Here is a 66,463-nt window from a genome sequence, read left to right on the forward strand (position 1 = left end):
AGCCCTTTGAGCACCCCTACTTCCCGCGCCCTTGCTGGTAACCACTGATCTACCGGGGCGGACAAATAGATTTATGAATTAATGCGAACAGACTGTTACTATCAATCTTTGTATTTGGTACATTACAACTCAACTCTTCGGAGTTGAGTATTTGCTTTGTTTCTACTTTTTATGTTTGATTGTAAAATGGACCATTTTGAATCTAATGCAAATAAATAAATTATGTCGTCATGGATGAATGAATGCATCACTTCCTTGTGGGCCAACTTTAGTGTTGCCAATCTTGCAATTTTTGTGCAAGTGTGGGTTTGTTTTTATTCTAGTTTGCATATTCTTGTATTCTTTGTTTTGGGCAGAGATGTACGTATACGCCGCAAATTCTACGCCACATACTTGCGGCGTAGACTTTTTGTTTGCGCTAACGCTTGCGGCCACATTTTTTTTGGATAGTTTGCGCTTGAGGCTACGCCGTAAATTTTTCGCGGTTTTTTAGCGCATATCGTTAACGCATACTTTTTAATGTATTTTTTTCACTACAACACGCCAATACCTTCCAGTGCTGCAGTTGAAAAAATGTTTTCAATGGGCAAAGACATATTGGAACCAAAACACAGCAAAATGTCAGATGAACACTTTCAGATGCTTGTGTTTCTTTGTGGAAATTCAAAATAAAACTTGTTTATTTCGAGTGGTTTATATTGTGTGAATGTTTGGCACCAAGCAAACAAAATTAGCTTACGCTAGTGTATGCGCTGACGTTGACGCCGCCAACTTTTTTTAAAAGTTGCGTTGACGCATACGGCGTATGTTTTTTCGAACGTTTGCGTTTACGCTGACGGTGTCAATATTTTTTGTATGCGCGTACATCACTGGTTTTGGGTTACTTGTTTTCTGCCCGTTTAACTTTTTTTGACTTATTTTTAGGGTACAATTATTTTTTCTTTTGGAGTCAACATTACATCTTTTCTTTTTAAGATAATTACTGGAATAAGAGTCATTCTTAAAGTAAACCCCAGTATCGTTGAATGGTAGCATCTTTTTTTCAGGATAATTATTGCGTGGAAGAAGTGTCTTTCTTGAAATAAACATCATATATAGACTTCAAAAGTTCTATATAAGTTTTGAACCGTCAAATTGCTTGCTTCATATTGATTGCAAATTATTGGGCTTGTCTTTGTGTTGATTTGCTTGTTTTGGGCTGCTTTTTAGATTCACCTGCTTGTTTTTAAAAAATAACCTGGCATCACTTCCCAACTTGATGCTGCTTTCTGGTTTCTTGATTCACAGTTCACGGCCACTCCTCCAGATGTGATGCTTTTTCCCATGCAAATAATATGTTAATTGTTAAAGCACTTCCCAACCCCGTTCTGTTTGTCGTATATTTGACTGGCGTGACATGTAGAAGAGGTCAAGAAAAAGGCAGAAGTGATATACCGGATACCGCCCGTTAGCTCAGTGGTTACGCTCCCAGTTCAAAATCAGGTGGCGCAAGTTGACTCTCGGGGTGTGCGCTTGAGCAACGCATTTCAGGACTACTCTCCGTTCAATGGCACCTAGTGAATGGAATAATTCCCTGACAACTCTGTCAATCTCGGTAACCGGCCCTGTGGTGTTTCAAAGATAAAATACTTTACGAAAGAGATTTAGATCATTTAAACGGACTTGCGGAAAGCGAAAGACAGCCTACGTTGCTCTTGCACGCAAAACAGCGACTGATCGCATGGCTTTCTCTGGAATGTGAATTACTACTGAGATGCGCAAGGCACGCACGCTCACAGTCACACACTGCTCTTCCCGAGCGTGAGGAGCAACTTCAAAGTCAAAACGCGTGGTAGTGAAAAAGCGAATGCGAGGTTGAATGTTCATTCTCATTTCACAAGTTATCCAAACGTTCGTTAGATTTTTTGTGACTTCAAACATGAAATCGATTTTAGCACACTTTATCTAGTTGAAACTACCATATATAAAGCTTTTTCTGTCGGCGTAAATGATTACGCCTCCGATGTATGAGGGGACGATATCGTCGCCAACCATGAATCTTACTATGATATACGGTATACGGTACTGCATTTTTGATAGATTGTTTTGAATTTGACAATATTCACATAATTTGCAACTGAACTCGCAGGTACTTTGTAAAAGCATTAATAATACCCAAGATTGTTATTGTGTAAAATTTCAATGAATTTGGTGTTATTCCCAATAAAATACTCAACAAAAGCTGCTCACTTTTTTGGGTACAGTTGATTGTGTAACACATGTTATCATTGTTAGCTTAAACCATGATACGGTAACTGGTCTTGTTAAGTATGTATGAAGTTGAAATAAAAACTTTTCTTTTACAGCATTGGCTTGTTTTGAGCGGATGCACCCTAGTTCGTACCCTCAGTTCGTACCAGGAAAATATCGAGAGAAAAAATTAAAAAAAGCCGAAGTCGCTGATCGCAGTTTTTGCAAACAAAAATTCTTAGGATCATTACTGGAAATTTTAAAATGTTTGCGGAAACTGTGGAAAAACGGTTCTATTTTTTTCTCTCAATCTTTTCAGTTTGTTTGTTTGCGGAAACTCCAATCAGCTACTTCGGCTTTTTTTAATTTTTTTCTCTCGATTGCTTCCTAACCCCTGATCCCTTTTAAAATGTTTGCGGAAACTGCGATCAGCGACTTCGGCAAACTTTTAGGATCACCAGAAATTTTAAAATGTTTACGGAAACTGCGGAAAAACGGAAACTGCGATCAGCAACTTTTGCTTTGTTCTATTTTTTCTCTCGATCTATTCAGTTTGTTTGTTTGCGGAAACTCCGATCAGCGACTTCGGCTATTTTTAATTTTTTCTTTTCGATCTTTTCCTAACCCTAACCCCTTTAAAATGTTTGCTGAAACTCCGATCAGCGACTGCGGCAAACTCTTAGGATCATTACCGGAAATTTTAAAATGTTTGCAGAAAACGGAAACTCCGATCAGCGACTTCGGCTTTGTTCTATTTTTTCTATCGATCTTTTCACGGGGGAAATTTTAAAATGGTTGCGGTAACTGCGATCAGCGACTTCGGCTTTTCTTAATTTTTTTTCTTGATCTTTTCAGGGTACGAATTGAGGGCACAAACTGCTCAGGGTACGAACTAGGTTGCACCCATTTTAAGCTGTTTGTGATGTAAAGTAGCCTATATATATAGCCTATATCATTTTGTACGTATATATATATATATATATCATTATCAAATATAGCTATTACTATCTGAAGCCTTTACAATTTGTTTCACCTAACGGATCATCAGTTTAAAACTCGACATTATTATAATCTTTACCAGTCTATTCAAATTATTAGGTTAGAGACTTTATTTGTTGTTTTAAATACAGCATATTCGTGTTGACTGACCAGAGTCCACGGATATTTTTACAATCAGTTAAACATACAAATTCATTGCAAGTTATTTGAGCACAGAAAAGAATCTCCATTATTCAAGGTACATAATCAATTTATTTATCCTTGCTTATTAAACTTATTATACAGACGAAATCGATTCAGCGCATACTATTATACTTAAACGTATCAATTGTTTTACGGTATCACAATCTGAAATCCCAAACCAAATCCTATCTAATATTAAGTAAAACCAGGGCTGGATTTCAGCCGGAGCGCTAAGCTGCGCCCTTTTGGGGCAAATTTTTAATTTCAATTGGGGGGATATCTAAATATCTGTGTATGCCTGAAAAATGAAGGCATGCAAAAGAAAAATTTTTTTCGTCAATGTTTAGACCCTGCTGTCGGCCCCGGAACATTTGCAGGTTACCGGAATTTTGAAATCTTCATAAAATCTTAATCTTTTGTGCTAGGTAGGGCATGTTGGTATTCATTTCTATTGTTTTTGGATAATTAATCCATTCATTAAGTATACAGACAAATTTAGACATGTTTTAAAATTTTAATTTTTGCAACGATGACATATTTTCTTGCATTTTATGTAAATTTTTGTGGTGTCTGAAGGTTATGATAGTAGCAAGTTGGATTTACTGGTTCTGGTACATTCTGAAGCAATATAAATAGACTCATTAGTTAAACATTTTAACAGAAACAATGGCTAAGGAAGTCCAGATGAAAAAATAGTATTATAATTCTTATTTATGTAACAAATTACATCACAGGCATGTAAGTATGTATGCTGTTTCTCCACCCATTAACTTGATTTCGATTTTACCTTCCAGGATACTACGAAATATACCTACCTGACTCATTCTTTTGAATGTATTGTAATAGCTGAGAGTAAGAATGGCATAACGATCTTCAATAAAGGATGATCCTTTAGAAATAGAAAAGTATGAGTCACTGCAAACATCCGAACTTCCGCTTCATTTGAATGTACTCAGACATTTTCTCTATCTCCGTACATTTCAATTTATGAATTCCACAACATCTAGTCAACTGCACAATTAACTCTACGAAGACATCATCAACATATATTCATCTGGTTCTATAGCAGCCACAAAGTGCAAGAAGACCATATTAGACCAAATAAAAGAGCTTGAAACCAAAAGAAAGACTGTGAAAAAAACAAGAATAACCAGTAGATTTTTAGGTTCAATAATTTTTTTTAGGAAGTCTTAACTTTAAAATTTGTATTCTACAGGAAAATGTGTTGCTGAAGGTGTCGTGGATCATCTCCCCTCAATGAAAATTAACATATCTAACATATGTGTTATTTGAGGAGATGGTACGAGCTCTAATACTAGCTGGAAGGATGGTTCAATGGCCCATATCGAAAGAAGTATAGGAAGACCTTGTCAGCATGTAGTTCGCTTACTTCACCACTGCGAGTTATTACTTCGCAAACTTTTTGAACACATTGATGGATCAACTTCAGGGCCAAACAGTTTTAATGGCCCAATCGGAAAAATGTATGAGAAATGGAGCCACTACTATTTGAACCACTAAATAATATATATGTTATACCAAAATATCCTGAAATTTCGGTTCAAGTTGAGCAGAATCTCTCAAATGATGCAAAGCACCTGCATAAGCTGGGCATTGGGCAAGTTTGCATAAGCTGGACTATTTGAACCATTAAATAATATATACTGTATATATTATTTAGTGGTTCAAATAGCCCAGCTAAATATCCTATATATCGAAATATCTATATATCGAAATAGCTATAGATACCAAAATATCCTGAAATTTCGGTTCAAGTTGAGCAGAATCTCTCAAATGATACAAAGCACCTGCATAAGCTGGGCAAGGCGGCCAATAGTGGAAATCTTCCAGAAAGTTTAATCAAGATAAAAATTGGCCCACTGTGTCACTTGCGTTGGTTAACTCTAACTTATTGAACCTAAGAATCTGCTGGTTATTCTTGTTTTTGTTCACAGTCTTTCTTTTGGTTTCAAGCTCTTTTACTTGGTCAATGATGGTCTTCTTGCAATTTGTGGCTGCTATAGATGCAGATGAATATATATTGATGATGTCTTCGTAGAGTTGATTGTGCAGTTGACTAGATGTTGTGGAATTCATAAATTGAAATGTACGGAGATAGAGAAAATGTCTGAGTACATTCAAACGAAGTGGAAGTTCGGATGTTTTTAGTGACTCATACTTTTCTATTTCTAAAGGACCATCCTTTATTGAAGATCGTTATGACATTCTTACACTCAGCTATTACAATACATTCAAAAAAATGAGTCAGGTAGGTATATTTCGTAGTATCCTGGAAGGTATAATCGGAATCAAGTTAATGGGTGGAGAAACAGCATACATACTTACATGCCTGTGATGTAATTTGTTACATAAATAAGAATTATAATACTATTTTTTCATCTGGACTTCCTTAGCCATTGCTTCTGTTAAAATGTTTAACTAATGAGTCTATTTATATTGCTTCAGAATGTACCAGAACCAGTAAATCCAACTTGCTACTATCATAACCTTCAGAAATCACAAAAATTACATAAAATGCAAGAAAATTTGTCATCGTTGCAAAAATTAAAATTTTAAAACATGTCTAAATTTGTCTGTAAACTTAATAAATGGATTAATTATCCAAAAACAATAGAAATGAATACCAACATGCCCTACCTAGCACAAAAGATTAAGATTTTATGAAGATTTCAAAATTCCGGTAACCTGCAAATGTTCCGGGGCCGACAGCAGGGTCTAAACATTGACGAAAAATTTTTTTCTTTTGCATGCCTTCATTTTTCAGGCATACACAAATATTTAGATATCCCCCCAATTGAAATTAAAAATTTGCCCCAAAAGGGCGCAGCTTACCGGAGCGCCCTCCGGAAGCTCGATCAAAAAATTGACTTCTCCGGAACGGCGTTCCGGAAGCTCAAATATTTTATACTCTTATTATGCTTTGCCCTGTTCAGTAAAAGTATATCCATAATTCTTGATAAGTCGAACACGTTAAATCGGGTATTCCCTCTGATAATATATCTTCGTACCAGTCTTGACGGAAGCGAACCTGTGAATGTATTTGTCTTGTTGAGCTCGCTATTCTTACGGCGAATGGCATCTATGATTCCCTGAAGAGCTGCCTAAAATCATATGGCATGTCTACAACATTTTTATCTTCTTGTTTGATTGGTGTTGTATGTGATGGCGCGGCTGTGATGATAGGTCGCAAAAATGTTGTAGCAAAATGGCTTTGTGATTAATTTCCAGACATTGTGGTGTGGTATTGTGCAACCATAGATTGGAAATGTCGGTTCGTCATGCTGTAAACTCAGTCAGTAATTTGAATCGATTTCGATATTTTATGGACAAACGCTATAGCCTTTACCACGCTTCTCCTAACAATAGCAGGGAATTGGGTGAATGTGCAGCGGCTGTTGAAGTGCAGTTGTTGAAAATCGGAAGGGTAGGCCTACTGGACACACGTTGGGTAGCCTCGAGTTTCCGCACAGTTAGTGCCGTCTGGAATGATTTCCCAGCACTTGTCGAATTTTTCAAAAAGGGGGCTATTAGCGACACAAGAGATTTTCGGGAACGTGTGAAATGTCAAGGACTTTTGTCAAAGATAACACCCACGGATTTCTTATTGGACTTGGCTTTGATGTACGAACACTCGCAAGAATTATCCGAAATAGCCTAAGCCTTGAACTGTAAAGAGCATGTAGGCTACTATTTGAGACGCAGATAACAAAATTAATAATCTTGCAAAATTATTTGAAACATGAAGGAATGAACCCGGACAACATTATGGCATTGCTAAGGATGCTGAAGAAAACTTAGAGTTCAAAGGTGTAGAATTACATGTAAACAATTGCAGAAATAGCCCGCTAATCAATCCCCGCATCTTCTACACTGTAAATCAAAAAGTGTAGTTTTAACCACTTCTAGGGGTGGTCTAAAAATTCCACTTCTACTTTTTCATTCCCACCCCATAGCCTATTGGGAAAGATAGTAATTTCCACCCTACCAAAGGGTGGTATTTTCCACCCAACAGAGAAGGGTGTAGGATAATCACTTAGGAAATTCCATCCAAGATCGCTTGTTGAATTCAACAGACTTGTCATTTATCAGGGGTCGACCTTAACTTTTTTTCGCACTGGCCAATCGGACCAGTGGCTCACCATTTGCACTGGTCCGCACGAGATCGCACTGGTCCGTCCCGTTTACTGATAAATTTTGTATATAATAAAGAGAACTTTATTGAACAGAACGCGAATTCTTTAAGCAATCTTGCATAAACCTTAAGTACGGTATTCTTATTCAATAGTACCTAATTCAATAATAACAGTCATCAATCATTATTAATTTAACCTATTTATTAAGTTAATTTGATGCCTCATCACTCACATGCTCTCTAAACTCTAGCACAATCTTAACATTTTTATGCATCAAATCTCTTGAGAGTACTGTACTAGGCTACCAGAGCTCACGCGTTGTTGCGATTCCCCTTTATCTTTCGATGTAACATCGTCACGTGATGTTGGCATGTTGCAATTGCTTTTTTCTTATGATTTAACACGTGATGTTGCTGCCTTTTTCTTACGGTTTAACACGCACAAATCACGTGTTTTCTTGTTTGAATAGAAGCGCAAACGAGAACCACGCACTCTAAACGATCAAACGACAGTCATAATCAGGCCTCGAAATTCACGGCGGACACGGCGGTCATGTCCGCCATCACAGCATGTGATGTCCGCGGGAAGTACCATCTAGATCGGTCATATTTGTCTGCCGAGAAATATCGATAGAAATCGTCATTGCATAGCTAGGGATGCACAATACAGAATATCGAATCTTAGAGATTCGAATCTCAATGTATTCGAATCGCATTTGCAGTTTCTTTTCGGATATCAGGATTCGAAAATAAATCTGTTAAATGAACAGTGTGCGACGTTAAACAAACGTAAAGTTGATATTTTCCGTCTTGCACGCCGACTTTTTTCTTCATTGGACTGTTTGTTCCAAGCGACTTTTTTCTTCCTTCATAGGGTTTGTGCAGTTATCAGAAGTGCAGACACGCAGTTATCAGAAGTCGTGTTTCCGTCTGATCGTATGATGCTTGATTTATAATATGTTGTACACTGTTTGACATGTGATACTAATACAATTCAAAATAAAGTACAAATATTTTTGCTTTTGGTTCGATATTATTTGGAAAAAATTGCCGTGTAATTTCAGAAGAGATTCGAAATTAAGTATTCTAGAATATTCTAGAATAGCCAGGTATTCTGAATTGTGCATCCCTATGCAATATGCATAGCACGAACAATTGTTGCAAAAATATAATTTCCCGTGCATTCTAGCGCGCATCCAGAAAATGTGAATACTGTATCTCTTAGCTTCCATTCAAGCAGGAAAACTTTCGATCTTTACGTTGCTTCAACGATTGGTGACATTGAATCAGCGTAACAAAGGTGAATTCTTCGCTAAAAACCGATGGGAGTACCGGTACTTTTACACTAATCACGCGCAACAAGTTCAAGTCTTAGGCTACGTTTACATGATAGGCGAAATGAAAATGACCGAAATGAAATCTCAAAGCGGCGTGAAAAAAACTATTGGGGGTTTTGGGGTTTTTAGGGGGTTTGGGTTTTTGGGGGGGTTGGGTTTTTGGGGTGTTTGGGGGTTTTTAGGGGGTTTGGGTTTTTGGGGGGTTTGGGTTTTTGGGGGGTTTGGGTTTTGGGGGTTTGGGTTTTGGGTTTTTTTGGGGGGGTTGGGTTTTTTTGGGAGTTTTGGGGGGTTTGGGTTTTTGGGTTTGGGGTTTGGGGTTTTGAGGTTAGGGGTTTTAATTAGGCTACGGTACCCGATAATTTTCAAAAAAAAAATCACCGAATAGGGCTCTCACCGAAAAAGGCTCTCACCGAATCGGACTCACCGAATAGTAGCAGACCCGAAAATAGTAGCGTTTCAGTGTAGAAGTTTTCTCACTCGTACCCAGAGCATTGTGACGCAAGAAGCCACACTACCTCGTTTGGTGGAAGTTATTAGTTATGGAGCGTATTAAGCAGCTATACGGCGCCTTGACTCTTCAAGCGCACGTCATTGGTCTGATGAAAGCTTTTCAGAGGCAGTGACTTTGCTGAAATTTTAAAAAGCCTTCTAATCCGTACCGTGGCTATAGTTCTCAAATGACGAAGAATTATAAGATAAAGTGATTAAGCATGACGATCGACGCTAAAACTGGTATGTCCGCCGTGAGACTTGATTTGTCCGCCGAGATAGCTTGCTCAGACCGGACACGTTTGTCCGCCGTCAACAAAAACGAATTTCGAGGCCTGCATAATACAATGATATTTTCACACTGGACAGTCAGACCAGTGCGAAACGATTCGTACTGGTCTGCAGGGAACTCGCACTAGACATTGGCCAGAGGACCAGCGCTAAGATCGAACCCTGTTTATTAACAGCTGAAAAATACTTGATTCAACTACTTGGCTAGAGGACACAGTAATGACACACGAAGAAAACGAAATCATTGAAGTGGCAAAGAGATTGTGCTTAGATGAACGCGAAGCTGCTGTGAGAGGACTTCGTGAATACATAACTACGAAAAGAAGATCCCAGAGTCTTCAAAATTTGATAACGTCACTATAATCCCTTCCAATTTCATCGAGCGAGTGTGAGCGCGGAGTTTCACAAATGAACCTCATACTGACATCTGTCCTTGCTTCTCTACACACTGTAACTGTTTCAAGGTTACTCTTTATACGAATGATCCGTCTTCCACTGAGAAATTTTTAACCAGCGAAGTATTATATGTTGGATCCTGATTACGCCATGGACGTAACCCGGCAATTGAGACCCGAAGTCGCCAGAGGTTTTATGATTTGGAATACGATAAGTGTCTTAAAAATTGTAGGCTATAACTTGAAAAATCAAACGTGGAAAAAACTAAAAACAATTTTTTTTTCTTTTTTTTTTCTATTGTATAGACTATAACTTGTATTTTTTCGTATTATTGTTTCACTAAAATATGAATATTTGCATTGAACAACGCTATACCATCTATAGACCATGATACTTACTTTAGCAACGTTTTAGGTACATCAAGTGTGTTGTTTCAAAGTCTTATAAAGACATATTTCTGAATTTCTTCTACGCACCTAGCGCATTTGGAAAGTAAAAAACTAGCGCTCCGGAAGCTAATCTTCTAGAAATCCACCACTGAGTAAAACTATCGGTTTAACATACATCCCACTTAAATGAATATATCGGATAAGTGTATCAGGATTTGCTTTCTCGTTTGTGTACTTCATTCATGTAATTGTATTTTTGTCTTTGCTTACAAACACCTGAACAAAGACAATGAGTCGTGTGATAAATGATTACCGGTACGCGAAAGGAGAATTTCCCTTTTATTCACAGAACTGTCTACCACGTGCAAAAGTCACCAGACAGATGCTTGCCATTGAAAAAAAAACAAGCAACAGTAATCCCGTGCTGTGATCTTAGGCCAAAACGTCGTGCCATAAAGATTTAATTTTTGCTCAACTGAACGTTGTGAAGGCGAAAGATTGGACAAAAGAAATAATCACTTTGCAACAGATCTAAAAATAGCACGCTTGAAACAAAGGCGCAGGCTAGAGTGCATCAGTTGCCCCGATGTTGGAATTTTTGATCGGCCCTTTTTTCTGTATAAATATTTTTCATTTATTTTTTTATATGGATATTTTCTGTGTGGATTTTTTCTATATAGACTTTTACCTACATTCTTCCAGATATGTAACTTGTTTTTGCATCAAAACTGCTAATTGGTATCAATGCAAGCAAACTTTCTTTTTCATAGAGATTAAGGTCATGTCTGTTGACATTTTTGATGAATGGAAACTTGTTGATTCAAGTTTCCATGGTGAGGATCTTAATGTCTCGCAAAATAATCGTCAACATAGGTAGGCTAATCAACTCTTTCAAGTGTTGACATATAATGCTCAGTAACTTTTTTCTCCAATCACAACTCCAATTTCATCAGCAATATTTCACCAATATTAGCTTTAGTGTTCTTTTATGTACCAACTGCTAGCTTATTCTGAAACGCCGTTTTCCCACCACTTTTTACAATGCCTGTATAAAAAGATCTTTGCCCTCTCAAACTCCAGTTTTGGCATTACTACTGCAGGCTTTACCTTCTGTTTATTTCTGGAACCTTTAAATTTCTCTCCAGTGACCTTAATTTTAAAAAAAATAGGAACAAAATTTTTCATCGGACAACACTGTATTACAAAACTTTTTTGGCCGTTTATCATTAAATAATTTTTAATATGCTGGAAAAACGGGTCCACGTCTTTTAGGCGCAGACAGTTAGGCGCAGACAGTTAGGCGCAGACAGTTAGGCGCAGACAGTTAGGCGCAGACAGTTAGGCGCAGACAGTCAGGCGCAGACAGTCAGGCGCAGACAGTCAGGCGCAGACAGTCAGGCGCAGACAGTCAGGCGCAGACAGTCAGGCGCAGACAGTCAGGCGCAGACAGTCAGGCGCAGACAGTCAGGCGCAGACAGTCAGGCGCAGACAGTCAGGCGCAGACAGTCAGGCGCAGACAGTCAGGCGCAGACAGTCAGGCGCAGACAGTCAGGCGCAGACAGTCAGGCGCAGACAGTCAGGCGCAGACAGTCAGGCGCAGACAGTCAGGCGCAGACAGTCAGGCGCAGACAGTCAGGCGCAGACAGTCAGGCGCAGACAGTCAGGCGCAGACAGTCAGGCGCAGACAGTCAGGCGCAGACAGTCAGGCGCAGACAGTCAGGCGCAGACAGTCAGGCGCAGACAGTCAGGCGCAGACAGTCAGGCGCAGACAGTTAGGCGCCGGTCAAGGGTCTGCTACTATTCAGTGAGTCCGATTCAGTGAGTCCGATTCAGTGAGTTCCTAACCCCTAACCCTAAAACGGCAATGATAATTAGGCTACGGTACCCGATAATTAAAAAAAAAATTAAAAAAAATTCCTGTTAAGAGATCGGACTCACTGAAACGGGCCATTCCGCCGGTCAAATAGGCGTGCACACTGTGGCGTCAGGATATTTAGGTGCAGAGCACTGTGGCGCCCGTTCATTTAGGGTATGCTACTATTTGGTGAGTCCGATTCGGTGAGTTCCTAACCTCTAACCCCTAACTCCTAACCCTTAACCCTAAAACGGCAATGATAATTAGGCTACGGTACCCGATAATGTAAAAAAAATTTGAAAAAATCCCTTGTTAAGGGATCGTACTCACCGAATCGTACTCACCGAATCGGACTCATCGAATCGGACTCACCGAAACGGGCCATTCTGGTTCATTTAGGTGCTATTCCTAGTAAAGTCTGCAGATTGTATCAGCTCAACTTTGGCAAAACCTAGTCAGGGTTTCTTCTAAGTTACTCTTCACTCAAGCCTACCACCCGCTTGAATATAGGCTACGATATATTTTTTACTGATGTTTAGTGTAGTTATTATTTGACTTAACTAAAAGTGAAGTCAGTTATATATATCGGAAACTTGAATATAATTTATTGATTCAGCTTTCGCTGACGCAAACCTGGACTAACAACAAATAAATGCCGAACACGCGCACTAAAAAAACAATATATTTTTCTGTTCAATATAACACTTTGTGTGAAAAGCATTGTCGGATAAAGCAGCTTCACTCACTGAAGCCAACACTAACAACAAATAAATGCACGATTGCACGTGCATTAACAAAACAATGTATTTTTCTGTTCAATACAACATTTTGTGTGAAAAGCATTGCCCTACCTGCCAAGCTGATACAATCTGCAGACTTCACTAGAAATAGCACCTAAATGAACAGGCACCACAATGCTCCGCACCTACATATCCTGACGCTACAGTGTGTGCGCCTATTTGACCGGCGCCTAACTGTCTATGCCTAAAAGACTCAGGGTTGTTGGTATTTTACCCGACCCAAAAAAACCTGGGTGGGTTTTTTTAATAAAACCCACTTAAAAAAACCCAAAAAAACCCATAAAAAAACCCAGAGCATCATATTTGTCCAGTTTTTATTGGAAAATTAAAAAAATGAACAAAAACACTACAAGGTACTTAAAACAAACTTTAAATTAGGACTTAAGGATGTGATTGTGAAGTAAATTTCCAAGAATAAACTGAAAACGCAGTGGATATTGTACAGTGCACAAAAATCAACTAATGTCACTTTGTGTATACTACACTAAAACTCATTTATGCAAGAAGGCACTATAGTTAAACCGGTGAAAGTACTACTCTACTGTAGTCTGTATATATGATGTGAATTGCAATTTAGGAGGCTATTTACCAATTACAGATTCTGGATTCTAACGCATGGCTGTTTCAGAGCATTTGCCTAAATGGCCATTGGCCACGCAATCGCTCAATGGCTCATCCATTACTATATATAATTATATATAAATGATAAAAAATATTTAAACATGATGGCATAAATGCTCCTTGCCTTCAAATCTAAAGCAAATGATGCAATAATGTGATTTTTACCACAGTAGCATCAACTTGGTATAGAAATCAGTGGATGATGCAACATCCAACTTGATCTTGAAATTAATGGAGGATGCAACATTCAAGCAACAACAGCCCTAGTGCATTATTTTATTGAGTTATGCAAGCATGTACTGTGAGTGAAAGGCACTTCATTCGTAAAAAGTAGTTTTGAGGTGAAATAAGCATGAATCTACCTTTTTTTTGCATCTTTTTAAAAAAAAACCAATAAAACCCAAAAAAACCCGGGTTTTTCTCAACCCTGAAAAGACTTGCTCCCGGAAAAACCTACCTACGTCAGATTAATTGCTGTAAATCGGTCAAACGTAAAATAAGTTTTACATGGAGTAATGACTTTACAATGCTTCAATTACTCCGTATTAAAATGAGCCTGGAATGAAATAAGATACTTTGCAATTACAATTACACACAAAAGTCTCAATTACTATTACTAAATTTCATGAAAGTGTGAAATTAATTACATTCAATTACAATTGTCATTGATCCAATTCTGATGTGCATTAAATTAGGTGAATTAGCCAAACAAAGGTTTTCCAGAGATATTAAAGTGATAAATTACTTATATAAGTGGTGAATTGGACAAAGTAGAGAGTATGTATAAGACAGGAATTCTGCTGAAACTAACAAAATATAAGCATTTGAGCAAAGTTGAATTAGACCAATTCTGCTGTATATCTTTATACTATGGGTGTTATATATATATGTTATAAATTATCCAATTAACCTATAATTTATATTGTTATTAGGTGATGGCAGATGTTTTCAGTTTTGGAATAAAACCGATTGTTTGCCATGCTTGGAATCATGATCGTACTCAAGTTGCTTTAAGCCCAAACAGTAATGACATTCTGATATATCAAAAATCAGGAAAGAAATGGAATTTACTGCACACTTTATGCGAACACACCTTGAAAGTTACTGGTACCATGCATAAGTACTTAATTGCATGCTTCTATATTATACACTATAGTATACAGGGTCTTCAATAATTAGTTAACATTACAACTTCAAACAACTGTATTTAACAAATGGTAGACTATTTTTGTTAGCTGATCTGTGAACATGGTTTTATAATTTGGTAGCTGAACTGTGAACATGGTTCCTTAGGCCACGTTTGCCTCCTTTGCCAGTGTTTGTATCGGATCTCTTGTTAACAACATTGATTATTGAGGGTCCACGTCTTTTAGGCGCAGACAGTTGGGCGCCGGTCAAATAAGCGTGCACACTGTGGCGTCTGGATATTTAGGTGCGGAGCACTGTGGCGCCCGTTCATTTAGGTGCTATTCCTACTAAAGTCTGCAGATTGTATCAGCTTGGCAGGTAGGGCAATGCTTTTCACACAAAATGTTATCATATATTGAACAAAAAAATATATTGTTTTGTTAATACGCATGTGGAGATGAGGTTCGAGACAACGCTCTACTACTCTTGATATTAGCACATCTGCACAGGACACTTGCTATGCATCATAAACACAGGTTGCAGGCAGATGGAAGTTTACTTAATCTGTTATCTTTCGCAATTACTTCTACTCGGGATGAATTGGTCATGTGGCGAGTACGTATGAGACAACGCTCTACTACATGAATACATTTCCATAGGGCATAATATGAACCCTGGCTACAAGTTGCAAGCATAATGAATGGTGCGACTGTGCTCATTATTAAACCTAGTCAGGGCTTTGCGGAAAACTAAGTTACGGTACTCTTCACTCAAGCCTACCACCCGCTTAAATAAAGGCTACGGTATATTTTTTACTGGTGTTTAGTGTAGTTATTATTTGACTCACTAAAATTGAACTCAGTCATGTTCGGAAACTTGAATAATTTATTGATAAAGCTTTCGCCGACGCAAACTTGGACTAACAACAAATACAGGCCCAACACGTGCATTAAAATACAACATATTTTTCTGTTCAATATAACATTTTGTGTGAAAAACAGTGCTGGTTTAAGCAACTTCACTCACGGAAGGCAATACATATTTTTCTGTTCAATATAACATTTTGTGTGAAAAGCATTGTCCTACCTGCCAAGCTGATACAATCTGCAGACTTTGCTAGAAATAGCACCTAAATGTCAGGGCACCACAGTGCTCCGCACCTAAATATCCAGACTCCACAGTGTGCGCGCCTATTTGACCGGCGCCTAACTGTCTGCGCCTAAAAGACTTGCTCCCATAATTGATGACCCTGTAAGCCTGTATAGTTTGTGCAGAGTTTTTAGACTTAATTTTAACGGCCCCCTTTTGCTATTTCTGTTTGTATTAGATCTCTTGTTTACAACATTGATTATTGATGACCCCAGTGTATAGTTTGTGTAGAGTTTTTAGACTTAATTTTAACGGTCCCCTTTTGCTATTTCTTAAAGTAGTTGGATTTATGCAAAAACTCTCGGCTGAAGTATATATTACCATACCTGTACTTTTTCTTTTAATACAATAACATCCAATTAATACTCTTTGACTTTCAGTTTCAAAAGCATGTACTGCCTACATTTTTTATAGGTGAGCAACTGAGCATTGAGCGGGTCTGGTACTATTGGGAGAATCCGATTCAGAGAAAGCCCTTTTTGGAAAATTGTAAAATCACAGTGGCATATGTAATTATTAGAGCAATTTTTTGTAACCTGAAAAACTCAAAAAAGTAACTTTAATTTTGCGAAAAAGTAACCAAAAAATAACTTTATTTAAAGAAAACAAGAAAGTGAAAGAAATAGCAGCAATTCAACATAAAAAGCATCTAAATTAGTTTCAATTTATGCTCAAATTATAATTACACGTTCAAATTACATATATTCTATATTCTCTGGCAGGAAATTTCTGTCAATCAAACACTTTAGCTGTTGCAAAGAAAACAAGTGGCTAAATATAGTGAACACTATGTTAACACAGTTAACACTGTAGTTAACAAATAAAGTTCTGTTCTGTTGCTTAAGGCTTTGTGTTGATTGCAGCGCCGCCGCTCAAGTATAAGGTCGCGTCTTCCTTTACAACATGTTTGTTGAGTTACCATTAACACGTTGCTTGTGTTGAAGTAGGGTGGTGCTAGTATAGTTTTCTGTTGCCGTTACGTGAAGGTATATTTATGCTCTGCTATGGATTTCAGATGCAGTGCCTATTTAGTTTATTAAAGCCATTAAATGGTGTCATCTACTTTTGTTACTTAATTCCATTCGTTACAAACACAATTTGTTTCATCGAAAAAATTACTTAACGTTTGCTAATATTTCGAGAATACACGCAATATGAACAAGCATGGGCTTGTGCAAACCTTAAATCCGTACCATAGTAGAAGATATATTAAAATTTTTAGCATTACATAGATTCATAGAATGTAAATTCATCTCTCCAGTAGCAATGAAGATGAATGAATAGGGGAATTAGGCAAAAAACGTATGCAAAATAAAGTGACCTAACAAATGAAAAGTAACCTAAAAGCACAAAAAGTGACTTTTAGTAACTTTATAACTTTTTAATTATTGACCCCACAATAGGGTGTTGCAGGCGCGCCATCATCTATTTCCCACTCTTTCAGGTGTTTGGCAAGAAAAGTTGCTGAAATGTGCAAAAGTTCAAAAAACATTTTTCTGCTGGCATTTGCATATGAGCACAATGACAATGAGTTATCATTAACAATGTCTAGCAGCTCTGGCTTTCCGTATCCATTACCAAACTTGTTTGTAACCTGGCCATCGACACTTGCATTTAAACGCAGCAGAGATCCAGCCAAAGCTTCCTTTTCATCCATAGTGATTTGTTTGTCTCATAGACCTAAGGGGATCAGCTCCCCAGTTACATACCATGTGTGCACTGGCGCCGACTTACGGGGATACAGGGTGGCCACACCACCCCGTAACCGCTGTGGCGGGGTGGCAGCCACCCCGTTTAGGTTACATTACTTACTGCAAATAAATGTAATTTGAACGGACGTTTCAATCTTTTTTTGATCATTGGTTTTCGCTCCAAGTCAATGTGAAGCAAGGGGTAAACCAATACAGTATTGCGAAGAAAATGATTGTTTTTGTCACAAGCATGATACTCGCGTAACATCAAGCAAGCTACGTGAAGATTACGCAACACGTGGCTACGAGTTTTTTCCTTGTTGTTGTTGCGATCGTTTTATTTGTTACTTGTCATAAGTCATTGTTACATTTGTTAGGTTTACAATGGGATTTATTAATCAATAAAATACGATCTTTCCATTGCCTCCCTCAAAATTTTTTTTTTAAAATTATTAAACTGCTTATAATATCGCTATAAATTACGACAGCTATCAAATACTTGGAATTAAAATTATCTCGATGATTGAAAGCTCCACCCCCTAAAGGCCTAAATGAATAAATAAATATCTATTTTCAAATTTCATTAAAAAAATGCAATTTTCGAAACTTTTTGAGTTTCATTTAAAAAGTGCACTTAGTAAAGTAGCAGTTTTAACGTTCTGCAAATTTCCACGTTTACATGATTCTATTTGAGGAAAGCTACACCCCCTGCCAATTCCCAATAATAAAAGCAACCTTTTTCAATTACTCAAGATTTTGCATTTTGAATTATTTTCCGATTTCAATTGGAGTGTATTGTCATCTACTTCATGCTTTAATTTCTACTTTGTTATCTACTTCATGCAGTAATATGGCGTGACAAACTGTGAGGCGGGAATTTATTGGTCTGACATAGGAGTTGCTTGTTACATCATAGAAAAAATTACGAAAAGTCGTCCAGTAAAAGTCTGAGGCGGGAATTTATTGATCTGACATAGGAGTTGCTTGTTACATCATAGAAAAAATCACGAAAAGTCCAGTAAAAGTTTTCGCCGACATTCCAGTTTTATTCAGCTTAAAGGTGCCACCGAAAAAGCGTTCAAAATTGCAGCCTTCCATTGAGTCATTTTTTGTTGCGTCTAGTCAGGATTTCAGCCAGCATGAAAGTGACCAAACGCCTGAACGAAACGAAAGTGTGCCACTGCCAAAAGGCGTTAGCATGATCAAGGAGGTGGAAGAACCGAGCACAAGCAGGATAATCGCTGTTGAAGGGAGAAGCTATCAAAAATCGTGGGAAAGCGAATTCCCATGGCTTAAGTTTTTAGGTTGCCATATTGTGCTATCCGCCACCCCGTGCAAAAATAAAAGTCGGCGCCTATGCATGTGTGTCTACCTAAAGCTTTTAAAGCAGCAACACTGATAGTTTTGTCTACTGCAGTATAGCTTTTGATGTTACTTACCAGTTGCAAATCTTCTCGGGGTGCTGATGCAGCAATTGGACAGTTGAACCACCATCCATTAAATACAAAAGTGCAAAAGTCAACAAATCGCTCTATGTTTTGTATTTGTGACTTGGAAATGATTCCTTGTTGTAGAAAGTCTTGCAGCATTACTATCTTATAGCAATAGAGCTGCTTTCTCATCCACCTTGCTCGGTGGACTGCACCACATTTCATGCAGTTGCTCTGTCCACTGTTGATTCCAATGTACACCACCGCCATCAGGTCTAGAAGTTCTGTGTTATCCCCCCTCTGATAATTTTGCATATCTCTCTCAAAATTTATAAGTGCTTCCATTTTTCTATTTTGAGTTGTTACTAATAATCCCAACTCTTGAGGATCACCACTGTTGTATTGTGCGGGAACATTTGCTATTGTATGGAAAATATCTAGCTGCGATCACCAGCTACAGACGAAATCGCTTAATCGAATCACCTATTTGCCAGACGTTTTGATACGATTATACGATTGATTCGTTTAACCAATTTACTAAAAAAAAAGGTTTATTGTGAATGGGCGTAATTGTTGGGAAGATGTCTGTGCCGACTAGGCTGCAACGCACATTACAACTGATGCTTCCTACAACTGTTTACAATTCTGGTTAAACTTTAAAGAGTTTACTAGTTCTGTGTTACATAACACTATGCTGTATGTTCCAGCCATCAAAACTGGTCCTTTTTACATTGATTTATCATCTGCAAACGTTGAAACAATGTAAAACAGACCAGCTTTGCTGACTTGGCTGAGCAGGTATGATCAAAGCATTTTTCTGCAAACTGCGGCAATCGGACTTCTTTTAATCTCACCGATCTCTGTGACATCACAACGCGAACTTTGACGTTGACGTTTTTGATTCAAGCGTGCTATTTTTAGCTAGTACCAGCTGTGTAGTTTTTGAGTATGGAACGTGACCTACGAAAATAGTGGTACTGTAGAAAAACACGGCTCACACTCATTGTTTTGAAATCGCAAAGTTTTTTTTCAAGTCTTTTGCGCTGTCTGGTAAAATAATTAATTTGCAATGTTCTTCAACTGAACGAAACTGCACAAATGAAATTATGCACTGCATTTCACAACAGTAGGCTACTTTTTTTCAGCAATTTAAAAAAAATTCTCCAAAGTTTTCTGGTAAAAACTTTTGGACATGCTTTCCAACACTTCCCTCTTAAGCCGAAATAATTTGTCCATGTCAGTCGCCTACGGATGACATCAAAACACATCAAAAGCATTTAAACTTCTTTAGTGTGATTATTCCTTTTGTGTGCTCTTTTGTTTTAATGAAGCCCAGCTGTGCGAAAATTGGTCGTTGGCAGTGCGATGTCTAGCACATAAGATTATGGCCTGGGATTACAGACACTTGTCTTTGTTTTGAGCGCATGCGTCTGTCTCACCTTTGCTTCATTTTGCCTTTGACCATTGCAGACAATAATGCGAAGCAAAAAAGAGACATTCTCTTTTCGCTAACGGGTATAATTATACGATTAAATGAATGAAGTATGCAAACTGGAAGCAAATCCTGATGCTTTTATCCGACTTATTCTTTTAAGCAGTATGCGCTTAACCGATGTTTTTACTTAACATCAGATTGGATTTGGTTTGGGATTTCAGGTTTTGATTCAAATAAACGATTGATACGTTTAAGCAGTATACTATTAACCGATTTCGTCTGTATAGGTCTTGTTTGTAATTTCCGTAGACCCGTAGTTTATTTTAACAAAGTGTTATCGGCTGGCAATATCGTTGTTTTTATGTCGATTCAATGTTGTCGGACACTGAATGTTGTTAAAAAGGAGAACTACCCAGACAACAAAATTCGTCATTTTTACCCTGATTTAACGACTGCAAACGTAGAATCAATGTAAAAATGACGGATTTTGTTATCTGGGTAGGTTAGTTGACATCCGAGGGGAAAACACGTGTCGTCAGAGTTGAGAAATGTTTTCGCTGTGGGTTAGTGACTTCACACCCTCAATGGTGACATCACAAGGGTATAATGGTCAGGTTTTATGTAAGGCGGTATGCAGTTGAAACAATTTAGTGTCGTTAGATGGTCCCGCAATACCGGATTACAATCCCGATAAAGGAGTTATTGCGTGGTACAACGATTCTATAGCAGGACGTCGCCCAGACTTCAACAACACTAAGTGACCATTTTGCATGTGTTATCGTTATTTGTATTTTGGCCTCCAAACATGCAAATTTGGCCGCCGAGAAGGAGCTCTCGATAGGCCACGATGGTTGCCAGAAAAAAACACGAGTTTTAAGGCCTGACATAAAAATTTTTCATGAAATGTGGTGCAGTCCATCGAGCAAGGTGAATGGGAAACCAGCTCTATTGCTATAAGATAGTAATGCTGCAAGACTTTCTACCACAAGAAATCATTTCCAAGTCACAAATACAAAAAATAGAGCAATTTGTCGACTTTTGTATTTAATGGATGGTGGTTCAACTGTCCAATTGTTGCATCAGCACCCCGAGAAGATTTGCAACTGGTAAGTAACATCAAAAGCTATGCTGCAGTAGACAAAACTATCAGTGTTACTGCTCAGTGTTACTTTTGCACATTTCAACAACTTTTCTTGCCAAACACCCGAAAGAGTGGGAAATAGATGATGGCTATGCTTCTGCTAATGGTATCATAAGTGCAATGGTTCAGCAGAGAGAGGGGTAAAACTGGTATCCGACTTTCTTCATCTAGCAAAATAAAAAAAAAGGAGGATCAAAAGAAGATACCAAATCTTAGAAAACGTCGTTTATCAACACAATGAAGATGCACAACTGCCTTTGCGGAAATTGTGTTAACTAAGACTCACATTACCCGTTTGGATTTATTGATATAGTGCAATTTAGTGCATGGATGTAGTTTCTTTACAATTAAATAAATTTTGTTGTGCATAAGCCATGAAATTGTATTTTTCAGATAGCACAGCTCAAGAAATGCAACAATATCGCCTTTTCACAGGAAAATAGTTCAAAATTAGAATTACCGCCCTCTAGTGGTAATATTTTGCAAAATTATTGTTAAAATCAAATTCCTTACCCATAAAAATGGGGTGCATGCAAGTTCCATAACAATATGATGAGTAGTTTTTAAGATATTTTTATTTTCACCACTAGGGCCAGTATTGTGCAAACAATTAGTGACAAAACTTGACTATTTTTGGATCTATGTACTTATCCCATTTCTCCAATTTTTTTTTTAACAATTCAGAACATCATAGTGCATCTTTTAAATATACCCCCAATATTGCAAAACTTATACAATGCCATCTAGTGGCAAAAGACATGAAAAATTTCAAAAAGTGGACCTCAAAATGGCCTCGGCGCCCGGCGGTGGAGGTAAACATCGATGAAACTTCATATTTGTGGTATATATACTGATCTAAACACATTCACAAAAAAGGTAAGCATGGTGAAACCAAGATTTAAATTTCATGGGGCGCCTGCAACACCCTACCCCACAACCATGAAATTTTGATTCTAACTTCTACATTTCTTTTGTTAATTGGTACAACCCAAAAAAAAGTAACTTTAGTGACAAAAAATCGCCCTAGTAGTTATGTATATTGAAAGGAATTAGCTCACAATAGAGAAATGAATGTTCAGTTTGATCACCCAATTTAAAAGTTAATTTAACAATCTTTCTGTTGCTTAGCATTAAGATTAAGGTGTTTTTATAGCCTACCTGATAATAATAATCAGCCATAATTTCCAAATGCAGTCCTCGAATTTAGCGGCGGCACACGGCAATTGCTGTGGTAAATGCCGCCGCAAACGTCATAATGGCCATTCTGCTACGGCAATAAAAATGCCGTCGCAAAATGAGCATTTAATTCGGACAAAAATTGTTCAAAATTTTTTCCTGTTTGATTTACGCGCAGCAAGAGTTTAATCAGCAGAAACAGTTTAATCAGCAGGAGTTTAATCAGCAAAAACACCACACCAAGACCTCACCTCGGACTATTTTACTTGCTGTGAACACTCACACAGTCTACGAAATTACCATATTTTTACTTTGCAAAAACGTAGACGAGGCCAAACGGCAACAGTTGAAATTGCCTCGGCAATTGCTGCGAACGTTTATTACGAAAAAGTTACAGTCAGGGCTGCGATTTTTTCTTTCTTGTCGAACGACCAAAAATTCTACGCTTGTTTGTCGAATAGTAATATGACGTCACAAGAGTCAGATTATAAGCGTTTGGCCGCGAGTTACCGCACAAGTTGTGTGGTATCAGAGTCACTTACTTTAAGTTTTTAATTGCACGCTGGTTGAGTGATTCCATCTACGACGGCAAAAACATAGCCGTCGCCAAATCAACACACCTTGGATTGCTGCGACAATTGCCGTATGCTTAAATGTTTAATCAAACGAAATTTTATGCGCTTCATCGCGTGTCACACGGCGGTAGCCCAGAGCATCACGCAAGCTATTTTATGCGCTGACAATGCTCTTGTGAACTGTAAAAAGTTTGCAACCTTATAAATACCGGCTTATTGTTACGCAAAAGTTATTCTTTCATCGAATGCTTATTGTTTACCGGTGTCGTTGCGAATATAAATCATCGTGAAAGAAGATACAGTTAAAAAGTTGAATTTACCTGCTATGGATCATCAAAAAGAAGGAAAAGTTAGTGTGGTATTTTGCAAAATTTGTAAAAAATTTTATGACGGAAACAAACCGGAATTAGAAAAGCTACGGGGTCAAGTTAAAAAAGTAAACGTAAATCAAGGCAATCAAGGCAAAATTAATATCTCGCAGTGAGATATTAATTTGTTACCGGTTCCTGGTTGAACAATTAACGTTATTTTATGATAATTCAAAGTCGCTAGATGCCGAATTAATGTAAAACAAACGTAAATTTCTTCTTAGGCCTTGTTACGCAGGCAGCAAAATTTGTTATTTTGCATTGACTTCACGTCTGTAGACGTTGAATCAATGTAAAAATATTGATTTTTGCTGTCTGGGTACGCAATGTAACCCGCTAAAAAAATTAAATAGATTTGTGCTGACTCGAACGTTGAATCAACCCAAAATTAATTTACTTTTCCCCCTGGGTTATTTAACGTAACAGCGTGCGTACTGCGTATCGCTACTTTTGGTATTATTACATCACTACAAATCAAACAGTGCGGTCGTGACTCGTGATAGACTACCGTACTCTAGTATATTTTTCGCTTCTCGTTTTTTCGATTCAACGCCTGCAGACGTTGAATCAATGTAAAAACGACGGGGTTTGCCAGCTGGGTTGTGTGCTTTTGTGAATGCAAATGCAAAATCGCCCATTACGTAATCACAGAAACCCTTTTAGTGGATGGAAGTCAAGTTGCAACCGTGTTTATCTGTCTACTATTGTTAGAGCTCGACCGATATCACTTTTTCAGGCCGATACCGATATTTATGAAATTTTTAGGCCGATACCGATATATATCGGCCGATATATATCAACTACGAAAAATTTGTTACCAACAAGGTTATTAAGCAACAAACCAGTCCAAGAAAGTTTATGCATTGGTTGCTGTCATAGGCGCCGAGTTTTCAAAATAGCTGGGCGGGCGAACACATACTGCACGTCACGTCGTGATCACCAATAATAATGTAGAACTCCACTGTTGTTTTCCTACCACCAAGGTCCAAGATCTAGGCTTCCTAGTTCCTACTACTATAAATTGCAAATATCTAGCGATAAACTGCGCTATTGAACCGAGCTTACATTGAATCTACAATTAGAACAGTTATATAACGAAGGAGCTGAATTGCAACTAATGACAACCAACGGTTTCATCCGGCCAAACCAACACGTGTGCAGTAGTGCACAGTTTAATATCAGTGACGTAACAGACGCAACTGTCATGGTTGAGACGACAAAATAGAGCATTTTAGCAGCAGAATTAATTGATGACGTCGTTTGAGAGAAAATTACTCCTTTGAAGAACAATGCTACAGTTTTTAAACCGATTTAACATCTGGCGATGTTAAAACGATGTAACAGCAGTGGAAATTGCGGTCAGACTTTTGCTGCGAATGAAGTTCCTCACAGGTTTGCGCAATTTACTTGATTTATAGCACTGGGCTTACGAGTGGCAGAGTGGAGACAAACCGCGCGGCTGGACACTTTTGCTCGTTTAACGGCGAATCAACATTGATTAACGTTGCATGAATGTAACATGGCAATAATTGACGAAAACTAATCGGTTAATTAGTAGGTCTAGTAGGGCCTATCATATGGCGGCAAAACCTTGCGAATAAGGTAAGTAGGCTAGTATTAGAAGGTGGCAGATGGTTACAGAAATTTTTGGACTTAAAATTGAATTAATTTTTTTTTTAATTCCTTAAATGTCCGGCGGGCGCGGCCCACCCGCCCGAGACTCGGTGCAGGTGGTTGCTTGCTTAATTACGCCGCATAACTTCTACCGAAAGAGGTCGTGTGGCTTCTTGCGTAACAATGCTCTGGGCACAAATCGGAAAACTTCTACAATGACGCTACTATTTTCTTCTGTGCAAAGTTTCACTAGGATTTTTTCTTTGGGTTTATTTTTGCATGTCATGTGAACGAAAGTTAATTTTCCCTGGACCTTTTCTTTCTTACTGTAATACCAAAACTTGACAAATTTTGCTGCATCTTGCTGCGATAGCCTACTCGTATAATTTAATTTTGTAACGAATCTTGTCTTATCAATATCACTCGGAGATCAAAGCCAGTCATTGTGACGTAAGACTTGAAATAAGCTGTGCGTGGTTAGTGTAGAAGTACACCCGCACTCCCATCGATTCTTAGCGAAAAATTCACCTTTGTTACACTGATTAAATGTCATCAATCGTTGAAGCAACGTAAAACTCGAAATTTTTCCTGCTTGAATGGAAGCTAAGGGATACAGCATTAACATTTTCTAGATGCGCGCACTAGAATGGGCGGGAAATTATATTCTCACAGCAATTGTTTGTGCTATGCAAGCACGTTTGAGCAACTTGTGTTTCTTCTACAGGCATGTATGGCTGGTTTTGAGTGTGCTCTTGCTGGCCGATGTTTATCGGCGAAAAATAGCTGATACGATATATCGGCTACACCTGATATCGGCCGATACATATCGGCTGACCGATATATCGGTCGAGCTCTAACTATTGTTTATTCACATCGCAAAACATTTCTGCAATCTTGGAACAACAAGTGCATAAGTCAGACATAAATCCAAACTTGCAAACACGTTGACAATTAAAGTAGCCTACTTCGGTTATTTTATCTATAAAAGAAAAATCCGTTGTGTCGAATAGCACAAAACGTGTGTAGCGAAATGTTTGATGCCAGGCGTTGGAACTTCGATCAAAGCATTCTCCCGCAGTGTTCAAAATGGCGCCGCTGACGCCTTGGGAGTTTCTCGTGTGAAGCGTCGCTTTTAGACCTTGCTTTGAAGTACCTGGCGCAAGAAAGTTTACGTAAGTCAGCACTCTTATGATTGCATCACGTGATGCCCCCCCCCCCGATTGTTCCTCGACCTGACGACGTTTAGTCCTCTCTCAGTTTTTTTTTTCTTTTTTATTTTCCTTTTTTTTTTCGTAAGGCACGACGTTTGTCGAATAGTGATGGCGCGTGTCGAGTGACGTCGTCACCGAAAAAGGCAAAAATTGCAGCCCTGGTTACACTACCAAAACATGTTAAACGAAAAGAGAAAAAAATAATCGAATAGTCTATCACGACCGCACGGTTTGATTTGTTGTGATGTAATAATACCAAAAGTAGCGATAAAGCGATCAACACGATACGCGGCTGCTACGGTGATTCACGTTATAACTCATTGGGGGGGGGGAAAGTAAGTTAATTTTGGGTTGATTCAACGTTCGAGTCAGCACAAATCGATTTAATTTTCCCGGCGAGTAGAGTTATATCGCGTAACAACAATGCCCAATAAGAAGTTTACGTTTGTTTTACATTAATTCGACATCTAGCGACGTTAAATTATCATGAAATAACGTTAATTGCTCAATCAGGTACCGATAACAAATCAATAGCTCTCTGCGAAAAGATTGCCTCGATTTACGTTACAGTAGGCTACACTAACATAATTTTGGCACAATTAGGATACTGCGAGCAACACAAAGTCTGTTGGATAAAGAACTAGTCAGAATCGGAATCATCGAAGGATGAGGTTGTTGCGTCGTCACTGGAATACTTCAAGACGCAAAACTGCCCGTTCATGAACGCGTGATGCCATATGATCGGAAGCATTACTTTCCTTTACTGCCGAAGAACCATTTATCCAATTTTGTACCACTTTTTATATTCGCAACGACACCGGTCAAAAATAAGCATTCGATGAAAGAATAACTTTTGCGTAACAATTAAGCCAGTATTTATAAGGTTGCAAACTTTTTACAGTTTACAAGAGCATTGTCAGCGCATAAAATAGCGTGGGTGATGCTCTGGGCTACCGTCGTGTGACACACGATGAAGAAGAAGCGCATAAAATTTTGTTTGATTAAAGCATACGGCAATTGCCGCCGCAATCCAAGGTTTGTTGATTTGGCAACGGCAATGTTTTTGCTGTCGTAGATGGAAGCTAATTTCGAGGGCTGCAAATGTACCCATCAACTGTTATTTTTTGTTTGTTTTGTTATATGACTTCGATTGGATCATCTCCGGCATTTTTGTATTGACTTGTTAAACTAGGGAGCAAGTCTTTTAGGCGCAGACAGTTAGGCGCCGGTCAAATAGGCGTGCACATTGTGGCGTCTGGATATTTAGGTGCGGAGCACTGTGGCGCCCGTTCATTTAGGTGCAATTCCTGGTAAAGTTTGCAGATTGTATCAGCTTGGCAGGTAGGGCAATGCTTTTCACACAAAATGTTGTATTGAACAGAAAAATATGTCATGGTTTCCGTGAGTGAAGCTGTATAAACCAGCAATGCTTTTCACACAAAATGTGATATTGAACAGAAAAATATGTTGTATTTTAATGTTTGGCCTGTATTTGTTGTTAGTTCAGGTTTGCGTCGGCGAAAGATTTATCAATAAATTATTCAAGTTTCCGAACATGACTGAGTTCACTTTTAGTGATTCAAATAATAACTACATTAAACATCAGTAAAAAGTATACTGCAGCCTATATGCAAGCGGGTGGTAGGCTTGAGTGAAGAGTAACTTTGTTTTCCGCAAAACCCTGACTAGGTTTAATAATAAGCAAAGTCGCACCATTATGCAGCAACTTGTAGCCAGGGTTCATATGCCCTATAGAAATGTATTCATGTAGTAAAGCAGGGGTCACCAACTGGCGGCCCGCCACGCTGTTTTGGGCGGCCCGCGGAAGGTATCAGCGCACAAGCATAACCAAAAATACTTTTCTTGAGGAGTTAAAGAGCATGAAGACAAAAAATACTTTCCGGGAAGCATATTTTTGCTTTGCATACGATTCCACTGATGGACCAATCAGATTGTAGTTCTAGGTAGGGGTCGTTTAAAGTTATTCCAATGCGATGTCCAGCCACACTGTCCCAGTGGTTAATTAAAACGTCTGTTTTCGAATTTCGAAAATGTCTGTGAGCATAGGGTTGCTTATTTTAAGTTTGTAAATGTCCTGTAAACACTAGTGTGCGTTTCATCGTTATTGGATTTCACGAGCAGTGTTCCTTTATGCAAGTTTTTGTTGGCAAAATATTTTGGTGTGCCAACTCAATTGATAATAAATTGGAAAAATATTATATATATATAAATTTAAAGACTTTTTCTGGTATGAAACTATTTAGCTTATTACTGCAAAATGTTGTTAATCAGCAATTCTTGCCATGCTAATAAGCACCGCAAGTGACAGTTGTCTAACAAAGAAAGACGGTTTTATAGACTCTCACAAAAAGGATGTAAAACCAACTCATTTGCTTTTTTAGAGGGAAGACTGTTCAATGTTCATGAATTACGCTAGAAACGTTTTTTCGATGATTTCCACAACTGTTTGTTTCAATGGTGCCTCATTTCTTTCTCCCTGTTATTGGAGCCTATTTTTTGCTGATATGTTTGCAGGTCACTAATCACTATTGTTGCCTGTATTGCGATGTGTCAAACATTTCCATGTTTACTGAAACTGTTAATGGCAAGATATCTTTTGTCAAGCGAAGTGACAACACCACTCTTTGCTTGACGATGAATATTCTGATAAAACCGCTCGCCTCGCTGTACGTGCCCAAAACAAGTGGCCTCGTTTATTAGGCAATGTTAAAGAAGTCAAAAGTTTTGTTAAAGGAGCTTGGCATGGCAGTAGCGTTGTTCGACTAATTTTGTTGCTGCGGTATTCTAAGATTTAAGAACATGTAATGCTGGATATTGGGTACGAAATGCATTCTTTTATAGCATAAGAGTCAACCTACCCAAAATTTTATTAGTGCGGCCCACCACAGCTCTCCTAAGTGCCAAAGTGGCCCGCATGCAAAAAAGGTTGGTGACCCCTATAGTAGAGCATTGTCATACATACTCGCCACATGACCAATCCATCCCGAGTAGAAGTAATTGCGAAAGGGAACAGATTAAGTAAGGTTCCATCTGGCTGCAAGGATGCATAGCAAATGTCTTGTGGAGATGTGCTAATATCAAGAGTAGTAGAGCGTTGTCTCGCACCTCATCTCCACATGCGCATTAACACATCAACATATTTTTCAAATATAGTTATTACTATCTGAAGCCTTTACAAATTGTTTCACCTAACGGATCATCAGAAGGTCTGAAAAAACATGCCACCAGTAAAGAATCGATAATTCTGAAAAGATATTAAATATTACAACTGTAATTTAATCTGCCAAAAAAAACCTCTAAACCTGTACTTCCTGAGAAAATATTAAATTATAAATATTAAATATTAAAGAAGTACAGGTTTAGAGTTTTTTTTTGGCAGATTAAATTACAGTTGTAATATTTAATATCTTTTCAGAATTATCGATTCTTTACTGGTTGCATGTTTTTTCAGACCTTCTGATGATCCGTTAGGTGAAACAATTTGTAAAGGCTTCAGATAGTAATAACTATATTTGATTTAATTCGCTCTGCTTTGCCTTTTTGCTTGGCATTGAGCACTTTTTGTAGTATTAATAGTTTTCATTGTTTCAACATATTTTTCTGTTCAATATAACATTTTGTGTGAAAAGCATTGCCCTACCTGCCTAGCTGATACAATCTACAGACTTTAGTAGGAATAGCACCTAAATGAACGGGCACCACAGTGCTCCGCACCTAAATATCCAGACGCCACAGTGTGCACGCCTATTTGACTAGCGACTAACTGTCTGCGCCTAAAAGACGTGGACTCTTAAACTAGGGATTGGAATTTTTTAATAGTTGAGGATTCGAATATATTCTAAGTTTGCATACAGACGGCGACGCAGGATATATGTCAATTTTATGTGAGCAAACATTTTAATTTAATAGTTCAAAAATAAATTTAATTTGCTTTTTATTTTTTACTAAATTTCAATTCAATTTATTGTTCTTTGTTGGAATGCAAAAGAAACAATATTGTGGAATAAAATACAAAATTCTCTAAATAAACAGAAGGCGTCGTTGGATTTACAGAAGGCGTTGTTGGGTTTACAAAAAATCTCCGAAAAGGGCTTTCTCCGAAAAAGGCTGTCTCCGAAACGGGCCACTCCGTTGAGTGAGGGCCACGAGTTTTAAATGTTGCTTTAAGAGGGCCACGCACTGTTAAATGTTGAGAACCACTTCAGTTTAACAAAGTGAAAACGTGATTTTCATTTGTGAAAAACGTGTTCGTGTAATATTACATGTTGCTTATGCAATCTATTTACTATGATGACTTAGTTATACAGGTCTGGTATGTTGTTGACAGCATATTCTTTCTTTTAGGCATTGACTGGGCTCCAAAGACCAACAGAATTGTGACTTGTGGCGCTGACCGAAATGCCTATGTCTGGCAACTTAAGGATGGAGTGTGGGTTCAGGAACTGGTATGACTTATTCTTTTCAGTGTATTATTTTATGCACGCTCAATTATCTACAGTGGAACACTGGTCAGCGACTAACTCCATTTAACGAGACTGTACCAATACCATGCCTACAAGATCACCCCGTCTTCAAGGCCACTTCAGCTCGATCGCAATTGTTTTTCTATCGAAATACTTTGCATTTTATTCCAATATCGTGACCACTATCACTCAATAGTTTATACAATTGATGCAATGCAATTGCGCAAGAAATGACATATGTAAAGTTTAGGGGTCTGCTACTATTCGGCGAGTCCGATTCGGCTAATCCGATTCGGCGAGAGCCTTTTTCGGCGAGTGCCCTATTCGGCGAGTTTTTGAAATTTTATTTTTGAAAGGGAATTATCGGGTACCGTAGCCTAATCATAATTGCCGTTTTTACATCATTAAACGTTGAAATCGTGCAGAAAGGAATAAAAATAAAATGTTTGAACTATTAAATTAAAATTCGTTATGTCAGTTCAGTTGAGTTGTTTTTATTTCTGACCATCAAATGAAAAACAATACACGTCAACATAGCAAAGGTAGAAGCGACGAAACGCGAACGTTAAAACGTGCTTGTGACCGAAGTAAGTTATTGAATTGAAAGAAATTTGGCACGGTTGCAACACCTTCAGAAAATTTTAAGAAATGAAAGGAAAATAAAAAAAGAAAATGTTACAAAAAAAATCATGTTTAATGTCTATAAGTTAGTACTTTTGAATAGTTAAAATGATTACCGGTAGTTTGGATCAACAAATGTGTGGCCTACAGCTTGGACTGAAAGGAATTTATCGGGTACCGTAGCCTAGTTATTAGGGTGGTTCAAAAAAAATCAATTTTTGAAAATGATATGGGCTACCCTGCCAAAAGTTTCCATTTCCAGAAAAAATAACTTGTGTAAAATATTTTTGAAAAATATTAATGTTTAGGGGTGCCCCAAGCCCCCAAAAGTTTTGGCGATTTTGTCATAAAAGCCTAAACTTAAAATGGCTGTGTTTCGAAAACGGTTCATGCTAACATACAAGTGTTTGGGTTCATTTTGATCAGCAAAGTGAGCTCTATGATTTGGCAAAGAGTAATAGTACTATAAAGTGAATTTTCAAATTTCCGATTTTCATGTTAAATTTTGTTATGTGTTCTAAAGTTGTGTTATTGCTGTACAATAGTAAGCATATAAGTCTATTGGTTATTACCAAAGTCCACACAAGGTCTTAGGTCATATTGGGTCCCCCCACTATGACAAAATGGGTGTTAGCTGTTTAAAACAAGGATTTTATGGCGACCAACCACTCACTGTTGCCCAATTAAGGTGTTCTTTGATGCTTGAGGAAAGCGTTTGCGATGCTGAGACACAAGCTGCAACTGGTCTTCACCTTTGGTCAAATGTCCAGAAAATGTTTTTACAAGGGCAACATTTCTTTCAGCATAGTCATTAGTGACAATCAGTCATTTAAAGAAATCTTTGGCCATTTGGTAATCACTGTTTCCATCCCATTCTGCAACTGGAAGGTGGAGAAAGGCATATGGGATTTTCAGTTTCTTGAACAGCAGTTGTGTGTTGGCTGCAGCGAATGTTGCCAAGATTTTGGTGTGTATGTTATCCAACAACACAGTAGCTCTTTTTTCTGGAGTCCTCGGTTTCCTGAGCGACCATTATTGCTTTTGCCATTCGATGTTTGATGATTGACTGAGGATGTCGCAGAGGATGTTTAGGCAAGCTCGATAGGAGTCAATTACAAAAGAAAAAAAGGCATCGAAATGCTGTAGAAAAACAACACAAGCAACGACGATACATCAGCCACAATGGCTATTCTGGAAGATAGCAGCAGATCAGCAACTGAAGAATTTGTCTCAGAGAGTGAGGAATAAGCTGGGTAATGTGCTGTTTCCATTTTATCCCAGAAGGGTAGAGAAAAGGTTTTATCTCCTACTTTACTTGCAAGCCTATACAGAGCTAATGTCTCCAATCGAGCAGCAATGTACATCGTTAGTGAAACTGCCAAAAGTCTGGGACATAACATTAAAGACCTAACCTTCAGTACTTCAAGCATCAGGCGCAGCAGACGTCAGCATCGAAAACAGTTTACAACAGAAATCATGAAAAACTTGTCTCCGAAAGCTCCTTTAATGGTTCACTGGGATGGAAAACTTCTCCCAGATTTAACTGGACACAATCACGTCGATCGCCTTTTCTTCCTTGTGACCTTTCAAGGGGATACACAGCTGTTGTCAGTACCAAAGCTTCCATCTGGCACAGGTGAGGCTCAAGCTCATGCAGTATTTGATGCCTTTAAAGATTGGCATATTGAAGAAAACGTTGAAGCCATACGTGTGTTTTGATACCACTAGCATAAACACTGGTTGCATTAATGAAGCTTGTGTCCTTCATGAGCAGCTACTTGGAAGAGACCTGCTATATTTGGTGTGTCACCATCATGTTTTAGAACTGATTGCAGGCGCAGTCTTTAATAAAATTATGCCATCATTTTCTGCCTCGGACATCCTGCTTTTCAAAAGGTTTAAAGATTCCTGGGAGTTTATAGATCAAAATAATTTTAAAGATGCATTGACGGATGATGCAGCAGATAATATAAGGGTATTAGAGAAGAGATGATCGAGTTTACCACTGTAAAATTGACCACAGAAAGACAATATCGAGATGATTATTGAGAGGTCATGGAATTAACGTTATCGTTTCTTGTTGCCCCATTACCTTATGTAACTAGGTTTTGATATCCTGATGCTGTCATCATGAAAGATGGATGGCTTAAGTCATCTACACATTCAAAGTGTGGATGTTTCGCGGTCAATTTCATTTGACTTTGCATGAACAGAGAGGACTTCATGAACTGTGTATTTTATTTTCTTGTATTTATGTTAAAGCATGGATTACTGCTCCATTGGCTGTGAAGGCTCCCAATCTGTGTTTCTGAAAAGCTTGAAGGAGTATGCAACCATCAATGAGTCAATCTCCAAAGTCGCAACAGAAAAATGGCTCGTCATTTGAGGCCCCTTTCTGAAGAGTTGGTGGGTCTGTCTCCTTTAGATAATAATGGTCGCTGAGGAAACCGAGGACTCCAGAAAAAAGAGCTACTGTGTTGTTTGATAACATACACACCAAAACAGCGGCAACATTCGCTACAACCAACACACAACTGCTGTTCAAGAAACTGAAAATCCCATATGCCTTTCTCCACCTTCCAGTTGCAGAATGGGATGGAAACAGTGATTATCAGATGACCAAAGATTTCTTTAGATGACTGATTGTCACTAATGACTATGCTGAAAGAAATGTTGCCCTTGTAAAAACATTTTCTGGACATTTGACCAAAGGTGAAGACCAGTTGCAGTTCCTTTTGCAGCTTGTGTATCAGCATCGCAAACGCTTTCCTCAAGCATCAAAGAACACCTTAATTGGGCAACAGTGAGTGGTTGGTCGCCATAAAATCCTTGTTTTAAACAGCTAACACCCATTTTGTCATAGTGGGGGGACCCAATATGACCTAAGACCTTGTGTGGACTTTGGTAATAACCAATAGACTTATATGCTTACTATTGTACAGCAATAACACAACTTTAGAACACATAACAAAATTTAACATGAAAATCGGAAATTTGAAAATTCACTTTATAGTACTATTACTCTTTGCCAAATCATAGAGCTCACTTTGCTGATTAAAATGAACCCAAACACTTGTATATTAGCATGAACCGTTTTCGAAACACAGCCATTTTAAGTTTAGGCTTTTATGACAAAATCGCCAAAACTTTAGGGGGCTTGGGGCACCCCTAAACATTAATATTTTCCAAAAATATTTTACACAAGTTATTTTTTCTGGAAATGGAAACTTTTGGCAGGGTAGCCCATATCATTTTCAAAAATTGATTTTTTTTGAACCACCCTACTAGTTATCCCGACCAGCAGAAATTGCCGTTTTTACATCGTTTTAACGTCGCTAAACGTTGAAATCGTGTAGAAAAGAGAACTTTGCTGACTAGGATACGTTGAAACGTGGAAACATTCACAGAAGCCCTTCGATTTGTTCCAAGAACCTATTTAGCCTAACAGTTTATTTGTACATTGATTCAACGTCTGAATACATTATCTTAAAAATGCATAATCTTAAAAATGCAACGTATCGAAGGGCTTCTGTGAATGTTTCTCAGTTTCAACGAACATATCCTAGTCATCAAAGTTCTCTTTTCTACACGATTTCAACGTTTAGCGACGTTAAAACGATAGGCCACACATTTGGTTAGCCTTTTCATTCTGTTACTACAATGTAAATATGAACTGTTTGGCTAACTAGGTTCTTGGAACAAATTTTTGCTGGTAGGGATAACTAGGCTACGGTACCCGATAATTTCCTTTCAATCCAAGCTGTAGGCCACACATTTGTTGATCCAAACTAATCATTTTAACTATTCAAAAGTACTAACTTATAGATATGAACATGATTTTTTTTTTGTAACATTTTCTTTTTATTTTCCCTTCACATCTTAAATTTTTCTGAAGGTGTTGCGACTGGTCATCGGTCACAAGCACGTTTTAACGTTTGCGTTTTGTCGCTTCTACCTTACAAACAACTGCACAGACATGACGAATTCAAGCACGTTTTAGCGTTCGCAGTTTGTTGCTTCTACCTTTGCTATGTTGACGTGTATTGTTTTTGAAATGATGGTCAGAAATAAAAACAACTGAACTAAACTGACATGACGAATTTTCATTTAATAGTTCAAACATTTTATTGTTATTCCTTTCTGCACGTTCAGCGACGTTAAAACGATGTGAAAACAGTTAGGCTACGGTACCCGATAATTCCCTTTCAAAAATAAAATTTCAAAAACTCGCCGAATAGGGCACTCGCCGAAAAAGGCTCTCGCCGAATAGGGAACTCGTCGAAACGGGCCATTCCGAAAGTTTAGAGCAGTGTAACAAACCTTGCGGTTTACCGCAAATTTGAGCTTGTTTTTCCTTACTTTCGTATTTTTTAAATTTGCGGGTTGCTTGTTTTCTTGGACAACTGTAGCGTTTTTTAAATAAGTGTTTGTTTTTGAGACTAGTCAACTATTTTTGTTGTGGTGAATATCACTCCCTTTGTTTGTTTTCAAGATTAATGTTGCCAGCAATAACCATATGGCTCCACTGTTGCCAGTTGGAGAACTGTTGAAGATTTATAAGTCTTTGTAGAAAAAAAAATGTATATAATCAATGAGATAATTTCGTCATCGTGAAAATAAATCCCCTTTCGACACTTTCTTTTCCAACTTTCAACACAACGAATCCCCTTTTTTAGAGCATCAAAAACAGCGGTTCTCAACCTGGGTCCGTGGACCCCCCAAGGGGTTTGCAAAGCATTTTCAGGGGGCGTGTAAAACTTTATAAATTTGCTGCATGATTAATAATTTATATACATTTAAAAATTGGTTCATCATCATAATCCATCGTCGGTTTGTTCCCCACTAGTGGGGGTGGCTGATTGTTTCCGCGCAGCAATTGTTTTTATCCCTTTTCTCCATTTCACCCTGTCCCTTGCATCTTCCTCCTTCAGTCCGACTTTTTTAAATTCATCCTTCACTTGTTGTTTCCACGTTCTTCTTGGACGACCGCGTTTCCTCTTCCCATCCACCTTTAGATCTAGTGCCTTTCTAAGAAAACTTCCTTCCTCCCTCCTTATCACATGTCCATACCATCTTACTCCATTTGCCCTTGCCATTTGGTCTATGGTCTCTCTCATCTCTAGCATATCCAACAATTCTTCAGTCTTTTTTTCCCTTCTCGTTTTCACCCCACACATTGCTCTCACCAAATTTTTGACCTTTCCGTTTTTCTCAGGATTACCAGTTCACTCTCTCTCAATACCCATGTCTCGCTACCATATAGCATTGCAGGCCGCACACAGCTCTGATATACTTTTCCTTGCATCCTTAGTGAAAATTTTCTGCCATACAACATTTCCCCACATTCCCTGAACTTTGCCCAGCCCAATCTTGCCCTTGTTGTCACCGCTGCTTCACATCCACCACTTCCATTTATCCGATCACCCAGATAACAGAAGTCTGTCACTGTTATTCTTCATTTTTGTATTTATACAGTGATTCTCAAACTGTGCGTCACGACGCCCTGGTGCGTTGTTTAAAAGGTGTCGCACAAAAAAGTTCGGCTTCCTAACTAAAAAAATATCATGTTACAAGAGTTAAATTCTTGGATATGGCTATTGGCTATGTATATTTAACTTTAGAGATGTACCGATATATCGGTATCGGTGATATTGGCCATTTTTTTAGTATCGGTATTGGCGAAATTTGGCCGATACTAAACACGTAAAAAAGGCGTTTGCTGCGGATTTTCTACAGAAGCAAAGATATAATTTTTTTAAAGTAGTAACTAACGTCACATTGATGTAGAAAAATAACAACCTGTTCAAATTTTTGATACGTCACACTCCCATGACTTCTTGCGCGCAAGTTTTAACATTGGTTGCTTAGAGTGATTCTTTCACTTAAACAAAACATTTTGTTTCAGCGGTTTTGTGTTGTTCGATTCTTAAGTTGTGTAAGGAGACTCAATTTTTCCAATATTTATCATTTGTGTTTCTTTTTTACTCTCAGCAGAGTATAAAATTTGTAAAAGTTTTTCATCCATACAACGTCATAAATTAAATTAGTATATCTCAAATCGGCATAATAACGTAACATCATCTAAACGTAACAGAAATAACGAAGAGCAAGTATCACTATATAAAAAAACACAAAAATGCAACGCAAATAGGCAACATCAAAAGACTGATAGAACCAGCTTACTAAAAACAACCAAGTTACATGGTTTTTTTAAACGTTTAGCAACGTAAAAACGATGCAAAATTATACATTTTTGCTACCTTGGTGGTCTTGGCCTGGCAAAAGCTTCTCAACCAAACGACAAGCGCCCTAAGGGGTAGAACCTTTGACATACTGATATCCAATTGAACGAACCCGAACCATCAGATGTTAGGTTGTTCGTCCAATTGTGGCCATTTCAGCATTCAGCCAGAGAGTTATTTATTACTTTAAACTTTTTTTGGGTACACAACAAACAAGAGCAATAGCACTGGTGGGAAGTTGCATTTTTCCTTTGTTCCGAGAAACGCAACCTTGATGACGTCATGAACAGCGTAGCTTCTGATTGGTTGATGGTTCGTGGTTCAATGGGATATCAGTATGTTAAAGTGCCGACCGCCCTTAGGTTGCACATTACTTGTCGAATAGTTTTTGTACGACTACACAAATGACTTGGTTTACATTTTACATCTTATTATCAATTGTGATTGTCTATTGGAGAGTTTGCGCCAGGGATTCCTAAACAAACTGGGATGCGAAACTCGGTTTGCCCGCGTAACAACAGTAGGGCTAACGCGAAACAGCGCTGCAGCTGTTTGTAAGCATATATCTGATACAGAACTTACTGCAGTTTCTGTTTCAAACGTTCTAGAAACACTAGTATTGGCATTACATATGACTGGAAGCAATTTTGGTTGATTACAATTTTTTACACCAAAAAACGGAGCTGGTATACAAGTCCCCCCTCCCCCTTGGTAACTCATGACAAAGACAGGACTCGACCAAACATATAGGGTGAACTACTTTACCTTTGTTTTACTGTTCACACACTTCAATCCACATGTTTTGGTCAATTCCTCTTTGTCATGAGTTACCAGGGGAGGGGACTTGTATACCAGCTCCCAAAAAACAATTACAAAAACAATAATTCAAAAGTCAAATAAGGGTGAAAAAACACTTCTTAGAATATTAAAACACATAATAACAAATCGAATACCAAAACCTAGAGGTTTAAGCAGCAGTTTTGTTGGAGCTGGCACTCGTAACTTTTCGAATCTTTCTAGCCATCATTGCTGGTGTTTCATGTTTTGGTGCGTTGAGCCGTTTGAGTTCGTTTTTGGGAAAACAGTTAAAAACTATCTCTAAAATAAGTTCAAAATTACAATGTCCTCCTACGCAGTTCTGGCACAGCATAGCACAATAATGGACAGACTTGTGTGCAACACTTTTCACTGCTGCTATATATGCAGAGCGCTGATTAGAAACTGACATCATTTTGGATTTGGCACCTTCATCCGATATGATAGCAGTATAACATTGTACAGCTAGCGTGGTTACTGCAAAACAGAATTCAGAAGGCACTGACAACCCCCCTCGGTCTGCCATTTCGAATAATTTGGAGTGATCCTTCTATGGGATCTGAGGTAAATTTTCCCGGTAAAACGTACCGAAGCTTAAACTTTTCGTGCAAGTACCTTGCCAACTTTGGTACTGCAGTCATGGTTTGGATGCAGGCCAAAAAGGTTTGGTCAGTCAGTCCAGAACATCCTGATTGCTTCCATTGCACAAATATGTCTGTCGCCGCAGTAAGGTATTGCAAATTGGCTTGTTCCTGTTCATCTCCAAACATCATAGGCTTGCACATATTATCTCTCTTTTCAATGCCTAAATATAATAGCGCAGTGAGTAAAAAACTTTTCATGAAGGCATTTATAGTAAAGTATTTATTGTCTGGTTTTGCCTTGAGAGAGTTGGGGTGCAGGGCCAGTTGCCCTCAAAAGCTTGCAATTAAAAAGTGTATTGATATAGAATTTATAGATAGAATGTCTATCAACATCTCCATTTGATAGCAATGGCATACAAAAGCTTCATAGCTCAAGACATCTTGATGCTTATTAGTGTCAAAAAATATCGCCTGTTTTCATGAAATGCAAAGTTACTTAACATTACAAGACAAAATATTGTACACAAAACAGTCGGCAGTGTCGTAACAATAACACAAAAACCAGTATAATATTCAAAGAGCACAGAATATGGATGTTCTAACCTTTGTAAGGCGTTCTCACGGTCATAATCTTCCAAATAGTGCAGATAAATTTCACAAATTTTGCCGTGTCTTTGAAGCCGGAGTGTTATTCTGAAAAGAGTTCCAAACCAAGAAAAGTTGACTCACTGAATACACCTACACAATGCACAAGTCGTACAACGCTCAATAATACGAAATATTCAGCATTAAAGCTGAAAGAAATGTTACCAGCAGACAAAAACACTTGAGAGTACAGGGATAATAATGTACCACAAATCAAAAAGAAATCTTCGGTTTCTTCCTGCGTGAAGATATGTATATCCTTGTTGACATACGATCTAATCTACCAGTACACCAGTATAAACTAAATAAAATACATGCATGGAATTGTAACTTAATTCTAGAAATGATGGCCAACCATAAAAATGAAATGTTAAAAATGAAATTGCACTTACTGAGAGCATGCTGTGGGGAGGTTCGTGCAATATTGCTTGGATTAAGAGAAGCTTTCTTCAATGAATGAGCCACTTTCAGAGGCTTGTGCTCCTCTAGTGCATACAATCGTTTTATGTGTGCAAACGGAGCAATGCACTTTCCACCAAGTAAGCTTTGGTCACCAGTGATTTCTGGAATATGCATCACCTTTCTGTTCACAAAATTATTGAATATATTCTTCATATTGTGGGTGAAATCGAAGAGCAAGAACAAACGTTCATTAGGCTTGGTACGGTGAGCCACACTGCTTGATAGATTGCTGCTTCCGCATAATTCGGAAAACAATTTTCTAAAGAAATGAGATATTAAAGTATAGCCATCTCAAGGAAAACTTTTCAATACGTATTAGCTTTTGTTAAAATTAAACCGTTTTATATACATATTATTGTTCCAGATGACTTATGCCTGTAGCAGAAAACTTTCTTAAACATTGGGTTCCTTGGCTTTACTAACAATACTTCAAAATGAATCAGTACCACATATACCGGTACATAAATAAAATCGATTGTACAATCAGCTTAATGTAGCACAGGCCATATGGCTGTTCACCATGATGCCCATGCAAGTTGATTAAGAACAAGTTTAATAATTATTTTGTTGCAATTTAATATTAGTAAGGGTAGTACTGTATCGTTATATGGTGATTATACTGGATGGTTATGGAGAATGGGAGATGGCAATAAAATAGTTTCCATACTTCTACTTTAAGGCAACTAACGACATCAAAAAGTATAATGGACTTACCTGTTGCATACATGATTATCCACTGATACAGCCACAACAAAAAAATTCTCATCAAGAGCATCCACTTGTTGTGCATCCATTACAAGATTAAAATTGCGTTGTAAAAGCTTCGTATCAAGCTTTTCTACTGGCACCAAACGCACCACATCCCTATAGTTTTTGCAGACAGACTGCACCATAAAAGCTAAAACAATTTTGGCTGGATGACCGTCTTCTGTTAGACCGATGTAACTCCCATTACTGTACTCAACGCGCTGGGCAGTATAGACCTCATCAATCAGTAGCACAACCGTTCGTTCACCTTCAGTTAAATTACACGTTCTTTTCTTTAAGTAGCTCATATCAACTCTTTCTGTTTCAATGTTCAAGTCCATTGATAGTTGCTGCAGTCTGCGTGTAGATGGTAACAAGAAAAAGTGAGATAGTCGCTTGTATAAGGAACTGCTGTTGAGTTTCCACAAAAATGATATTGTAATCATTTCGGGTGAATATCTTCGGCCGCCTTTGGGAAGTAGCATCAAATTAAGTTGTTCTGTTAAAAATTTCACAAAATGCATACATGAACCTGAATCATTATCATCACTTTTGTCATCGCTTTTGAAATCTTTTAGAGCACAAATGGCTAAATTGATGCGATTGTAGTTATCGACGATTCCAGATTGCAAATCGCTACAGAGGTTTTTGCAAAATGCAAGAATGTTGCTAACTTCAGTCAATAAGATGAACAGGCAGTAGTAGAGCGCTTGGGAGGAGCTGGCTTAGATAAATATTTGGGCAGGTCTTGAAAGATATGAGGAATAGTAGTTGCTTTCAATCTTATTCTTTTAAGCTGTTGTGTGTCTCGCTTCTAAGTTCTGCTTTTACATTGATCCGTAGAAACAGTTTCAAAGTCAACGTCAGAAAAATGCTTAGCACATACTCTGCTATTTTTTGTCACAGGTAAGTTTTTCCTGGGAATCGCATTGACCCAAAGGCGAAGCATTTCTGGGTCACTGGGGAAACGAAGCATTGCAACTTTTTTCCATTATTAGCTGATCTATAGCCGGTGTTACAGTTTGGCACACAACAAGTGTAGCCCATAGCATATACCACTACCAGCAATTTAACAAATAGATTTTAGCACCGTACCGTAGTTATTTTACAAATTAACAACTGAACAAAAAGGTAATTTCAATAAGGCCTAGTGCTGATAGCCATACTTAATATCATAGGAATGGGGTAAAGTCTGACTGAAATGGGAAAAATCGGACAACTCATCAACTTAATAAATTACACTACTTAACTTAATAAATTACACTAAGAGGTTAGATTGTTGTGCAAATGCCAGCATTTGATGAATGCAAAATAGCAGTACTCATCAACTTCCATTTTTAAGTGGTTTTGAACAACCCAGGTGACTGTATTACTACCATTAGCCTACATTAGTTATGCAGCTCAGTGATGCCAAATTCTCAAATGAGTTTGTCACCAGAAACCTCTTCAAATTTTACCAGATTTCAAAAAATTACATCAGATTTTCATCTTGCAAATAGAAACTATTATCCTAAAAAGAAAAACACAATATCGTTTCATTAATGATGTTTTACGCATCCCGTACCATCATAAATATCATTGAGCATGTCAGATGACATTTTGTCTGAAAGCGCACATCTTGAGCACTCATTGCTGACTGAAAACACATTTTTAGCATGTCTCAATGAGAAATAATTCTTTAGATTACTTGCCCTCTACAAGTACTGCAACCTAGTACCAGATAATTTCAAAAATGGCGTACCAGCATGGTGAGAGTTGCCATTGCAGCTTTGATTGCCTTCTAGCGATAATTCATCAAGCTGGTCAAATAATTATCTCTTTTTTTAGGGAATAAACAACTACTGAATAAGAACAACGAAACGTGAACTGCTGTCTAGCATCTGCTTACTATTGGCAAAATCACATGTCACCGCCACGCGCACACTCCGCGACATGATGCTTGCACTACTGTTGTTACGATCCTAAGCGGATAATCCGTCAGTTTCGCATCTCGATTTGTTTTGGAATCCCTGGTTTGCGCAAACACTTTATTAATTTTTCAGAAACCCCAATTATGATATAATGTTTCTTCCCTTATACCCCAGTTCTCAATCACGGTGGCCTGTCATTACTAAAACCTACTATTATGACACAACATTGAGTTGGGATTGGATTCTTGAATCTTCAATTGCCAAGGACTTCCAAATCCGTCCATTGTCACTCATAATGATATAATAATGCCCCCTTTGGCACCTAATGTTGCCCATTTGAAGTTCCCCTTGCTGCTCTATAAATTTCTAAATTTGGTTGGTTTTGTGGCGTATTTTGGAATTTATTTATTGTAAGTGCCAAACTTGAACACAACTAATTTTGAATTTAGGGGATTTTTTGGTTTTAGACTAATTTGTCACTGTGTCAGTCGCGGTGGTGCCACGGCTTGTGTTTTAGCACAAGATCTTGTGGTTTTACTTTTGATCTTGTGCTTTAAGTTTTACCTTTTTTGCATAAAACTTAGCATTTGATATAATTACTTGCAAATATCAAAATTGCTTCTTTTTGTAACACTAAAGTGTCGGCCAAAATATCGGTATCGGCCAAAATATTGGTATCGGTACATCTCTATTTAACTTATTTTTTTTGAGTGCGCAACCCGCCATGTTGTTCTGCGCTGCCCGCGACCGCGTGGTACTCAGCATAATACTGAAGTGAATTCTTTATACAGTACTAGCAATCTAAAATTATATGTCATGGATGACAGCCTTGGTGGTAGAATTGGATTGGGTCTACTACTATTCGGCGAGTCCGATTCGGCGAGTGCCCTATTCGGCGAGAGTCCTTTTCGGCGAGTTGCATATTTGGCAATTTTTTGAATTCTTTAAAAAAATTATTGGGTACCGTAGCCTAATTATCATTGCCACTTTTATATCGTTTTAATGTCGCTAAACATTGAAATAAGACCCTAACCATAACCCTAACCACAACCCTAACCTCTAACCCAGGGATCACCAAACTTTTTTCTCTGAGGGCCGGATTGCTGCGAGATTAACAGCTACGGGCCGGATGCAAATTGCGAATAGATATAGATATACAACTATTTAGAATCTCCATTGACTTGAATTGAGCACAATAAATAACAAAGTCAGCAGTGGAATAGCAAAGTTGTGATGAAAATCTAAAGGTTGCTGGAAAATTTATCCCCTGCTGTGATACACTACAGGGCATCGTGCTCTTGAAAATATATTACATCTTTCCAAATTTGGCCTAAGTTGTCCGCATTTGTGGTGGCCTAATGATAGGTTTGCCATACGTCCCGGTTTAGCCGGCATAGTCCCGATTTTAAGGCCTTGTCCCGCCCGGTTAACCAGTTTGTCCCAGAATTTTCAATTTGAGATTTGCAACAAAAAAATCTGGAGTTAGCCATTTTAGCAATTCTTTCTCAAGTGGGTTTGCGGAAAATATCAACGAAATGTTTCAGAAGCAAATGATCAACATCGACTTCCTTTTCGATGAGCACGTTTTGGTGAAGAAATACATGTCCGAGAGTGAGAGCAGAGGAAAGAATGATGGCAAAATGCAACGACATCTCTTGAACAAAAGTGGACCCAATCGTTTCAAACTTTTATCAACAGAAACATAACCATTCCAAACTTTCAAAAACTAGTCGAGTTTGTGCTTTGTTTGGCCGTGACATCAGCACCAGTTGAGCGATTTTTTTCAATTATGAACAATATGTGGACTGATGACACAGGCCAAATGCTAGAACAGAATGTTAAAGCTCTCCTCACTTGCAAAATTAATGTTGATTTGACATGTAGTGCATTTTGTGAAAAGATAAAATCGAACACTGTAGAGTGTAGGCTACTTTTGAAAAAGGTGCACAGAAAAATATTATTATGCCTGATTCATTTGCTCATAATTATTAAGTTCTTTTATTTTTGTTGGTGAAATAGGCCTACATATGAAGAGCTTGTTTCCAAAACCGCTTACATCCACTTTCGTGATTTCGAGAAAACCACGAAAAACGTTTATGCGCGTATGTGGTTTTGGAAGAAAACGCAATTTTTAGTGTCGAATTTGAAACAGAAAAAGAAGGTTTTGGAAAAAAAGGAATGGATAGTAGCAGCGGCGCAACTAGAAAAAATCAAAGGGAGTCGGCAACGAGAGAGAAAACTAACAATTATTAGGTAGAAGTGGATATATCCAATGCCACCTAGAGTAATCTAGGTGGCATTGGATATAACCTTCCTCTAGGTGGCGTTGATATATCACAGTTAAGATTGTTAGAATATTAGCCTAGTGAAAATTGACAGCGCAATGATGCAATTATGTGACGTGCGAAGCGACCTTTTTCGCTCTGTCTGCGCTTGCTACTCACTCTCAAAAAAATTTCTCGCGCTTTCGAAAGTAGGCAGCAAATTGTTTGCTCTCCAGGCCCACATTTTAAAAAGTAGTCCACACAAGCTTAGGGCCTGGATACACGTCAAGTTTGATAACATTGTAAAGAAAATTTAACTGCCGTCTTTTTGATACCAAAATTATAAAATTGGTTTAAGAATGTGTGAAGTTGCGACCATACGAAGATTACAAATCAGATTAGCCTAAAGCCAGCTGTAGTTTCGTTTTGTGGGTTAATAAGGTTGCATCCTAAGTAGGGATGCTCAAAGTAGAATTTCGAATCCTTAAGCTTCGAATCCATCCAGAATCGAATGTAAAAACCGCTTTTTTATCGGGTAATTGGATTCGGAAATAATACGGAGAAAGGAAAAAAATTATTAAAAAAAAAATGTTTTGAAAAAATGCTCCGGCGTCCGCAAAACGCCTGCAAGTCACATGCGTCGTGCATGCCAATCCGTTTCTGCATGTGATTAACAGAGGCTCCTTACGTGTGTGTGCGCGCGTGTGTTGTTTTGAGAGAACAAAGGAAGCAGAAGAAAACGATTGAACTTGAGAATGAGAACTTGTTAAAATGATGGCTTTGTAAAGCTTCTTTTTCATGCCATTGTAAGCGTAAAGCTGAGCCGGTTTCCCGCACTGCAAGTTTTACTACCCTGGAAAGTCAGCTATTTTGTTTTTATGACATCATGTTGCGTGAATAAATGACGGTCTGTTAATATTTTGTATTACGTTTCATGCGACTTGAGCGTGAAACAAGTTTGGTATCCATAGAACGTAGCTTGAACTGACACACGTTAAGTAGTAGGTAAGTCTCAGTCTAGTTAGTCGTCCGTCTTCTTGAAGTTGCAAATTTTAAAGGGGGCTGTCATGCCGACTAGACGACCCCCCTAGTTGCGCCCCTGGATAGTAGGTACCTGTGGAAATACTCTACCTAATGACACTCTAAACTCAATTTTGTAAAAGTGGCGCCTAAGCGGTTTTGGAAACAAGCTCTTCATATACTGGTAATTTGCCCATATTAATTAATTAGCTGCATTAAATTCTTTTGTATTAGGCCTACATTAAGTTCATTTGCAATTTTCAATATGTGTCCCGGATTTGCATTTCTAAAAAATAGCAAGCCTACCTAATGATAAAAACAGAACACCAAAATGAAGGCTGCCTGGTGGAAAAATGTTTGGTAACTTTTTTTCCTTTACAGTTGTAGTGCAGCTGTTATTTCCGCAGCACGTGGCGGGCTGGATGAAATCAGTTCGCGGGCCGGTTCTGGCCCGCGGGCCGTAGTTTGGTGACCCCTGCTCTAACCCCAACCCTAACCTCTAACCCTGAAAAGGCAATGATAATTAGGCTACGGTACCCGATAATTTAAAAAAAAATTCAAAAAATTGCCAAATAGGGAACTCGCCGAAAAGGGCTCTCGCCGAATAGAGCACTCGCCGAATCGGACTAGCCGAATTGGACTCGCCGAAACGGGCCATTCCGAATCGGATTAAAGGAGGCGAGCAATGAATCGTAAAAACTTTGTGAACAGTTGATGTGGTTCATATCAACGCAAACATATGCGTTGGTTTTTTACTGAAGTAAGATAATTCGTAAGAGAGAAGTATCTGATTTTTAGCCCAAGTGTTTGTAATGCACTATTTGTGGACACATATGTCGGAATTTTCGTGCAACATTTTTCTTCTTGTGCACCATTGCGTAACGTTGACTGAACGCTTGGGAAGACACATAGTGAAAACCCTTGCATGTTTATGTAGGACTTAGTGTTGGCAATTTTTGTTTCACACTATCCTGTAAAAACCTTGAACAGTTTTCAAAAGGCGAAATTGCCTCCCCAAAATATTTTAATTAAAAAGTTAACACTATGTTACAGCATCACTTGACAAAATTTTACTATTGATGTTGGCGAAAGTATTCTCAGAATGCGCAATTTTAAGTTTTTTCTTATGAAAGAAGTTTATGTCAAGAAACAAGCTTGGCGCACTGGCGTAGTTCATGACCAGAGGCGAAACCAGCACAACATTTCGGAGGGAGGGGTAAAGTATTGTCATCATGTAGCTCCGTCAGTTGCTCATTTGATTTTAACGTTGCGTTCGAACTCAAATTGTTTCCCCGTACATTGATTTACAGCTCAAACACCCGACCAAACGTTAGTCAGCAGCCTATTAGCACTCACAGTTTTTCCATGACTGTGATTATAACGAAATCTTGATTAGCCTACAAACGAAAAATTGTATGTAAACGTCGCAAAAATTGTATAAATATGCGAGAAAAATATAGAAAAACATTAAATCATGGTATAGATTTATGATTCTGTCTGCCAACATATATCGTAGTGGTTCCCAGACTATGGGTCGTAACCCAAACATGGGTCACAAATGGTAAAAAGGGGACTATTGTAAATTATTAAACTTTGCTGGTTTTAATCTCAACATCGACAGGATTACTATCTATATATTATGCATTTATTTGGGTTCTCGTATTAACTCCATTATTGCGTCATAAACAATTTTGCGGGCATTGAAGTCACTTTTTTTATCAGGGTAAACTAAATAATAGTATAGTGTAAGTTTACCATTCAGGATTTCTGAACTATTATTTTGAGTTTGGACATCGATTTTATCTGCGATCCTGGTGCTGTGAAGCTGCTATGTGGGCTGTACTATGAAGTGTCGTCGTCGAACGAACCCTTAAAGAAGAACAAATCAAAGAAACATCTGAAGCAAGCGAAAAACGAGAATATTTTTTTAAGCACTAAGAAGCGGCACTGAAACTAAGCCGGTTTGACTCAGCAACAAATCCAGCGCATTTACTAAGCTTCTAAGCAAGTCGAGCTATAGTAAACACTTAGACAGCCCTATAACTGGCTTTCTGTGTCTTGTTTATAGCATGCAAAGATTGAAAAAACAGTAGAGTTCTGAGTTTGTTTATAGAGGTTGTCTTGGATCACGAGACCTTCACCAAACTCAGATTTGAGTCGCGCTCAAAAAATTTTGGCAACCACTGAATTAACTCAACATAACCTCGTCAACGTCATCAATCCTCATACCCGCATCGCGAGTTCAGAAATTTTTTTTAAGTGTCGCTTCAGGACTTATGAAGCAATTGTTTCTGTTAAGAGACGCGGTATACTAACATTTCAGATAAATTTGGTTTGGGCCGCTTTGAGAGCACCAAAATGGGACCGCCAAGACAAAAAGGTTGAGAAGCGCTGATCTAAAATCACCATTTTCAGTTCGTATTTTGGGCTTTTTTAATGACGCAGCCCACCTATCTTCTTTCTACGATATTAAAAAAGAACGTATTAAAAGTCATCAGACGCATGTCTTTTCACTTTGCTACTTTTTCAACTGCATTGAACAAACGCGTGTTATACTGAGGTCTTTTTTTTTTAAAGAGAAACCGAATTACGGTACTTTTACAAATTGTCGCGCATTGCAGGCTACCACGTAAGTCACTGTTTGCATTTAAGGTACATACCGAATTGTTATGAACATGATGCTAACAAAGCAAGAGTCCGCTAGCGCGACCGCTTAGCTACGCGGTCCTGTAGGTGCGCGGAGTTCCATTGTAGATAAATTGTAATCAAACAACAAGTTGTGTGGCTTCGGTACTAACCATTTCACAGAGACGGCAACAAACTGGCGGCCCTATTCGCCTTCCTTCAAGCTTTGCTTAAACTAAGAGTAAATAAGTAGAATGAGATTGTGAATATTGTACTGTACTTGCAACATATGCACGATACAATTTCATCATATCGACCTACATGGGCTAGAATCCTAGGTAATAGGTATGTTTTGTGTTAATTAAGTCTTGACTGTTTTTCTTAAAGGTTATTTTGCGAATTAACCGAGCTGCTACTTATGTGAAATGGTCACCGCAGGAAGATAAGTTTGCCGTTGGAAGTTCATCCAGAATGATTTCCATCTGTTATTTTGAGTCAGACAATAATTGGTGGGTTAGCAAGCACATCAAAAAGCCAATCAGGTACATGGTGGATTTGTAATTTACATTAAAAGTGAAGGCATACAATTATTAAGGATCACGTTATATTGTTCTAACCTTATAGGTTAGGGTGAATACCATTTATGTGAGAAAAAATTTTTTTTTTTAGCTTTCCCATGCTAGAAAGCTGTATAATTTCGAAAGCACTTTTATCGATGTTTTGGTAATTTGTTGTATGCGTTTGTGTCAGTCAACTCAAAACGCCAAGTTTTTTAAATCTAAAAACTGGAAAACTTGTGCTAAACTGAAAACGTGTGCTTAACACGCAAGGACAAAACACTTCTAAAAATACTCCAGGCCTAAATGTTTCGGTGGAGAAAAAGTCAGTTTAACGTACTGTGTTTACATTTATTGAAAAACTGTGGTGGCAAGTTTACCAACCAGTCAGCCACCTGAAGGCCTAAGCATTTTCTAAAAATATGTATTTTAGAGCACTTTTCATTAATTTTATATTTGCATTTTTGTACATTAGGTCAACTATAGTGTCGATAGATTGGCACCCTAACAATGTTCTTCTCGCCGCTGGCTGCTGCGACTACAAGGCCTACGTCTTTTCTGCTTACATCAAAGATATCAATCCAAAACCTGGACCAACTGTCTGGGGGAAGAAGATGACATTTGGGAATTTGATGCAAGAGTTTTCAATGCCTTGCACTGGCTGGGTAAGTGAAAAGATTTGGTAATTAAGTCTTGTATGAAATATATTTTTACAGTGCAAGGCAGGAGGCATGTTAAGTAGCTTCATCTATTGTTGCTAATATGCGTTACAGCATAGGCGCCGACTTTTCAAAAAACCTTGGGGGGGGCGAGAAAGGTGATGACGTCATAACCATAACGCTATTTTTGCTCAATTAAAATAGTCTTTGATTAAGCTTAGTGTCTTGTTTATATTGACACCTAGGTCGCTAACCGAATTTATTAGAACAGCTGCTTGAAACGATTAGTTTTACGCATGTAAAACGCCTAGTCGTAAAAATTGTCATATTGTTAGCTCATAAATAATTGGAACAGTTGGAAAACAAGCCGATTCATTTCCTTTTCGTGCGAGTGAATAACAACGATCAAGACAGTGAAGTTATCGAAATAAAACGCAAAAAATCATGATCTCAAGCAGAGTGAAAACCCGCTATCAGTTTTATTAACCTCGTTTTGCTAATTACCTACCTTCAAAGCGTTAACAACGGCGAAGTGTTTTCTCTTTTGTTTTTTATCGTAAGTCTTTATAGTCTTTTATTGAATACAGTAGGCTATATACTCGAGTATAGGTCGAGATGTTCACAAGTGATTTTCACCTCAAAAAGACAAGTTCAACTAACACAGGACAAGCTGTTGTCTCCAGCTCGGCAGTTTTCAAACTGAACGCACTTAAGATCATTGTCGACGTAGATTACGGAGTGTGAAATCGCGTCGGCCTCAGTAAAAGTTTTGAATACGTTTATTTGCAGTGATTCAAACTTAATTTTCAAATTTAAAGATTTCTTGTCAATTCGAAACTTTTTACATTTGTTGAGCAATACGCAAAGCTCACGAGACAAAACAGCCGAAAGAGCTGTTTTAAGAGATCATATTTTAATTTTTGCGTGAAGGTTGTAATCGTTCTTATTACGTAACATTCCATGATCGTTAAAGTCGATGTCAAACCTTAGCGGCCGCATAAAACAATGATGTCAGGTTAGCTAGGTGATAATAGCGGTAAGAGACGTCGTTAATGCAGGCAATATCTGCGACCAAGACCATTAAACACCTTTTCTTTTATCGGTTTTCGATTTAATTCTCACACATTGCGAAGAAAACAATGCGTTCTGTTGAATCGTAATCGTCTCACAGCGGGAAGACCTTGTTGAAAATAGCGCGTCTAATTTAGCTGGTTAACTTAATATTGCAATGAATAGTTACGTGACTATTTCAGCAGCGTAAGTTACTCTACGATCTACTTTGAAATTTCCATACCGTATGAGAAAGCCATGCGATCAGCTGCTGTTTTACGGGAAAGAGCAAAGTAGGCTGTTTTTTTGCTTTCGGCATTCTTTAAGTCCGTTTAAATTATCTAAATCTCTTTCGCAAAGTGTTTTATCTTCGAAACACCACTTGTAATAACCATTTTTGTTGCCCCTCAACCATAAATTGACGGGGGGCGCCGGCCCCCCCGGAAGTCGGCGCGTATGCATTACAGGGTCATCAATAATTAACGTTACTACTTCAAACAACTGTATTTAACATCAATATTTAACGTTACAATGTTAATAAATTGTATATTTCTCGATTTTATATTTTTTAGACCTAAATTTTATAGGCCATGAATGAAAATTTGAATAAAAGAATAGCTATTGTAGAGCTCTTCAAATCGGGCAAGTCAAGGAGTGACATTTGCAGGAACTTACAAATTAACAGAATGTTGGTCTGGAGAACTCTCAAAAGGCACAAAGAAACTGAAAATGTAAAAAATCGAGATCCATTCAAAAACAGGTAAAGGAGGCGAACGTGGCCTATGGAACCATGTTCACAGTTCTCAAGAAGGATTTGAAGATGAGCCCATTCAAACACACGAAGAAACGGTTGCTAAATGCCTATACCATTGAAAATCGTCTCTCCAGAGCCAAAATTCTGCTCTCACATGTTGAAGGAGGAGGCACGCTGCCAAACCTTGTGTTCAGTGATGAGAATAAAGTTGATGTCCAACATCATTTTAACAGTCAGAATGATCGTGTTTGGTCAAGAGATGGTGACGTGGAACCCCGGGTAGTCCCTCGGAGACAAGGGGCGGCATCAGTGATGGTGTGGGCCGCAGTCAACGAATCAGGAAGGAGTCCATTGATTTTTGTGGACCAAGGAGTGAACTTGAACCAAGAGAACTACCGAAATGATATTCTTGAGGGTTCATTGTAGAAACACTTCAAAAAACGTAATTGGTTATTCCAACAAGATTCTGCCCCTTTACATGGAGCTGCTAAGAGAACGCAAAACTGGCTTTCAGCCAATGTGCCGTTCTTCATTTCCAAGGAAGAATGGCCTCCTTCATCCCCAGATCTGAACCCCCTAGACTTTGGCATTTGGTCTTACCTGGGGAGCAAGGTTTCGACTAAACACCACCAAAGTTTGGAAGCGCTGAAGGCTAATCTGAAAAAAGAATGGACCAAAATACCTCTAAGAGTTATTCATGACTCTTGCAAGTCCTTTTTGAAGCGTCTTTGACTTGTTATTGACGCAAATGGCGGACACATTGAGTAAAACTTGTTTTTCCGAAATATTTATTTATTTGACAATAATATTAAAACAATGAAAACACATGATGCCTGCGCCCAACTCCAACAGAGTATTTACCAATCCTTGCAGGCATCCAACCTGCTGAGCTCCGCCGAAAGGGAGCCATCATACACCTGACTCGCCGGGCGAGGGATCCTAACCACTTGCTTCATGCAAAACTCAACATCCCATCTCAGGAATCCCCCCGGCAACTAAAGTCAAGACACCCCTTTGTGCCAGCTGCTGTTGAATTACTACATCCATTCAGCGATCATGCCATCAGCGCAGCACACTTCATGGAAGATACTTGGAATGCAGCGTGGTGCGCCACCGACACCAAACTACATGGTTTTATACCCCACCCGGTGACGTGCCCCCCTGGTATGGACTTGCCTCGGCCGACTTGGGTCAAGCTCAACAGAATCCAAACCGGAGTCGGCCGCTTCCATTCCAACATGCACAAGTGGGGTATGGCTCGCTCATCGGCCTGCGAATGCGGCGCGGAGGAACAAACTGCTGACCATGTCGTTCTCGAATGTCCCATCTACAAGGCACCAAATGGAATGCATGGTATAGCAACGCTGGACGAAGCTGCACTCACCTGGCTCTCCACCACCTGCCCTAAAATTTGATCTAGTCTCAAACGAAAGAAGAAGAAGAACTTGACGAGTCGCACACACACATACCTCTAGGCTGGAACCACTATGCCGGCCCGGAGCCGGAGTTGAAGTAGCCGGAACCGGAGGTCGTTCCATCACTAGTTTCTAATCTCTCCGTTTGATACCAAATTCTATCAATAAACCAGATGGCCAGCATTTTATACAGGATTTCAGTTTGCCATACAGGTTGCAGTAGAATAAAGATGTAAAATGTAACGTACCGTTCGCTATATTACACATGGTACACAATATTATTACCTACCTAGGAATATACTACACTACAGGTTATACGCATTTTCAATACTTCATGCAGGCTAATGGTGATGTTCAACCTTGTGCTGATATTCTACTAGAAATTCCCTTTTCCACTACCGATGTTGTTCTTGCGTTTCAGGTCCACAGTGTTGCTTTTTCTCCCAGCGGGGACCGTCTTGGGATGGTTTCTCATGGAAGTGTTGTGTCTGTGGCGACTGGTGGTGGAGAATTGATTTCACTCCGAACTGAGTACTTACCGTTCACTTGCTGCATTTGGATCACGGAGAACAGTCTAGTGGCTGCGGTATGGTTTAATTCATGTATAGTTCAGCTGTATTTTTGAAACGGTGTCTATTATACCAGACAAAATAATTATTAGTATCGTATTTGTTAAGTAAGTACTTTCAACTAATTGGCAACAAATTCGTACTGTTAAATAGTTATTTGTTAAACTAAACTTTCCGTAGAACATCTTTCTAATCTGTTTCAGGGACACGACTGCAATCCAATGCTGTTCACCACTGACAGCAATTGCACTTCTGTCAAGTTTTCAAGCAAACTTGACCAGCCATCGAAAGGTGGCGGAGGTGCAGCTGCTGTGTCTGCCATGAACATGTTCAAGAGCTTGGACAAAAAGGGAGCCGTTAAAACCACCGAGACAGAAGTTGATACCAAGCATAAGAACGCTATCATTCAGGTGTGTCTACTTTTGAATGTTTGTGGATAAAGTGATATAATGTGAAACAAAACTGCTATGAAAACATTATTTACAGAATACATTTGTGATTTATATTTTTGGAAACCATCGTACTTGTTGAGTTAGTTCCATCCAAACGTTATTCCACATAGCCGTACGAGACCAAACTATTTTGGGGGGGCAGAACGTAAATTTGCCCAAATGTGCACGCTTTTATAGAAATTGCCCAAATATAATGTATGCGGTGCGTGATAACACTGAAAAACTAACATAACAAGATCACCAGCAGTGGCGTAGCCAGTAATTTTGAAAGGGAAGGGTTTGACGTCGTGTTTCGCTTATGGCGACACCCAGCAGTTGGGAGTCTGGGGGGGCCTCCCCCAGAAAATTTTGAAAAATTACTTTGAATTTGGTCCATTCTGAGAGTATTTTCAACAAAAATGTGGTTATGAATATTCCTGTGAAAGGGTGCTGTCCGGTGGCATAGCAAAAGGATAAAATCATGTTTTCTTCGGCATGTTTCGGAAATAAAGCTACAAGTCTCTATGTTTTCTTGTTGCTAATTCCTGGCTGAGATATTTGAATGTTTGGTAATGGCAAAACTCGCTCTTTGCAATAAGTTTGCGTACAGACGGTGACGTAGGATTCAAAGAACCCAATTAGCCTAACAGTACGTATTTACATTGATTCAATGTCTGAATATTGAATAATATTCAATCATCGGATTTGCAGAAGGCGTCGTTGGATTTTCAAAAAATCGCCGAAAAGGCAACTCGCCAAAAAAGGCTCTTGCCGAATAGGGAACTCGCCGAATAGTAGCAGAATCTTTTATAAAAGTAAATAAACAAAGCTAAGCAACACATTAACATTACTTTTAACAGTTTTAACATGTTTTTGTTAAATGTTGTGGTGTTGCATAGCTATGTCCGTTTATGGTTGAAAAAAAGTACTGTGACCTCCCCACCCGAATTGTTTTATAAAAGTAGGCTATTCACCAGATTTATATAAATTTATATTTTGTAGTTGCCCAAATCAAGATGATGCATTTATTGATATTATGAAAAAAATTAAAGACTTTGTAAATTTTGATGCCGAGGCAACTGCATCATGCCAATTTGGGCAGTTTTATAAATAGACTATGATCAGATAATTTCATATTTTTTGTTGCCCAAATCTAAACGGTACAGTTATGTAAATGGGAAAAATTAATGAATTTGTTCATTTTGGGGAAACTGCCTCACGCTAATTTGGGCAGTTGCATAAACAGACTAATCAGTTTCATCAAATAGCCTAATTTCATGTTTTCAGCTGTCCAAATCAACACGATGCATTTGTAAAAATTAATAAAATTAGCTATATAGCAAATTTTGCGTTTTGATTTGGGCAGTTTCACAAAAGTATTAGAGACATATTGTGGTGGCTGCCCAAATTGGCATGATGCAGTTGGTTAAATGCATTTCGTACTACAATTTGATCACCATGGAATACAATGCATCAATACGGGTGTGCCAACTGACAATTTTGCGGCACATTTCTTGTGCAAATAAGAGGCTGTACTTAGTTTGATACCTAATTCATGCATTTTTGTAGCTTTTTATATAGCAATTTTTGCCCTAATAATTTCAAGATTTTGCCCGAATTCGCGACGTTTTGAAACAACAGGGGGGGCGGCTGCCCCCCTGGCTCGTACGGCTATGGTGAGAAATGAGTAGAAGATCCATTCAACCAATGTTATCGTTTGATAAACTTGCTATTATAGATTGTGGCTTACGCGAACGGCAAGTTTTCAACATCTGGGAAGGATGGAAATGTGATTGTATGGGACACCAAGTCACTCGAATCGTCTATCGCTGGCCTTCGCATTGCATGAGGAAATCTTGGGGGCTATCATCTATATTCTGTATATATTCCCTTACTAATCGCTCTTCAGTACAGACATACAAAAATCATAAAGATATATACACAATACACATTAAGATTTAGCCTATATTTAGGGGCTGCAGCGAGCACAATCTGTTCTTTAAGGATGTATATTTTGACGTAGCTTATGTTTGGTGTACCCAACATCGTTCATTGAATCAATCGTCATCGTTTCATACCTGCACTTGAACCTTAATCTTATGAAATTTTTATTATTATATACAGAATAAAACAAACTGTTAACAAAGTGATGATTTTGTTCGTAGTCTCACGCAAGCAGTAAAACTTTATAGAACGGTCATGGCCACTGACACTTCGGTGATACGGTAATCTTCTCCAGAAGCCCCAATATTTAATTGATATTAAAGTATCCACTTCGAAACTTTTGCAAAAAATAAAATTCTGAATCCACTCCATTTTTTAAAAATAGGACAAACTCCGACCCCACTCCATGCTCAACTCTACAAAGTAGGTAGGGTGTGTTATGCAAAAAGGTCGCCAGATTTTGTGTACATTTTCAGATCATCATCATTAAGTTCCTTCCTCTCGTCGAGGGTTGGAGGCAATGAGACGCCAAGTTTCTCTGTTGTAAGATTTTTCTACTGCATTTTTGTAGTTAAGTCCTGACCAGTCTTCAATATCATTAGTCCAAATTCTTGGTGGTCTGCCCCTATTTCGTTTGCCGTTCATTTTTCCTTCTAGAAGTTGTCTTTGAATAGAATTATTGCGAATCATGTGGCCAAAATATTTTAATTTTCTTGATTTAATTATTTGTAGAACTTCCATGTTGGTTTGTATTCTGGATAGTACATTTTTGTTTGTGATTTTATCCTTCCATGAAATTTTAAGCATTCTTCTATAAATCCACATTTCAAATGCCTCAGGTCGTTTAACCATCTGTGATGACAGTGTCCATTTTCAGATAAAAAGCTATTTTTAATCAAGTACCTCAAAAATTAGCCAATCATTTATAGTCAAATTTGCAACTAGTGTAGGCTACAAATTATTTCTATAGTGAATTTTTGTCAACTTATAGATCAGATGCAAGCCATGATAGAAAAAAATAATTGGTTACCTATGTCGTGCGGTAGGCACTTTGAAATAGGACAGTTTTCCTTGCGAATCAGCTGATTTCAGTCATGCGACTCAGCACGTGATATTCTGACCGATCTTTTCGAAAGATTTTTGATACAAAGAAAATTAAGTGAGTGTATCGCCACAAGCAGCGTGGCCTAATGGGTTAAGGTTGGGGCAAGGGAATAGTCATTTCGATTGCGTGTGTTCGATTCCCACCTGCTAATGTTCTTTTTTCTTCTGCGACTGAACTGAGTGCAAGTGACTGTAATCAATTGAGTTTATAAGGAAAATTGCACTACCTTTTTTAACCAATGCGGCGCAATGGTGGTAGCTGGTTCGCACGGAAAACTGTCCTATGTTAAAGTGCCTACCATGTCGTGCAGCATCCCAAAGCGTTCTTAGTTAGCTGATAAATTTATTTTGTTAAAAATTAAATAAAAATGTCAATCGTTGTCACCACGAGCACGTTTTCCTAGAAGGCAACTGCTGAGACAGAGATCTTCAAACTTTCGTCCACCCCGTTAGCTCAGTGGTAACGCGCCCGACTCACGCGGCGCTGGTTTGGCTCTCGGGGTGACGCAGGGCCGGTTGCCGAGACTGACGAGAAATGAGTGAAGTTTCCGATTGTTGAAATGTTGTTGCCAGGGAATTATTCCATCCATTAGGTGCCGCTGAATGGAGAGCAGTCCTTAGAATGCGTTGCTCAAGCACACACATCGAGGGCGGAACCACCGCCGCTTGATCTTGAAGCTTATTTGTTCACGAAGTCACGCGCTAACCAATTGAGTTATCGGGGCGGACTTGTTTAACAGCTGCAAGCAGTTTCAGCATAGTTTGTCGTGATTAGGCTATTTGTAAGAATAGCACAGTTAACGGCTTCTACGGTCCACAGTATTTGCGTGGTTACAGGGGTACGGTACCACTCATTCATCGTAAGAGATAAAGCGATGTTCCCTGGTAGCCTTTTGGCTTAGTACGATATACAGTAATTGCAGGACCGTAAGACAACAATTAATTATGGTCGCAGGGATAACACCCGTTTATCATTAGAGTGTTTTGGGGGGAAGAAGGCAGTGAAATCACCCTACTGGTTGCATTTGATTGAAAATTGGAATGGTTGGATGATATTTCGGTTTTGTATAGCCTACATGTAATAGGTTGGGTACAGTTTTACCTCTTGTCCAGGAGTGATGCAGTTTCACCTCATGGCTCAGGAGGAGTTGAGAATTATGTTATGGCAGTTGCTAGGTTGATAAAACTGATGTCTGGAAAATTATCATTCTTGACTAAATGTTACGAGTACCGGTAGTTTAAAAAATGAAGTAGCCTACACAAATTTTGTAGGCTATAGGCAGGTAACTGTCCATGCTATCTGGAGAGATAGGACTTGACACTCATCAAACCAGAATACAAAATAGGTTAGCAGTGAGCGACGCGCGCGCGATGATTGTACAAGACGGAGATGGCGTTCGTGAGAGTAATGTCTTTGAGGAGGAAGAAAAGATATGTTATTGAGTTCGGGGCGAGATGCTATTGTAGCAATCCATTATTGCGACAGATAAGTTTTACTTCCAAACAAGTGAAGTATTTTAACCTACCAGTCAAATTAGTTAGAATATTTATTTAACTATTTTAACCCACCAGTCAAATTAGTTAGTTACAATATCCGTTAGACAGACAGAATTTCATTAGACCGCCGATTGCCATATAAAATAAATTTTACCATCTTTAATTATAAGTTACGTATAATAAATGTAACCACACTATAGAGTTTAATATTTACATGACAATTTGGGATTGATGTACATTCTTCCTGGAAAGTTTACTTCCGATTCCATTGAAGGCTGCTTCGGCTGGTATCGTCAAGTGAGTGAAGGAAATGTCCATCAAACAACTCTTTGAAGCTGAGAAGAAAAATCGAAAGCTCAGCTTACTGCAGCAACATCGTTACAAGCTGCTATAGGGACCCGTGATGAATATTCAGTGTTTTCAGCCTTGTACAATTTTTTTTCTCCTGTAACATTTGCGTTTCTTAGAAGCTCACTTGTTTTGAGCAAAAGTAGCCTATAATTGGTAAATCGTTTTCTACGCAATAACACAATCGCAGTGATTTCCCTTTCTTTCACCAGTGATTTTTTCCAGTGATTTTGACCAGTGATTTTTCACCCTTTCACCAGTGATTCTGTTCAATAGCGATTGGTGGCTCAATTTAAATTATTTTTCTTTAAATTTAATGGCTCAATTTTTATTTAGATTTAATGGCTCAATTTAAATTATTATTATTTTAATTCATATTTTTGTGCGAAAGGCAAAAATCGCCGACTTAAGCTTTCTTCGAAGTCTTCTTGGGAAGGAGCACGGCTTAGATGTTGGGCAAAACACCACCTTGTGCAATGGTGACTCCGCCCAGAAGCTTGTTCAGTTCTTCGTCGTTGCGGATGGCGAGCTGAAGGTGACGGGGAATGATTCTCGTCTTTTTGTTGTCGCGGGCGGCGTTACCGGCCAACTCCAACACCTCGGCGCTCAAGTAGCCTACTCGAGCATGGCCGCAAGGTACACTGGTACTCCTGCACCTACGCGCTCCGAGTAATGTCCAGTGCGCAAGAGTCTGTGCACACGGCCGACTGGAAATTGAAGACCAGCTCGCGACGACCTGCTCTTTGGCTTCGCCTTGGATTTTCCGCCGCCTTTGCCACGTCCTGACATGTTTCAATTAATTGAGGTTTACAAAGCTTGGAAAGTTGAAAACAAAACAGCTCAAATTAAACCACATATTACATCCATCAATGAAACACGGCTAAAAATAAATCAGATTGGTGAATTTACCTCCCTAGTCCCTAGCAGGGTATGTTTTTCTTGCAAACAGCAGATGCAAACACAAGGGCGGAGTAGCACTGTACAGTGTACATTAAAGATAATCTTAAGTTCTCTGTAAGAAATGACTTGACTATTATGAAAGAAAAAAGTTTGAATCTCTTTTTGTTGATTCATTTGTGAACAAAAAAAAGTTAACTTGTGGTAGCCTACTATTTATAGATCCCCTCAATCACTTTGTGCTGTCAACTCTGATTTTCTGTAGACACTCCTTCTAACTATAAAAACAATATCAAAATCAAATGCACGATGTTTTATTATGGGCGATTTTAATTACAATCTGTTAGACCATAACAACTGTCACACTAGTAACTATGTTGATGCAATGTTTGAATATAGCTTCTATCCATTGATAACTAAACCAACTAGAATTACTTCATCAGTTCCACAGCTATTGATCACATATGGACAAATGTCTATAATGCCAAAACAAATGCTGGTATAATAGTTGACTGCATTGCTGACCATCTGCCTGTAATACAATGCTCTCAATTAGGTTTAATTCAAGAATTTTCCCACTTCAAACAGAAAAGGTGCTTTAGTAACACAAAATCTGTAATTTTGTTAAAAGACTATCAGAGTTTAACACTAAAAATAAAAATATTATGGAAGAAGCTAACGCTGATGCAGGTTACAATAGGTTTTTTTATTGTATTTAAAAATAGTTTTCCTGTCAAATCAGTAAAACACACGAAAACCCAATGTTGGTATGCTGCTGAACTCTGTGAACTTCATAGAAAAAACAACTTGCATATTATAAAAAGTACATTAGAAAATCATCTGAAATAAATAAATCCCCGTAGCCTACAATGCTCTGACAAACTTTTATGTTAGATCACTGAAACTCAAAAAGAAAAATCATTTCAAAATTGCTCTGTTAAACCACAAAAATGATCTTAAAAGCACCTGGAGTGTTTTAAATCAGCTACTAGGGAAAAGCAAGTGTAACAAATGGTCCCGTCTGGTTGCTGGAGATAAAATCTTAATTCACAACAAAGATAAAGCTGACTACTTTAATGAATATTTTTCTTCAATTGCATCAAAGCTAGTTGATAAAATCCCAAACACAACTTCACAATTTTCTGACTACCTTTCCAATCCTATTAGCAAATCAATTTTTTTACAGCCCACCACCACTCTTGAAATTGAAAAACCTTTTTTGTTTTGAAAAACAACTTTTTTGGGACAAAAAACGGAGCGTTTCTCAGCTGAAGATGCAGTGACAAAAGCCACGCAGGGGGGAGGCGCTCTCTCTAGGTACGCCACTGACCTTGCTCCATTGTCATATCAAAATACATTCATCATGAAAGAAATCTGAGACTTTTGTTATGTACAGTAAAAACCGTTTTTCAATTCATGGCGTAAGATAAAAGCAGTTTGTGTAAAAAGTAACTCTAGTTTTCATAGTCTGAGTTTTGTGCATTAAAGAATGCATCGTCCGGTGCAACGAGTTGGTCTATCATGTCTCTTGTTTCTTGGCGCAAGTATTTTTTCAGTTTGATAACATCTTGCTTCTTCGCAGCCTTAATCGGTACTTGGCAAGTATAGCACTGACTAGCTTCTAAGGTAGGAAGAGCGTTAGGCTTAAGGATCCGAAATTTAGTTCGAACAAGTCCCATCATATTCTTTGAAACGTCAATTTATGAAAGAATGGCCTAAGAATAAGAATGTAGGCTATATGGCCTAAGAATGTAAGATATAAAAAAAATTATTATGAAAGAATGGCCAAAGTCTTGGACTTGGGCCATTCTGCTAATCACACAAATTTATTTGCCTTCGATAACACGTTTCAAATGGCCCAAGTCTTTCATGATTTGGACCTTTCATTTACTCATAAGATAGCGCTAGGCGTTAGTATTACGATGGTGGGTAGGTATAACTCATTTTGCCAAAAAAGTGGACTTGGGCCCTTCTCATTTCCAGGTATTCAATTATGCAAACTTGGTTCGACTTCCGGCTTCAGCTGGTTGTTGAAAACACCGCTCACCTCTACCCAGGGTGTAATAAATTGGGTGGGCGTAGTTGCTGAAGTAAAGGCGGCCGAGAGAAAGGAACTGGCCACCCTACTCTTCTTAGTGCCGAAGGCTTAGTACAATGAGAACCTTATCTTTTCATACCCGACACTTGAATCAAGTATGGGACCCCCCTTTACCCTTCACCTACTACATATATTATACATTAACATAGCCTATCTTACTATACGTAGCCTCTATCTTATCATTATATTACACCAAGGATATCTAGAGAAGGGAATATGAAGGCTTTTAATACGTCTGACAGTAAAAGGGCTTCTGTTTATCGTAAATAATTTCTGTTTACAGTAAAATGACAATTAGCACCTAAAGTAGTTTAATAAATCTTGTTATGATAACCTGCATTGCGCTATTATCATCAAGCCTGGATACTCACTGCATGCTCATGGTTGCTTGTTAATTCAGCTAACCGTATACTTGCTTTACATCTAGCCAACTGCAAAAGCTTTGTTAAGAAAAGCAGTTTACAGGGAACTTTTCAAAAACAACTGAACTGAACTGAAGTATTCTTCAAATATGCTCTACGTAACATTTGCTAACTGTGTTCTGTAGCTTACTGTATCAGCTGCACTACAAAACTTTCTGTAATTTTGAAAAGAGCGGCATGTTTCACTCACTTCAAACTACCGCCCTGGTAGCTTGGAGTAATAGTTCCGGGCATAGGTGGTCAAGGCCCGGGGATTTGCCTGGCTTTAGGTGCTGGAGGGCGGAGGCAAATTCCTCTGGGGTAAACTCACCAGAGATGTTGCCCTCGACAGGTGTTGGGACCTTCCAGAGGTCCGTCATTTCCTTGAGGACGGACTTGTCTGATTTACGGTCTCTCGTTTTGTGCACTCTATTTTTTCACAAGTTGTGAGGCGATGTCATTTGCTGAAATGGGGCATTGGCGACGAGGGGCATGTGATCTGCCAGTGAGGTTGTTGAGTGTACTCCATGCTGTGCGGCTGGAGTGCGTAAAGTCGATGGCTTCTGTCCAGCGCTCCTTCCTCTTTGAATCCAATCTTGCCAGCAGGGCTGTTGCTGAGTTGGAGGTGGCCCCATCTGTAATAGTTATCAGGCTGCAACAAAACAATATACCATATTTAGTGTTTGATTTGTGCATACCATATGATCTGTTCCTCGCCAATTTGTGTACCCTGCATTGAATTCATGTGTCAGTTGTTGATGGTGGTGTTGGGAGGTGTCGCTTGTAGCCTACAGCTTTAATGTAAAATTTTCAAATTAGTTTATTTATTTCTCTTAGATGTAGCCCATAATGATTCCTGATGAGGACACTATGTGGCGTCGAAAACGTTGGATTTAGTAGCTTTTTATGTGTTTAATAAAAGATGTTAAATTCGTTAAGCTCTCTGCCAAGGCTAAAACAACATCTTGTTAAAACATAATCAAATTAATCATCTCACCAATAACCTCTCTTCATTAACTTTTGCATTTACCACATGCCTACCAGAAGTGACGTCATTTTTTTGACTCCAGCTCCGCTCGTGCTCCGAAAGTATTCTCTTTGAAGTGAAATAAGCGTGAAACTACCTTTTTCAAATAGTTTTTAAAAACACCTGTTTTTTTGTGCAGGTTTTTCTCAAACCTGCTTTTGCGACACTAATGCCCCCCTGGACGGGAGAATAATCAACTTTTATGATTTAATTTAGGGTGCTTATAACAGAACATTTTTACACGTAAAGCATTAAATCACCACTCTGGGCCCCTAATTTGCTCGCAATGCACTCAATTACCTTTCCGGGCCCTCCAGGACTAAAGAATAACAACTTTTATGCTGGAATTTAGTCGTTTAGGTTGGCTTTAACCAAACATTTTTGCGCTTAAACTATAAAACCCCAATTTCGAGCCCCCAGCAAACACAGGCCTGGGCCCTCAAGGGTACGCCGTACCCCCTTCTCATAGGCAGTGCCTCCACACAAACAAGTCTTGCCATAATAATAATAAAATTTTACATTATTAAATTATTTTTATTCCCAAATTCAAGATTTATTCATTCTAACAAACGCTAGTTCAAAAATTGGTGTTCTAAATTCTGCAATTCGAACCACCAATAAAACAATTCCCTTGAGACTCATTTGCGTTACCTCTGCGTCATCGAAGTTTAGCCAGCAGCATTTCTGCTGTCTTCAGGGGAAAATAAACATTTAATTTCAATCATGAAAATTAAAGACCCTTCATTGGGTTATTGTAAAATATAAACATTTACAATAAACCCCTGCACTGCGTCCAAATTAGGCAATCTTTAGCCTACGCTATTTCATTTGACTTTGACAATGTAAACACTAGTGCTTTATCAGATAGCCTATTACATGGCTGATCCAACTTTTTTCTGAAGTTACCCTTAACGACAGGGTATCGGATGGAAGACGTTTTTTCCATCCTGAGATTTTCTTCCATTCCATCTCAGAAATCTTTTCCATTGGCCATAGGCTACTTGCTTTTGGGAATGCCAATACCGGTACAATAATTGTTTCCGAACTAGTTAGTAGCCTGCATTCTGCAACATATTATTATGACTGCTCATCCACATCAATATTGAAACTGGCAAATTTAATCCACAACACTTTTCATTAGGCTACTACATGTGTGCTTCTCTCTGTTTTTGTTTTATTTATTGCTATTTGGGTTTTGTGGCCGTGCTAACTACTGATATATAGCCTACTACATAATTTTTCATTCAGGCACGTTTTAAACCTTTCAAGGTTTTGCCAACTTTTCCCGTTCGTTAACGTGCTGGTAGGTTTATATCGATTTTTGTGGTTAGTATCTTTTTCGTCCCGGACGCGTTAATGACGAAAAATAACATAATTGATTGATAGTCATTACGACAGTTATCAATCAAATCTCTCAAAAAATCCAACAGTCTCATCTTCAATCATGTTACCATGCACCAAGTTCGAAAGCAGACAAGTTTGAAGCAACAACACTGTGTAGCATTGCATACCATTGTTTTTGTATGTTAGAAATGTTCAGTCGCAATTTATTTTCTGGGCTTTATTTTTATGCAGAAAATTTAGTCTGTTTTGAAGAACGGTAGTGTCGATATTGCAGCTACAGCTTTTCTTTGAGAGTGAGTGTTGTCAGCTAATATATTGGCTTTTAAAGGATTATAGTGCAAGTTTAAAATTTCGGGATGACGTCATCGTCAAAACTAAGTCTGAGGCCTCTTTCTGTCTGTTCCCGACAACGGACAATTATTCACCAAATCAAACGTCATATAAAACCGTTATGGTCTACTTAACCTAGCTGGCATCTGACGTCATGGAAATTGCTAGAAAATGTCCAAATATTGCACCATCGGTCGTAAGACCTGATGAAATACTGCATTAGCCGCTTGAACACCTGTTTGAATGACTTCATAATTGTCTTTCATTATTGCGTCACAGTTACTGTGTACGTGCATTTGAGGTATCGCAAATTATTCTAGTCATTCGCAGTGTTGTCAGATTGGGCGATTTATCTGCAATTGGGCTACTTTTAGTTGGGCTTGGCGCCAAAAAATGTTGGTTTGCGACTTGCGCTTTTTTGGGCTACTTTCAGTCTCTGATTTGGCGCGAGACGGCGCTTAAATTTGGCAGAATTTTAAGTTGTTTGACAGTGAATTTTGAGTTGGCAGAACTGAATAATTGGTAGAATCCGAACAGCCTTTGAAAATGTTGGTAAAGTTTCGGTTTATTACGGAAAAAATGACGTTAATTTTTTTGATTCGGCATGAGGATTGATTTTACTGCTGACCATTAGCAGCTTTGACTGTTGTTACAGCAATGCTGTATTCATTTTCATCCGGGAGAATGGAAGGACTGACTGGCGAGTGGCGAAATTGCACTTGTATCGAATATCGGAAATTATAGGGTAGTTATGATCTTGGTTTAGTACCGTACCATAATTTTTGAAGCTTTTATTGGTGTCTAAGCTATAAATTAAAGTGGGAAACATTGAATGTCAGTGGAAAAACTTACTGAATGTAAACTGGTCTTCCTTATAGGCTATGATTAAAAAACAATGATAGATTCTTGTATTTTTTGTACCAAGGTGTACGAGTTTAGAAATGCTGCAGGGGAGTAT

At 38.4% G+C, this 66,463-nt stretch overlaps 1 protein-coding gene and 1 pseudogene across 1 annotated transcript; one reads left to right on the forward strand and one right to left on the reverse strand.

Annotated features, from left to right (window-relative positions):
• Window positions 1-3,315: 3,315 nt before the first annotated feature.
• Window positions 3,316-56,665, forward strand: LOC145769934 (actin-related protein 2/3 complex subunit 1A-like). Its single transcript, XM_082581484.1, has 8 exons — window positions 3,316-3,466; window positions 14,675-14,849; window positions 31,026-31,126; window positions 49,468-49,622; window positions 50,113-50,302; window positions 53,937-54,101; window positions 54,288-54,494; window positions 56,254-56,665. Exons 2-8 carry the CDS (start codon window positions 14,678-14,680, stop codon window positions 56,362-56,364), a joined length of 1,101 nt encoding a protein of 366 aa, XP_082437610.1. The 5' UTR covers window positions 3,316-3,466; window positions 14,675-14,677; the 3' UTR covers window positions 56,365-56,665.
• Window positions 56,666-59,814: 3,149 nt separating this feature from the next.
• On the reverse strand, window positions 59,815-60,197 carry LOC145770418 (histone H2AX-like; annotated as a pseudogene).
• Window positions 60,198-66,463: the final 6,266 nt, after the last annotated feature.

Source organism: Aplidium turbinatum, chromosome 5 (genome assembly GCF_918807975.1).
Source record: "Aplidium turbinatum chromosome 5, kaAplTurb1.1, whole genome shotgun sequence".
In the NCBI taxonomy this organism is placed as follows: Eukaryota; Metazoa; Chordata; class Ascidiacea; order Aplousobranchia; family Polyclinidae; genus Aplidium; species Aplidium turbinatum.

Bases quoted from the DNA above. Each gene is read 5' to 3' on its own strand.
- LOC145769934 (XM_082581484.1), top strand. From the start codon at position 14,678: ATGGCAGATGTTTTCAGTTTTGGAATAAAACCGATTGTTTGCCATGCT. The intron at 31,127-49,467 runs GTATGACTTATT...TTTTTCTTAAAG, and splicing joins GAGTGTGGGTTCAGGAACTG to GTTATTTTGCGAATTAACCG. The intron at 49,623-50,112 runs GTACATGGTGGA...TTTGTACATTAG, and splicing joins CACATCAAAAAGCCAATCAG to GTCAACTATAGTGTCGATAG.